This window comes from Sarcophilus harrisii, chromosome 2 (genome assembly GCF_902635505.1).
Source record: "Sarcophilus harrisii chromosome 2, mSarHar1.11, whole genome shotgun sequence".
Lineage (NCBI taxonomy): Eukaryota > Metazoa > Chordata > Mammalia > Dasyuromorphia > Dasyuridae > Sarcophilus > Sarcophilus harrisii.
Genome location: NC_045427.1, coordinates 136,264,643 through 136,336,731, shown reverse-complemented (window position 1 = coordinate 136,336,731; position 72,089 = coordinate 136,264,643). Strand labels below are relative to the sequence as shown.

The 72,089-nt window shown below is 36.6% G+C and overlaps 1 protein-coding gene across 1 annotated transcript; it reads left to right on the top strand.

Moving 5' to 3' along the window:
• The first annotated feature begins 13,927 nt into the window (after positions 1-13,927).
• Positions 13,928-48,242, top strand: MTMR9 (myotubularin related protein 9). The gene is made up of 10 exons (XM_003758071.4): positions 13,928-14,483; positions 18,597-18,705; positions 24,222-24,347; positions 26,583-26,756; positions 28,185-28,402; positions 29,587-29,748; positions 32,080-32,221; positions 36,053-36,273; positions 42,233-42,384; positions 43,292-48,242. The coding sequence occupies exons 1-10, from the start codon at positions 14,302-14,304 to the stop codon at positions 43,456-43,458; spliced, it is 1,653 nt and encodes a 550-aa protein (XP_003758119.1). The 5' UTR covers positions 13,928-14,301; the 3' UTR covers positions 43,459-48,242.
• Positions 48,243-72,089: the final 23,847 nt, after the last annotated feature.

Genomic DNA, 72,089 nt, shown 5'->3' with positions numbered 1-72,089 from the left:
TGAAATTGCAAATCTGAATAACATTAAATGCTGGACATTTGAAGAAGGTAGATGGCACAATGGGTAGAATCAGAAAGACTTCAGTTCAAATCTTGCCTCTAATACTAACGAGTTGTGTGATACTGGGAAAGTTGCTTAACCTCTGTCTCAGTTTCTTCATCTGTAAACTAGGGATAATGGTATACTACCTACTAAGATAGTCGTGAGGATTAAATTAGATAATATAAAACACTTTACAAATCTTAAAGACTTAGGTGAATACTAGCTATTATTATTATTATTAGAATAAGGGAGATCAGAATGCATCTGGAATATTGTGTTCACTCATGGGTAGCACATTTTAGATTAAAAAAAAAGCTGAAAATATCCAGAGTGACTTATCCAGGATAATGAGAGGAACAAGACTATAAGATACAAAGGTCAACCCCATTTAATTCAATAAAATAAGTTAAATGCCTACTATATGCAAGATACACTATGCTAGATCTTGTGGATATCAAGACAAAAAGGAAGGAGTTCTTGCCCTCAAAGATTTTATATTGTGGATATACCCATAAATTATACAAGATAATTTTATAAATTTAAGAACTGAAGGGAACAAGCTGGGCCATCAACAGTTAACTTGAATTTTTGTTTTGTCACTGGTCTTCAATGATCTAGAGGACAGAGTAAGGATGAACACTGTGCAACTCTGCCTCACTTAAATCCAATATATGAACGAATCAAAACATAACCCTCATGATGTTATTGGTCCTCTTCTAAAACAAAGGACAAATCACAAATAATAAATGATCAAGGAAACTTTCATAGAAGAGGAGAAACCTCAGTCAAAAGTAGAAGCCAACTAAAGATCCTAACAAATCAGAAGGAAGAGGGAGGGTGTTTAAAGAAGGGGAGGAGAAGGGCAGCTTGCACAAATGTACAGAGGAAGCAGATGGAATGTCAAGTTAGGAAAAGGTTACTCCATTTTGGCTGGAACACAGAATAAGCAAATGGAGAGGCTAGGAAGCAGTAGAATTGCAAATGGCTTTTGATTTCAGTTAGGAAAAAAATATTATGGTTTTAAAGCTAAGTGACACTCATTTGTACCTCAAGAAGATTATTAGAGAGGAGAGACTGAAAATAGAAAAAGTAAATGGAAGAAAATTACTATAGTCCCTCATCCTTTGCTTCCCTATCCACCCATCCCTCTCACCTTATTTCTGCATAAATTTTGGAGGGTGCTATAGCTTTCATGTTATATATGGAGTGTTGCCTATTGAACCCATTCCTGATGTGAGTGGGTTTTCAGTACTATGAGCCCTGCTTTAATGCCTCTGTGTCTATTCTTCCTCTGCACCTCATTTGTGTAATATGATTACTGTTTTTGACCTTAACTCTGCCAATCTTTCTTTTAAGTTTATCCTATTGTTGATGTAAATCTTAAAGTATACATTTCCCATGTAGAAAAAAAAATTTGTCCATGTTTAAACAGTTTGTCCATGCCGAGTTCCTTAAAATTGTTCTTGGATATTGACTCTTATATGTTAAATTTTCCATTAAGTTCAGATTTGGTTGATAGAAAGTCCTGAAACTCTGCAAGTTCGTTGAATGTCTTTTTTTCTCATTGAAAATTATAATTTTACTGGATGTGATATTTTTGGCCGCAGGCTTAGTTCTTTTGCTTGTCTGTAGATATGATTCCAAGACGTGCAGTTTTTTATTGTAGCTGCTGATATGTTTTGTACAATTCTAATTGTAACTCCACATATTTGAAGAAGGAATTGACTTGGTTTGCTTAGCCACAATGGGCAGAACTTAAAGAAATAGGTAGAAGTTGCAGAGAAGATTTTCACTCTATACATAATGAATAAGTCTGTAGCAACTAGAAAAGTCTAAAAGTAGAATGGGCTGTCTTTTGGGGTTTTGCATTTCCCATCCTTGGAGGATTTCCAAAAAAGGGTTAAATGATAACATGTCAGAAATTTAAAGGAATTCTTATTCTTTTATGATTCACCTCTGAGGTTTTTTCGGATTGAAAATTTATAGTAGTTCTAGCCTTGACTACATGACCAACTATAATATCTTAACAAGCTCTCTCCTTTATTCTCTGGATGTCAGTTTTCTCATAAGTAAAGTAAGAGTACTGGATTCTATAATCTCTAAAATCCCTTCTGTTTCTAAATTTCTATGAAAATAAAACAGAGTAAGAGAGACAACAGGAACAAAAAAGGGCGCTATGGTGCCAAGTTATTCTGATGTTTAACTACAGTCAACTCAGTGACTTTCTCATATTCTTGCAATAGTATGTTTGCTTAGACCCTTAAAGATGAGCTTGTAAAAACAAAAAGACAAAGAAAAGAAGTGAAAGATAAAGTGAAAGATGGAAAACACAGATAATGGAAATAAAAAGGAAATAGGGCTGTCAAAAAGAGAAGGTAAGAAGAGGAAACCACTGGAGATGGGGAAGAGGCAAAGACAGAATATATGGCAAGAAAGGATGGATATAAGTGACACTGATGCTATTAGTTTAATTTAAAATGCAGAAAATAAAACAAGGGACTCAGAAGATCATGGAATCATAGAACTAGATGGAACCTTAGGGAGAATCTGATCCAAATCCTTGTTTTACAAATAAGAAACCTGAGGTTCAGGAAGTTTTAGTTATTTTCCTAATAATATATGGCAAATTAGTGGCAAACATGAAAATTGCATTTGTATATATGTATTTGAGGGGCAGAGTGAAATACATATACTATATATAATATATAGAGAACATGCATAATTATATATACTATATATATGTATATACATATTTACATACATATATATACATATAGTTCCTAAATACTACTCTCTCTTGGTTCTCCTTCTAATGTACTCCTACAAGTTCTTTATTAAATCATGTCCCTTCTCTCATACCCTAAGTTTGGTTTACCCCTAAATCTGTGACCTGAGCCCTGTTCTCATTCTATATCCTTTTCCTTGGTTATTTAAATGATATATGTATATACACAGTTATCCCTTTCATATTGTGACTTTCCCTATTGCAATTTTGATATATCACAGGTTGGCATAAGAAATTAAATGGGAATTTTTGAGGAATTTTGTGGAAGCTGCAGACAACATGTAAAGGTCATCAGATGAAACAAAAGAAGTTTATAAATTCAAAAATACACAAAATATATAGTTAGTATTGTATATTATCAACATTTTTATCTTTTAATACCATAAATATACCCAAATTTTATAATAGGGTATTGTAAGCGCCCCATAAAAGAAAAAGAAAATAATCAGACTTCTTCTCTGATATGAAGGAAGAGCTAAAAAATTTTGTGAAAATTTTCCAGATCATGGGGAGATATACCCCTAACTCCTTTCCCCCCCTGTGATGTGGAAGGGTTAACTGTATAGATATGAATATAGATTGATATATATGTGCATCTATATATATGTTTATATGTATGTATTTGTGTATATATTTTAATACATATATTATTAATACCTACATATAGATACACACACACACACACAATTTTCATGAAACAAAATTTCCTGTGATTTCAAAATGATAAGAGAGAGAGTAAGATCAGGGAAGCATGATAAGAGAATGCCCCATACAAATAACCTAATGTATTTTATTTACATCTGACTCTATTTAGTGTCAAGTCCTGATTCCTAACATGAAAGCACCCTGACTCCCTTCTATTACCATATGGCTGGCAGAATAGCTGCAATAGCAGACTGACACAATTGTTCTCTTTCCTGCCACTCCTAGACATTCTCTATACATTTCATTTGTCCTTCCTAGTTTTAAGGATTGTCTGTGATTCCCAGTGGACAATTAGAACCAAGGAAAGGTACTCAAATAATTAAGTTCAAGAAAAATTTAAATTTAGTACTGGGACTGTATTTTATAGGAACTGAGGTAAATGGTTTGTATGTTTGTTCTTATACCTTTGAAGTAGATATTTCTCTGTAAAAGCTAATCTGTTTGTTAGTGGTTAGCAGGGGACTCCTCCCCCAACATTTGAGAGAGACTTGATAGGGAAGCCATTGGCAGACATGCTGGATCCCCCTAGACTTCAATATACTGAAGTATCCTGGGAAAAGGATAAAATATGTCACCTAGTGGAAGTGGGAGACAGGATGGGTGACATTAGATATACTAACCCATGTACTTAGTACATATTACACCATACTAACTCAATATATTAGTTAGAAGTAGTAATTTTAAGATAGTGATTCGAGACATGTAGAGAAATCACAAGACACTTTTCATGGCCAAAGGATGCCATTTATTATGTGAAATGGCTTATGGGCTTGACTATATGACTAGCAAAATGATATGACTAAGCAAAGCTAAATCATACATGATTAAGCAACATGCTTCCAGGAGCAGAAACTTTTCAGGTCAGAGGGGAGAAAAAGAAGGGAAAAGGAGAGGGAAAAAATATAAAGTCTAGGGAATGAGGAGAGGAATTGTCAAGGAGTTGAGAAGGTGTCAGGTGGAGAACCAACTCACATGCAGGCCCTTATGTGAGGAGATACAGGGTCCAATCTGTTTTAGGTTTGCTAATCAAGATAATCTCAGAGGTTGGTCTATCTCTATGTGGCAGTGGGAACAGGATGGGTGGATTAGAGTTATTAAAGTTCCTGTTCTGCATCAGTTGCAGGTTATAATATGGGTACTATGCCTTCCTCATGGAAAAATATTTTTAAATTCATTAAAATTACATTTATATCACTGGTGTATTAACACAAAGTTTCTCTTTTGTTTTCAGAAACTCCACTTGCTAGGTCAGCTATTTTTAAATGCATAGGCAGCCATTCCATGGATATAAACACTGCCAACAAATTTACATAACAAAATTTACATGTGTTTTGAAAGGGCCACTACTGCATATCTGGAAAAATTCCTTCATACTCATTGTGATTTCTGTATTTTTTCTGGGGAATAAACTAGCAAAGGTTAGAAAATCAGTTCATATTCTAAAAGAGACAAGCAGTAAGGAAAGGTTCTCATTTCTATCTTATCAGTCATCTCTTATATAGTATTCCTTATATGAGGGACAAGGCTGCTCAGTGGATAGCACATTGAAATTGGAAAGACTGGTTTTAGTCCATTCTCAGATACTTACCAGCCAGACTTTTTACTTTACCTTCCTTTACCTTCAGTTTCCTCATTATTAAAATAAGGAAAACAATAGTACCTCCTACACAAAGTATGAGGAAAGATGAGACAAAGTATGTAAAGATATTATCATCTACTTCATTTGTCAAATCTTCAAAACATAACAACTTTTTTACATAGACCTTGTATAGCACTTCATTTCACAATTCTAGACCTACCATGTAATATTGTCTATTACAATAACCTATTCTATTACAATAATTATAAGGAATGTCACCCCAGTAACAAAACCCATTCATAGTGGTCTCTCTCCTTATGGGTAGATGTCAATATCAGATCAAGGGCAGAGTTAGCAAGAACAGGAGATACAGAGAAGTCTTCTCCAAGTTTTCAACAAATCTTTTTCAATTCCTTTTCAACTTTGAGTCACTTCAGGTGCTTTTTACTTTCAGCTTTGAGAGAGAAGATCGAAGAGATCCATCCCACTGTAGATTTCTGTGAGAATTGGATGAGGGTTAATTTCCAGAGTTAGGAAATTTAAATTAGAGAAATGCAGAGAAATGAGACTTATATAAGAAAAATGAGAAATGGAATTTTAAGGTTAGGCTGATACCGAACAAAAGGAAACAAAACTTATTTTGGGCTTTTTTGGGGGGGGGGGTTATAGGAAGCCATAAATTAAGAAACACTCATGTGGAGGGGGAGATGTAATTAGGAGTGGAGACTCGCATGGGGCAGTTAGGTGCTTCAGACAGACTATAACCTCCATAGTATTCAGTCAATGGGGGAAACAGGGAAGCCTTATGTTTTGGAATAGGGAGTAAAAGACTGTGCTTTTGCGCTTCAAGGGCACACCTACTAGCTTAGACTCCTACTCTTGCAAGAACATAAAATAAAATCTTAAAAATAAAATAAAATAAAATCTTTTCCTTCATTCATCAGTCAGTGGAATTCTTGGTAAGGCATTTTCTTTCTTACAGTTACTGAAGAAAAAGACTGGCAAAACATGAGAAGAACTGGTAGTTTCCATCATGTCCCTGTCTTCAGCTTGTTCAGTAGAGACTTTGGGGAAGCTCCTCTTGGGTGAAATCTAGGATTTACTCTCTCTTCTTCTCCCTTTCCCTCTCTCTCTGATAGCAAGTTATCTTGTTTTCAAGAGGGTAGCTGCTTCACTATCTATGATCTGGTACATTCTCCTAGTTCTACTTTCTCTGATTTTTCTCTTACTTTCAAATTGGATAAATGGGTTTCTTTGATAATTCCTAGATGTATTCATTGTGGAATTCATATTTGGTAGGGAGGAAGTCAAGACTTGGATATAAAGTTTGGGGTCTTCCTTCCCCCAATAATAAATGCACTATCAGAAGTTACCTTGAACCTGGACACCTCATTTAAGGGAGTAGATAGATATAATTCTAGTCAAGACTCCTTATCCTTTGAGGAGAGCAGAGTGGCCTCCAGACTCAAAATTTCTGCTTCCAGCAGGAATTAAAGTCTTACTAGGAGAAGAGTATGAAAAGAAGATACTAGAGATGTCTATTCTGTGTCCCTTTGAGCACAAAATGAAAGCCCCACACAACAGGCAGGACTGTAGTCATAGCAGGCACTTAAAAAATGATTGATTGTTGACAACTGACATGATTGGCAGAGAATTAGAAAAGAATACTAAAAACTGAGACCATTAATTTTCAAATATCCATGGAGTTATCACTCTTCCTGATCATATCCAGACCATGCTGGGTCACGGGTCTCTAGCCATGTTCCTCAACTCTTTCTTACTTTGAACCCTTGGTATCCTGGACTCTCAAGTTGAATTTTCATCTTAATGGTCAGAATTCTGTATCACTTCCAGACTATTTCAAACCATGCTGACTATTAGGAGCTTCCTTTTTGCTTCGTCTCCCTACTAAGCCATGTATAGTCTTTTCCAACAGAATGCAAGCTCTGTGAAGTTAAAGAGCTGTCTTATTTCTTCCTGTTTATATCTGTAAGAAACAAAACTTGACTAACTTCGCTGATGAATCCAGGAAAAGATTTTATGTTCTTGCAAGAGTGAAGGTCTAAGCTATTAGACAAACTTAAAATCAATAAAACATATCTGAAATACAGGTCCCTTCCCTTGATTCACCATTGATTGGGTACCATAGAGCTTACAGCCTACCTGGAGAGCCTAATTCTCCCAATGAATCTCTAGTCCTAATTACATCTTCCTTTAGCATTCACCTTATTTGGTTGTGTGTACACCCCTTCTGTATCTAACAGCATGTTTCTTATTCTAATTTATTGTTTCCCTCCATAAGTTTTGTTTCCCTTGTTTCACATCAGCCTAATCTTTAGCTTCCATTTCTTAGGTTACAATTTCATTTTTCTGATTTAAGTTTCATTTCTCTAATTTAAATTTTTTAACTCTATAGAAACTAAACTCTCATTCAATTCTCACAATATCCTCTGTGCTTAAGACAATGCCTGGCACATTTGTAAACAAATACTTTTATCATTAAGTCATTCACTCATTGCTGTCTCCCTAACAAGACCACAAGCCCTTTAAAGACTGATGCTTGCAATATACACACACAATGTGTTTGACTTGGTTTCAATTGCATCATCATCCTTAACACACCCCACTCAGGAAAGTGATCTTTGTGGAGATTGCTTCAACTTTGCTTCGCAGACCTTATCAGTTCTCTAGATTGTTTCTCTCTCTCTTTGCTTCCTTTTGAGGAGGCTCAAAATGCCAGTCATTTTTTCATTTGGTATATCACTTTCAACTTCATTATCATTTTCATCATGCTCCTGCTGACTCTTCTCCACTCCCTTGCATCTTCCTTTTGCATATTCTTCCTTCATTAGATTGACAACTCCTCGAGGGCACAGATTTTCTTTTTCTTATTTGCATCCCCAGTACTTAGCCACAGTGACTGACACTTGACAGGTGTTTAATAAATGTTTATTGTAGTGTGTCTTGGGTACCAGTTTCCTCCTCTGCCCTCTCTGATCTTTCATTTCACCCAAAGGTGAAAAAGCCCTTGACCCACAGACCTAGGACTAGATTTTTCTTCATTATAACCCTCTGAATCATTTCACATTGTGCAGTTTGCCTGCAACTTCACAGTAAGCACTGCCAATGGAAAGGGCCAAATGCCCTGTTAAACACTGGGCTGAGCTGCCACCTACTGTCCACATACTATATGAATGTGAATTGTTATTGATACTTCCCACCTAGACTCTCAAGTTTTCATTTGCTTGACCTCAGTTATAGTAGAAATAATTCTCTAGAATTAAGTACGGCAACATCTTAGCAAAATGGATGGAAAGCAAAATCTTGTTAATTCTTGACTAACAATGAACAGATGTAAGCTCCATAGCAGAGGCCAGAACAGTACTCACAGTTGTTTAGTAAATGTTTGTCGACTTGAATTTAATTCTCCTTTGTATATTATAACCGTTGTAGTCGTCATCATCATCATCAATCTGCATTTTGGGTAAGCTTTCAGTTTTAAAAAATCTTGAAATAAACATGCATTACAGAAAGTTTCTCTGTCCTGAATATGATAAAGATGCTAGCCTATTATATTTGTGTGACATTTTACCATTAGAAAGCACTTTGCAGACGTCATTTGATTTAATCCTTACCACTGATAGATAGGCAAGATATATTATGACTATTTTACAGATGAGATAACTGGATTTCAGAAAGAGATTAAGTAATTTGCTAAAGGTCATATAGCTAAGCCAAGCCTTCTTTCTCCTTTCCAGTTGAGTGATCTTTCCATGTTATGATGCTTCCTTCTCAGAATAGGGCATCTATCTACTTATTGTATTTATTCATCTATTTTCCTCTTTTAAAGTTTCTTTTCCTAAACACTCCCTACTTTGAAAACAACTAAAAAACTATCTGTTCTTTCATCACCCCATTTATATTTTTCTCTTCTATCAGCAGGGGTGCTGATAATTTGAATCCTTGAAAATCAATTTTTCAACTAGAGATAAAATGATGTATAGAAATAAAACCTAAAAGGCAATTTTAAAATTAATTATTTAACCTATCAGCTTATTTTTACATAACAAATGTGCCTTGCCCTGAACATAGCACTAGCTTGGGTTAGAGAATTGGAGAACAAGCAGGAGTTTAGCAGCGCTTAGAATGTAACAAACTACAGCAGTTATGCTCATGAGGCAGTAGAAGGTCCTTTGGTCATATTCTGAAATCTTTCAGGGAAATCTTGCAGCAGTAACAGGTACCACCTGTTCTTTCTTTCTTTCTTAAGCCTGAAACACAAAATTTGAAGTCAACAATATTTATTAAGAAATTTCCATGAGTCAGACACTACAATAGGCCCTCAAGAACCTTGTATTTTTGGAGGAGACACTATGCAAACAACTACATACATTCAGGATAATTACAGTACAAATTGGAGGTGAAGGCACTAGCATTGAGGGAGAAAAGAAGAAGTATCTTGTGTAAGTTCAGATATAAGTTGAGATTTGATAGAAGCCATAATAGCTAGAAGGAAGAGATGACTAGGAAGATATTAATTATAAAAATGTAATACTTGGTTCTTTGGGTTCAGATACTTAAGAGTATATATATGAATAAAACCTGCAATTATAGAATATCTGGTTTCTTCTGATAAGTAATGTTCAGTTATTTGACCTTAACACGTTGGTATAACCATTAATAAACGTCTCCTAACCTACAATTATTGGTTTAGCTATTCAACAGCTATTCAACAAAATGATAAAATTAGCAAACCCCAGTCTTGCTGACTATCTCTGTGACACCTGAGAGCAATGCAATCCTTTGGAAGTTTAAGTCCTATGAAAAGCAGATATCTTATTTCTCCAAGTAATTGGCTCATGAATTTAGAGCAGAAAGGGTCCTTAGAAATAATGTTTTCCAACCTCTTCAACTTTACCAGTGAGGAAAATGAAACTCAGAGAAGTTAACTGATTTGCCAACATTCCTCCCCCCTTCTTGCCCTCAGAAGATATCAGAGCTAGAATTCAATCCTAGCTTTCTTGATTTTAAGCTCAAAGCTCTTTCTATGAACCATGGCAACAAAGTCACTTTCAACATGAGGCCCATTTTAGTAAGGCCAAATAGATATTTTCTTCTCCAGAGAGAAACTATCAAAAATGTTCCTTCTTCCCTACTTCCCTTCTAGTAATTCCCTACTAGATAAATTTGGCCAGAAGGGAAAAAGCAGCAAAGAGGCAAAAAATGTATATGTATTTGTAATAGGTGTACTGCCAAAAGAAACTGAGCAAGATAGAGATTACAGACCAATTCAATAGTTTATTAAATGGAGAGAAATACTGGGACCACTGGATCCCAGGGCTAGACGAGACTATCATCTCAAAGAGTCTAGCCCCGAGTATCAGGACAGCGAGCCTTTTATGGAATACAAGAACAATGACATAATGCAGAGACCTAGGTGGGGATAGCCTCATAGATGGAGGTTACTGATATTCTAATGACATTAAGGAATGTCTATAACACCTTTATCTCAACCATTAAGAGGGACCGGTCATAACCTTAAAGTAGAATTAAGAAATAGGACAAATGGAAGAACTGGTCACCCCATTAAAAGTGACCTTTGGCATTACACAGGGATTATCTTTTTTTTTTTTTAATTTAGAAATTTATTCTGTTTAATCCACAAGCTTTATATAGCTTTATTTTAAAAAACAAACAAACAAAAAGACAAAAACAAAAAACAAAACAAAACAAAAAAAACAAAAACAAAAACAAAAAAACAAAAAATAAAATAAAATAAAACGGTGAAAACATGACAATATCCAAAATTGAGATCCTTCCACTTTTCAAAAGCAAGAGCTCTGAAAGTTCAGTCTACCAACTGGAAGAACGCTAACAAGACAAGAATTATTAATGGGGCAATGATGTCATTTCACAAACAGAATTGTTACATAGGGATTATCAACTAGATTTCAAGGTGCCAGGAAATAGCAGATGGCTGCTTGAACTGAGGAGGACTGCCTAGTTCTCATATAACTTTTCTAGAAAAAGCTGACATTAGCATCAGATTGAAAAAATGATAAAAAATCTACTGTAATTCTCTCAAAAATATACAAATACCCATTGGGAAACCTACCAGTAATAGGAAAGAGGGACACTAACAAAGCCAATATCCATGGAGGCAAAGAAGCCAGTGGCCTTCCAGTGTTGCCAGTGGTACATTTAGTCTTCAAGATTGTGTACAAAGACAGCAAAAAAACAGGAAGGAAGCCCCTCCTCACTCCCCCCCCAGGAAGCCTCAGGGTGTTCAGAAAGCCCAAGAGGCCTCAGAAAGCAACAGGAACCTTAAAGTCATCTGGCATGACAGTGATGGGTGTGAAAAAGGCACTCAGGTGGCACTCTGTCCTGTTATACCAAAGAGGGCCCCTGAAGATCCCACATCTTACCCCCAAGCTAGACCCTATACTTAAAGAAATCATAAATGAAAACTATCCACAACTCTTGGAAGCCAAGGGTAAAATGAAGTTAGAAAGAATTCTCAAACACCTCCCAAAAGTTATCTCAAAAAAAGAAAATATCTAGGACTTTGGCAATGTTACTGCCAAAATCCAAAATTGAAAGAAAAAATGTTGCAAGCACCCAGAAATTCGTGTACCAAGGAACTGTGGGCAGAATTACATAAGTCCTGGCAACATGAATTAGTATTGGAAAACAAAATTTAAAAGACAAAAGAGATAGGCTTAGAGTGAAGAATAATTTACCCAGCAAAGCTGAATATAAACCTGGGGGGTGGGGGAGGGAGGAAATAGAGCTTTTACCCCAACATAGATTTTCAGGCATTTTTTATGGGGAAAAAAAAGCAGAACTAAGTAGGAATGGTAAAATGAAAACACCAAAATCCAGATTAACCTAGAAAGGCAATTTAATTTGAGCAACTAACTGGAAGAAGCTATATGATGATGTTAATATTTTAATGGGGGGAGAAGAAACAAGTGTCTGTTCTGGACTTTAATATCTTCAAAAGGCATTAAGGAAATTAAGAAAAACAGGACTCTGGTTCTGCGCTAAGAATCTGAAGAGAGAAAAGAAAAGGGTAAAAAGAATAAATTGGTTTAGAAAGGAGGGTGGGAAAAGATTGAACTTCCTAGTTCTCAAAATTCAGGTGTGTGAAAATTTATAAATGTGAAGGATGGGGTCTAGGAAGTGAGCAGGTAAATCTTACTCTTACCTGAAATGGGAAAGGGGATAAACACAGTGTGATGTAGAAGCACATTAAACTCATTAAAGAATTAAAAAAAAAAAATAAAGAGAAGTTAAAAGTAAAGATAATACAGAGGAGGGATTAGTAATGATCAAAACGAACTTCTCAATTCTAAAAGGGGATTGAAATGGAAAAAGAAAAGAACCAGAATGTAAGGGAATGCTTATTAATTTATAAGGCAGGGGTCCTTAATTTTGGGTGCACAAAACCTCTTTGGAATCAGTGAAGAGATTTCAGGGAATTGTGAATGTAGATTTAAAAAAATACATTTTATTTTCACTAACTTCTAACTAAAATTTACTATTCCCTTCAATTATGAATTTAAAGGAGAAAAAACACCTCGATCTGATATAGATTTTATTGCACCATAAGAAAGTATGAGAGGTAGTATCCACTAACCTCCGGTGGAGTGAGCAGAAGCAGTAGAACAATTTATATAAAGATGCAAATATTTTAAAGAAAAATAATTTTGAAAGATATGAGAACTTTGAGGAATGTAACGACCAGCCATATCTCCACTGAGCCTTTGATTCTTTCTGTTTAACTGCTTAATGCGTTACAACCTCCGCTGGGTTTTTAGTTGGAAGGAATAAGGATGAAGAGGAAATAGCAACGGCGATAATTTATTATTATTATTAAATATTAATATTCATTATTAAATATTAAATATTAAAATATATTTAAAATATACAGAACAGACCAGAAGAGAAAAAAAAAACAATTTAAAACTGAAGGTGTAATTTAAATATTAATATTCATTATTAAATATTAAAATATATTTAAAATATACAGAACAGACCAGAAGAGAAAAAAAAAACAATTTAAAACTGAAGGTGTAATTTAAATCAGGAAGAATAAAAATTAAAAACAAGCAGTATGAATAAAGGTTTAGTCTCTCAATAAATGGAGAGAGATGGAGATGGGGGGGGAGGGGAGCTTGTATAAACACCTGCTGCTTTAAAAACCAAAGCCAAACAGCGCCACACACTCGTCGCTGGAGCCTCACAACAGCCCTGCGAGGTGTCTGCGGTTACCATCCGGACTTCACCGTGCTTGCCCGGGCTCGCACTGCCAGCTTTTGCATCGGGTCTTGCCTGACGCGGGTCTGGCGCTTTAGCCGCCTGCGCCACCTAGCGGGCACTAAGATGCACCACCTGTCTGCGAGGGAGCCCAGCTCCCGAGTGCCCGGCCTGCCGCTCCTTGCGGAGCTCACTTTTCTCCAGTACCAAATCAGCCCACGCTGGGCCTCGGTTTCCGGAGGGGACCAGACGCCCTCTGACACTTCCGGACTCTAGGCCGGGGGCCCCCAGCCCCAATCCGCACGTCTCAGCTGCTAGGGGTTGTGGCCATGGGCTTCACGGTCCGAGCTCCGCACCACAGATGGCCTCAGGCTTGCGGCCCTTTTGTTCCGAGGCTTCTGAAGCTCAGGGGAACAAGAGTGGCAGGGACCAGGCTTCCCACTTCCTTCCTTCCGTATGAGTAGGAATCGGGAGAGGAGGAGGAATTTAAATCTGAAAGCACCATTTCCGGGCACGCGAGCCACAGAACTACTCTCACAATCGGCCTCCGCTACTTCCGCCCGGAGTCGCTCGAGGGCTCGGCGTCAGCCACTTCCGCCCGGAGTCGCTCGGGGGCTCTGGGCGTGAGCTACTTCCGTCCGGAGTGGACTGCTGCCTGGAGATGTGCGGGGCCTGAGATCCCTTCGCTTTCCCCGCTCCCCGGAAGAGGACCCCCCCCCCTTCTCCCCCACGCCCCCCGGTTCCCTTAGACGGGGTTGCCGGGGAAACAGCTCCTGGCCGTTTGAGACCCCCGGCCCGGGCTGGTGTGGGAGACGGGGCCCTCCGGACCGGGCTCGAGGGGCCGGCCGCCGGGAGCTTGAGGAAGGAGGGAAGAGAGGAACGACCAGGCCCTGCGGCCTTTTCCTCGGGTTCCTGGTCCCCCCCGGCCGCTATGGAGTTCGCGGAGCTGATTAAGACACCGCGAGTGGATAACGTGGTGCTGCACCGGCCCTTCTACCCGGCTGTGGAAGGCACGCTATGCCTGACCGGCCATCACCTGATCCTGTCCTCCCGGCAGGATAACACGGAGGAGTTGTGGCTGCTCCACTCTAACATCGACTCCATCGAGAAGCGGTGAGTCCTGCTCGATGAACTCGGACAGATAATCCTGCGGGCCTCAGTCTTCTCTAATGTTAAAAGAGTTGTAGGGAGGTAGCCTTGGATTGCTTAATTTCAAAGGCCGTTTCCTGCTCCGTCCCGTTTAATCCGCCTGTACCTCATTTGTACACAATTATTTGTCTGTTTTCCCTGGTAATTGCAAGTTCCCCAAGGGCAGAAACTTTCCCGGCTGTTCTGGGTCTCCCTGACATTTAACTCCATGCCTACCACCTAGTAGGCATTTCATCAATGTTTATGAACTGATTTGGAACTCCGGCGTTCGTCCCAGAGTAGTTTTTTTTAAATGATGTTTTCCTCTCTCCAAAGTAACTTCTGAATTCCTGGAGAATGTTTTGCCTTTTCAGGTCCCTCCTTAGGATCTGAATTGTGAGAGATTTGGAAAGTGGGGAAAATAGCCTAAAAGAGGAACCTAATTATAAGCCACCTGTATATCAGATTCACTGCCTATCAGTTATTCGAAATCGTTCTATTTTAGCTTCATTTTGAGGCCATCTCAAATGGATGCTTCATTAACCTTTATCGTTTTTTTATTATACTCCAGTTTCTTTACCTGTCGTAAAATTGAGATAATAACGCTTTCTTGCATATTGTTTTTACAGTAAGGTCGAATCTGTAAACTAATTTTAACAACTTTGAATAAAATTGGAATTCTTGGCTCTTTATGGATTCTAAGACTTCAGATTCTGTCTGTTTTGTTGGATTTTATTATTTATTCATCCTGTCATTTGATTAACCTGTTATGCCATCAAGGCATAATGTTTGTAGTCTTTATTTATAGCTTTAGATTTCCTCCTGAATGGCTAGTTAACTTTGCAAGTCGCTTTTTTTTTTTCTTTTGGTCCTGGGCTCTTCTTTTTCTTTCACTTGGTCAATTTTATCAACTCCCATTGGTTCAGTTTTTCTAGCTTGACTACTCTCACATCTACCTATCTAGCTCTAGCCTCTTTATTGGTCTTCATTCCCACATCAGCTACTCTCTATTGGACATTTGGGACTGGATAATCTAGCTCAAGCCAAACTCTATATATCCAAACAAAATATTTTCTCTTCCTCTTTTCTCCATTTCTCTAATGAACTTTATTTCTGTCAAGGACACTTCTATTGTTCCAGTAAGTCCAGTTCAAAGTCTGAACCCTCCTTGACTCCTTACTCTGCCTAATTCCAGGGATCCAGTTGGGTGCCATCTCTTATTTCTGCCCCTCCCCAAACATTGTTCCCTTCTCTCCATTGCTAGTCAGGCCCTGTACTCTCTGGATTCTCCTTTTTTCACTCTTTTCCTTTTTCGATTCATTCTCTACATCAGTGATGTCAAACTCAATAAAAATTGATTGGTTTAGAAAACCATAAATGAGCATTGACTATGTTGTATTTTTATTTAAATATTTCTCAATTACATTTTAATTTAATTCACTCATTTGACAATTCTGTTCTACCCAACTGCTGAAATAATATTCCTAAAACACATTCACTTCCCTTTCATAAACTCCAGTACCTCCCAATCATTGTAAACTCCTTTGCCCTTTAAAACCCTTTATATTCTAGGCCTGTTGTACCTACCTATATGATATCTACAGTAATTCCAAATTGGCCGCTTTGTTCTTCACACTGGACGTTCTATCTTCCTTCTTCTGTCCTTTGTACAGGTTGCTTGTATTGGTCTATTTTTAGTTGAGATGATACAGTTTTGTAATGGATTACTTCTGCTTTCTATGAAAGAAATAGGTCTTCCCCCAACCAGTCCTGCCCTAAGCAAAATTGTAAAAGAGCCCTTTTTAGTTCCTAGTCATCTCTCACTTTGGCTTAGCTGTCTTAGAAATCAAAATTCCTATTTCCTTTATAGCCTCTTGAACTCAGAAACTAGACTTGTACAGTGTTGGAGGGATTTTAGACATCATCCCTTGCAGAGGAGGAAATTGAGGTTCGGAAGAAGGAACTGAATTGAACAACAGTTGTACAAATAATACTAACTAAAAATCCAGGAGGAAATTTAAAGCTAGCAAACTAAAAATTTAAATGTTTGACAACAACTTGATATGTTTTGCACAAAGGAAACACTCAGATTTTAAACAAGAGTGCTTAGAAAGTCATGCCTTAGGTGTATTCTCTAATGATGAAATTTCTGGTGGAAGAAGGATTGGTAAATTTAGGAAGGCTCTTTTGCTCCAAATCATACAACTTATTAAAATAGCTACTCAGGAGACCTTGTTTCCCATTATAAACAGTTATAACTTTTGCTCCTGGTCTCTTTTGCTTCAAATATTTATCACTTGCCCCAGAATTAAGTGCTTATGTGTTAGTACGAGGCACTATGAAGTTTGCAAAAAAGAGGTGTAAAAACTTTATTTTGTCTACAACCACACAAGCTCCTCAGCTTGTAGTCCAGTGGAAGAGACAAGATACACAACTCACACAGCCTTATCTCAATCTTCCTTTTCTCTTCACTATCTTGGCTATTCTTATTACTTTGTATTCTTTTAATGTCTGGTTTCTCCTTCTGCCATCTTCCATTCAAGAGGAAATAAAAAGAATCATAAGCTACAAATCATCACAATGGAAACATTTTCCCTCATGTTGCTTGTTATTTATTTTTTTAAATTTTTTTTTTTTTTTTACATATGATAAAGAGGTCTACCTTCAGTTTCAGTTTATTTTGTCATGGTTGTATTTGAAATGCATCCATTTGGTGCCCAAGTGATGTCATTTCCCCCACCCTCCCTTTTTTTTATTTGAATCTGTGATTTCATTAATGTGGAGACACCTTTCATTAATGAAAATTTTCTAGAAGTAGACTTTGAATTAAATTAAAAGCTCCAAGAAAGAGTATTGAGATCCAAGTGTTGAAGGCTCTAAAAAATAATCAGGGATTTATTTCTCTTTTAAAGCAATTTTTCTGGGCTGATTTGATGACAGTACTAAAAAGGTTTCTTGGTGACTAAAGAACTAATAATAATAATAGCGTCATAACTAATGTTTATGTAGCACTTTGTGCTAGGTGTTGTGCTAAGAATTTTACAAATATTATCTCATGAGAATCACAACTCTAGAAAATATATGCTATTATCATTCCTATTTTATAGTTGAAGTTCCAAGTTGAAGTTGAAGCAGATGTCAGTAAAGTCACTTGACAGAGTAAATGTGAGAAGATTTGAACTTGGGTCTTCTAGATTCCAAGCCCAGTGCTCTGATAGAAACTGAATAATGGTATAGAATATGTTAGGAGCTAGATGTCCTAGGGACTGGGAATTCTCTCCTCTTTCTTGAAAGCAGAGTAGTAAAAATTGTATAGTAACAGAGTTTCAGGTTAACAAGTATCCTTATTATAACTATTTTTTAAAAAATAAATTTTGGAGTTTTCAAATTCTCTTCTTCAAGTTTTTCTGCTTTTATAGAAATTGGTTAAGCTGGAAAAGTATTATGTATTAATTTGGCTTAATTAATTATCAGCAAGAGAATTTTTTTAAAATCAGGCTATTGCTTATAGTCTGAGGTACTTTTAGAATGCAGGACAGCTGACCAGTTTTGAATTAACTCTTTTGAATTAGCTATTAACATGAGAATAATCTTAGTAGCTGGAAAAATATGGGACTTATATAGAGGGTAAAAAAAATAAGGAAGTTAATTGTTAGAGGAAAGGAGAGTTGATTAATTGCTAGAAGAAAAGGAGGGAGTAAACATATATATGGCATTTACTTTGTGCTAAATAGTTGTAAATAGATTTTATAAGTTTATAAAGGAACTGTACTGAATTTTGGAAATATCAGGAATAAATAGTTGAGACAAGTCATTTTTATATCTATTTTTAAATCAAGTCTCCTAGGTGAATTAGCCTAATTTTAATTATTGTGTGTATATTTTAAAGTAATATATTTGTTTGAAGTTCATACTTTTTATGGATTCCTTCCCCCAATTAATGTGAATTTAGATTTTATTGTATAGTACATTATTCAGAAAGATGATTTCATTATTAGTAGAGTTGAATAGTTTAGGCGAGTACTTTTTTTTTACAGATTGAAGTTTTCTTTTTAAAATGTTTCTCTTTATTTCTGTGCATGACATACTATATTTCAGATTCGTGGGATCATTGGGTACCATAATCATAAAATGCAAAGATCTGCGGATTATTCAGTTGGACATTCCTGGCATGGAAGAATGTTTAAATATTGCCAGTTCCATTGAGGTAAGAGCTCTGTCAAAGAAGTTGTGTTAAGGAAATAAGAAAAGAGAATTTTTACTTAAATCCAAGACAATTGCAGATAATCAGGGTCCTTCTATTTGACTTAGGTAACTAAAGCATCTTTTAGTGTAATGTATCCTTCTTTGTAAGGTTCAACATCTGTCTTAAATTTCTAACCCTCATTTAGTGTTATACTCATATTTTGGAAATTTATTAGTTTCTAGGATGATATAATTGTATTCATCTCAAGTGAAAATTCCCTAAAAATTCTTTTTGAAGTTTTAGCTCTGACACTGATTCTTTCATTTTGGGGAAGTTGCTAGCCTTTGGGAAGTTGACTGTTAGCTTCCATATCTTTAAAATGGAGCATTTGGCTTCATATTGATAAAAATAATTAAAAGTGCTGACAGGATTGTGAAAGAGCAAATGTTCTCCTTTATTGCTAGTAGAATTATGAACTTCTAGAATCTTTTTGGAGCACAATCCAGAAAAGTTATAAAAATAATCATTGTGACTTATTAATTCTACTGATGAGACTATACCCTGAAAGAATTATCAAAAGCAAATCAGAATGAGTTATCTTTTCAAAGATTTTCATGACATTGTTATATAGAATTTTTTTTAAGTCAACAACCTAAATTTTTGACATGGAAATACTTAAATTTGAACTCAAAATATGTTTGACGTAAATGTTTAAAATTTAATGCATTATATTCTTAATATAAAACCTGAATTTAGACAAATAATCAGTGTATTGCTAAAATTATTCAGAAAAATACAGTGCACATTATGTTAATTGCTATAATTTGGTTGCAATGTTTTTAACAAAAACACTTTGAAAATCAGAACTAGACCACAAGAATTGATTTAAATGGGACATATTATATATGATCTTCCAGAACAAATTTTAAATTACTCATACTCCAGGTTTACAAAAAAGAGCTAAGATAAATTAGATTATTCACTTTAAAAAAAAAAAAAGATTGTTTGCATTAAAAAAAGGATTCACTGTAAATTACTTTTAATTAGCAAGCAAACTTCCCTTAATGTATTTATGAGGTACCCCAATTTGATTTACACTTAACCTTCTTAGTACATGTCAACTTAGATAAAATCAGGTAAACCTATACTTTTAAATGTCTTTATTGTTTTGTTTTGTTTTGTTTTAATTTTATATCACCTATGCATTTCTTAACTATCTCTTTTCCCCCTCTGAGAGGACTATCCATTATGACAAAAGAAGACAAAGGGGAAAAATAATTTATAATTAACCAACATTTCAACCAAGTCTATGTTATATGAAGTATTTCATATTCAATCTTCCTCACCTCTTTAAAGAAAGGAGGGAAGCTGAATTCTCACATCCTTCTTATGAGGCCATGTTTGTTCATTACAAATTCATAGCAATAAGTTGTTTGTTTTGGTTATTGTTCACTCCATATATATCACTATAGTTATGATATAAATTGTATATATATAATATAAATTACAATATAAGTCTGTTTACTTCTTTTTTCATTAGTTCCTAGAAGTCTTTCCATGTTTCTCTATATTTATCATTTCTTGCAGTATAAAAATAACCTATTACATTCATGTTCCACAACATGTTTAATTATTCCCTAATTGATGGGTATCTACTTTGTTTCCAAAAACCAGTATAAAACATGTAGCTGTAAATGTTTTGTTGAATATAGGACCTTTTTATCATTCATAGTCTTGAGGTATATTCCTCACAGTGAAATCTCTATTAAATATAAATATTTATGTCATTTAAAAAAAGAAAAGGAGGAAAATGGATAGAGATACTATTCACAATTAAGCCTGGGAAAGAATCTGTAACTAAAAAAAGGAGAAAGATCAAAAGGGTAAAAATTTATATATATTACATGAATCTGAAAAGGTTTTGTACAAATAGAACATAGCCAGGATAAGAGAGCAACTAACTAATTAAAAAAAGTCTGAGTCATCTATCTCTGATAAAGATTTAAGATACATGTAGGAAATTATTTAATTTAAGAGGCCAAGAATCTTAAAAGGTAACGAGTCAAAGTAAATGAATAGTTCTTAAAAGAATTATAAACTATTAAAAATCATGTGAAAGACTACTTTGAATCAAGTTACTTTGATTTGTTCTTATGGCTTATTCAAATTTGTTCCTCCCTCTACCCAGAGAACTATCTTATGTTACAAAGAGAAGAAAAAAGGCAGTTATACAAAACAAATTAATACATAAACCAATCCTTAAATTATAGGCACTGTTCCACATCAAGTTGCCAAACCAAGTTTGTTCAAAAAAGGGACAAGTGCATTTTCTCCTTTTTTCTTCAGGGTCAGTCTTGTTCATTGTAATTATACTGCATTTAGTTTCCACTTTATTAAAAATATATTAGATTATAATCATGTATGTTTCATTGTTGGTGGAATTGTGAATACATCCAGCCATTCTGAAGAGCAATTTGGAACTATACTCAAAAAGTTATCAGACTGTGCATACCCCTTGATCGATCCAGCAATATTACTACTGGGCTTATATCCCAAAGAAATTTTAAAGAAAGGAAAGAGACCTGTATGTGCAAGAATGTTTGTAGCAACCCTCTTTGTAGTGGCCAGAAACTGGAAACTGAGTGGATTCCCATCAATTGGAGAATGGCTGAGTAAATTGTGGTATATATGAATATTATGGAATACTATTGTTCTGTAAAAAATGACCAGCAAGATGATTTCAGAAAGTCCTGGAGAGACTTACATGAACTGATGCTGAGTGAAATGAGCAGGACAAGGAGATCATTATATACTTCAACAATGATACTATATGAAGATCAATTCTGATGGACCTGGCCATCTTCAACAATGAGATGAACCAAATCAGTTCCAATAGAATAGTAATGAATTGAACCAGCTACGCCCAGCAAAAGAACTCTGGGAGATGACTATGAACCACTACATAGAATTCCCACTCACTCTATTTTTGTCCGCCTGCATTTTTTATTTCCTTCACATGCTAATTGTACACAATTTCAAAGTCCAATTCTTTTTATACAGCAAAATAACTGTTTGGACATATATGCATATAATGTATTTAATTTATATTTTAACATACTTAACATGTATTGGTCAACCTGCCATCTGGGGGAGGGGTGGGGAGGAAGGAGGGAAAAAGTTGTAACAAAAGGTTTTGCAATCGTCAGTGCTGAAAAATTACCCATGCATATATCTTGTAAATAAAAAGCTATAATAGAAAAAAAGAAAGAAAGAAAGAAAGAAACTAGACCAAATAAAGACTTTTTGGTTTCCAAAAAAAAATTTAATAATGGTGTATATTTTCCTGGTTTTGATTACTTCAATTTGCATCATTGTTATTTAACTGACTGATTTTTTAATTCTTCAGTCATTATTTTTTTTTAAATGAAGTAATATTTTATAACATCCACGTACAATAATATAGCATTCTCCATTTGATGGCTATCTACTTTGTTTCCAGTTCTTTGTTACCACAAAAAAAGCTACTATAAATATTTTAGTATATATAGGACTTTTCTTCCTATCCCTAGTGTTCAACATGTCCAAAGCAGAGTTCATAATCTTTTCTCCTAAACTGATCTCTCGTCCAAAAATATATTAGATTACAATTGTGTGTATTTTCCTGGTTTTGCTTACTTCAATTTGCGTCATTATCATTTAACTGATTTTTTTTAATATTCAAGAGAGAGATATTTCTTGAAAGAAAGGAATTCTGAGGCAGAGGTAAAGAGGGAGTACAATCCAAGTACAGGGAACAGGCAGGACGGAGGTAAGGTGAAGGGAGATGGGTATTGTGTTTGAGGCACAGAGAGAGTGCCGTTTTCCTTCAATAAATACCTCTCTCTTGAATATATTCTCTTGAAATATCTTCTTCTGTATGAAACCTTCTCTGATCTCCAGCTACTATTGCTTTTCTTCCTTTGAATTTATTTGTATTTAACCTCTGCTTCATATTTATTTGTAATTATTTTCTTTATATTTATTAGTCCACCATGGAATATAAATTGCTTGCAAATGAAAATTGTGTCTTTCTTTGCATTTATATGCACCCTGCATTAATAAATATTTGTTGGTCAATTGCTAGGCAGTGCAAACATTTCCCCCCTTCTATTATTTATTTTCTAATTCCATAAAAATTTTATTTGTGTAAGAGCTTTTAAATTTTATGTAATCAAAATTGCCTGTTTGGTTTTTATGATCTCCATCATCCTTTGTGTAGTTAGGAGTTTTCCTATTCATTGTCACTAAAAGTAATAGATCTCATGTTCTTATAATTTTTAATGTGGTATGACCTTTTGAATTTAATCTTAGCTTTATATTAATGTGGTATATGGCTGTGGTATTCTCAACTGAAAACTAAGGGATAGGCGTACGTGACCTATCATGTCATGATACTAAGATATTATTAAAGTCTGGTAATGCTAATCCCCTTCTCGATTTTTTTCATTATTTCCTTTGATTATCTCTTCCTTTGTTTTCCCAAATTAATTTTGTTGTATTTTGTTTAGTTTTTTTACAATTCCCTTTGGTATTAATATATAGGGTATTAACATTAATATGGTATTAACAATAAATCTGTAAATTTTATTATTGTCATTTTTATTATATTGGTATGACATACCTACGAACAATAAGTGTCTAGTAATTTTTTCTCTTTATTTCTGTCTATGTTTTTTAAATTGAATTATCAAGCAGTAGCCCCTACTAATATGCTAGCCACTGTGCTAAGCACAGAAGATAAAAAGAAAGATAAAAATTTGATCGTCTCTGCTTTGAAGAAGCTTTGTCTGATTGGAGAGACTATTTGCAAACAATTATGTATAAACAGGTTATATAAGAGAAAATTGGAAATAATCAACAGAAGTAGGGCACTAGAATTAAAGAGGATCAGGAGAGGCGTTTTGTCATTATTTTAAATGAAACTGTTGTTTGGATCAATTTCACCAACTACAAGTATAGATTAGTGTAAAATAGTGGATAGAATACCAGAATTAATCTGGGAAGAGTTGATAAAGATTTATATCAGATAAATTGAAGGTAATTTCAGAGGGAAGGCACTAAGGAAGACTGAGAAAGTTAATATGGAACTTTGAATGAGACTTGAAGAAAATTAGAAGTCAGAGATGGAGACAGAAAGTTGCATAGCCAGCAAAATGCCTAATGTAGAGATATGGTGTATTGTATGGGGAAAACAAGGCAATTTACTCAATGTCTCCACTTGGAGTGTAAGCTCTTTTAAGGGAGGGGCTTTTTGCCTGACACATAGTTGGCATACAATAAATTCTCATTTACCTGGCTTATAGTGACCAAATGAGAATATATAAAAATAGTTTTGCAAACCTTTAAGCACTATATAAATTTTAGTTACCCTCATTATTGTTGCTGTTACTTTGGTTTTTTAAATGCCTTGTTGAATCTAAGTATAAACTATGGCATCTTTTCCATGAAAATAAAACCAGCTTCTTCTGTTTCTCAAATGTTGCTTTATTTTTTTCTAGGCTTTGTCAACCTTGGACTCCATCACTCTGATGTATCCTTTCTTTTATCGACCCATGTTTGAAGTGGTAGAAGATGGCTGGCATACATTTCTTCCTGAGAGAGAATTTAAACTCTTGTCCTCAGTTGTAAGTCTCTTTTTAAGAATTATACCTAATTGAAGCTCAGTGCTGCCATTTGAAATTTACCCTTATTTGTCTTTAAAAAAAAAAAAAAAAAAAAAAGGCAATCTTATTTTCATGAATCCTCAAGAAAACTTTTGGGATAAAAGTATGAGATAGCCCTTTATCCTTTAGAATAAATTTGTTAGTTCCAAATAAAGAAGTTTAACTTATTTTCGGCTAGTGGGGGTTAACTTTACCCTGTGCCATTTTATATATCCTTTTCAAAGTGCCAATGGAGAATGTGGACTGTTTAGTAGTTAAACTGTTGCTCTTATCCACAGATTTTCTTCCTAGTCATTCATTTCTTTGATCATAATACCCACCACCAGTCTTTAATGATATTTCTTAAAGCTAAAGTTCTCAGTTTCCCTAGAGATTTTCATTTACAGTAACTATCTTTGCAACACAGGAAAATATTTTGCAAGAAATGAATTCTTGATTTTGTTTTTTTTTCCCCTCATTTTAATGCCAGTAGTATTTATTATTATTAAAGAAGATAACATGTGAGGCAGCTGGGTGGTGTGATAGTAAAGCACTGAGTCTTGAAGACCCCTGAGTTCAAATATGGCCAGAGATACTTATTGGCTGTGTGACCTTCCTCAATTTCCTTTGTTGTAAAATGGGGATAGTATTAGCACCTGTTTTATATAGCTGTTGTGAGGATCAAATGAGATAATTGTGAAACATGTAATACAGGCATTTTGCCTGGAAAATAGTAAGTGCTCTATAAAATGCTTATTCTCTTCTCTTTCCTTGGTATAGCCATGTCTGTGTTTAATTATTGATTTAAAGCTAAAAGATTGATGTTTTGGTTTTTGAACTGCTAAATCCTTTTGATGCATTTCATCAGTAGAAATTGCTAATTTTTGGTGCAGATTAAGCAATCTTAAATTTTGATTTTGGGGTTTTATAATTCTAACTTAACTTCTTGATCATATCTAAAAATACTCAACACTGATTTGTATGAGCAGAACCCAGGAAAATTATGTAATGTTTTCTTGCTAGTTGGTAACTTATAATAGAAGGGTTGACTCTCAATTCCAATAAATCATGTAGGTCAAGAGTATTTGAGAATCTATTAGTGTTAGAACAAAAGGAATTACTTGATAATTATAGTAACTCTAACCCTCTCAGAAGTGTGCTTCATTTGAGCCTTAGTTTGAAACCTGGGAGAATGACCTACTCAGTATTGAAATACCTATTTGATATACTTTTAAAAATTCAGTCCCTTCCTTACTACAAATACTTTTAAATTGTCTTTAGAGCTAACTTAATGAAAGATAAAAAAGAGGGCAAAGTGAAGAACACATTACATTAAAAAACAAAAGTTTAAGAATTTCTACATTCGTAGAAACAGAGATGAAATTACATAGTTCCTTAGTGATGATAAATCACTAAGTGTTGATGATGAGATGATAAGATGATGAGATGAAGAAGAGATGATAAAAGGAAAATAAGATTTAAATAGATTTTTTTCTACAATTTTATATTACTTAATGCTTGCCAGAGTTCTCATAATTGTCTTGGTCTAGTCAGGTCATTTATGACTAAGTGTTGTGAATTGGAAGTTAATATTTTTAAGATAAAGAAACTTTGAGGGGAGCTTTTTTAAATCTCTTGACAATTTATATTCTCTTTGATTATACTCATCTCCAATGTAGACATTTTTCTTAACAATTGATAACCTATAGACTAGATCTATCTTGAATGGTAGGCATATATCATAATTCTTTATAGCCTATACCTGAAAAATGAAACATATTTTTAACTCACCTAATTCATTTATATGCTTTCCTTCAAATCTAAATTGAGTTCAAATATTTTAATTTTATGAAGGCAACAGGAAATAAGAGTTTTCAGATATCTGAAAATATGCCATGTAGAAAGGGAAGCAGATTTGTTTGGTATTTGCATAGAAAGCTGGATTAGAAGTAGTAAGGTAGAGTGACCACGACAGTTATTAGCTTATCATTCAAATTAGTAGAGAGATCTAGCTGAATAATAGATTTCCAGAAGGAGGAGAAAGCTGCCCCTTCTCGGGGTATATTGAGGCAGAGAAGGAGGGTATAGAAAGGCATCCTCCCAAATGGAGTTTTGCATTGGGAATCTGTCATGTCCCTTCTAGCTCTTACGATGCTTTTATTTTGTGAAATTTAGATTTTGGCTCAGGCATGAAAAGTTCTCATTTGCATTTTACAGACCAAGGAATGGAGACTGAGCTACATCAATAAAGATTTTTCTGTCTGCCCCTCTTACCCTCCAATTGTTACTGTGCCCAGCTGCATTGACGACGAGGCTCTCAGAAAAGTGGCTACATTTCGTCATGGTGGGCGCTTCCCAGTACTTAGTTATTACCATGAAAAAAATGGAATGGTAAGTACAGTTTGGGTTTTGTTTTTTTTTTTTTGGTTCCCTGAAGAATCTCATACTATTCATGACAATTGTTATTTTTCCTTCTTAACCCATTCAGATTTTTGTGATTATCTAAATGCAAGGGTAAGCCAAACCACTCAAATCCTGCTGGACTCATGAACTGAGAATGATTTTTACTTTTTTTTTTTTTTCTTTTGGGCAATGTTTTAATTTAAAAAGATAAAAACTAAAATTTTTAACTCATGAGCAAATTTGGCTCTCTGTAGTTTCCTCACCCTTGGTTCTAAAACATTTCAAATTTGGACTTTAGGGATCCAATTATAGAACATTTTCTGTGGTCAGGGTAATGCCTTTCAATTCATTTTCCACTTCTCAAGTCCAGAAAACCCAGATTTTGTTCACTTCAGAGTACAGCACAAAGAATTGCCCTTTAAGAAGCCCGGCCAAGTGTAAACTGCATTTGATCCATTACTAAGAAACTGATTGAATGATTTAAAACTATTTCCAAGTATTTTAATTATTAGAATTATGTATTGCTCAAAGAAATGGTTATCTTAAATACAATAAATACAAATCTCAATCCTTTAACTAAAGCAGACATTATCTCATGGATACAAATTCAAATGAATATTTGTGATAATTGATGCTATTTTTTTACTACTTTACAATTTTCATTGAAGGCAATATCCTGGTGAGAAATGTTTATGTATATGTGTATTTATTTTCTAGTCTGGTAAAAAATTATGTTTTATAATTTAATAATGTTTAACTGTAAAGAGTGCATCATTATCTCATAGACAGATAGATAAGATACTCCATTATCTCACAGATAGATAGTGGAAAATATGAAATGGGCACATATATTTCAGTTTTAAACCCATTTGTAGTAAAAAAAAATAAATAAATAAATCACTATCAAAATCACAACCAGAACATGTGTCTTTTGACTTCTGTTTCAAGGTTTGAAAAGCAGCATGGATGTAATGGCCAGAGAGCTGGCTTTGAAACAGGAAGATCTAGGTTTGATTTCCCCTTTTGATATGTAGAGTCTGTGTGACCTTGGACAAGTCATTTAATATCTCAGTATTCTAGACACCTTTCCAAGACTATTGGAAGTAGTTTTCCCTCCTGGGAGTTTGCCTATACCAAGAAAATCACAGGTCCAATCCCTTTCCCTATCCAAGACTTGATAAATAATCAGGTATAATGCTTTCTCAGCTTTTTCTAAGTTATACTGTCAGTACTGGCTCTCCTCCTCCTCCTTTCACAAGAACTTGTTCTTTTGGATATATTATTTTGAAATGTTTTTCAGTTCAATAATTTAGTTAGGTTTTCTTTTTTTTTTGGGGGGGGGGAAGGGTGGTAAAGGGGAAGATAGTCAACTTTGCAGGCTCTTCTTGGAATTTTAAATTCTACTGTCCTTTCTAGGTAATGATCCGGAGTAGTCAACCACTCACCAGCACCAATGGGAGACGGTGCAAAGAAGATGAACAACTTATAAATGCTACCCTTGGTCCAGGAAAACGAGGATACATTATTGACACCCGATCTCTAAATGTGGCTCAACAAGCCAGAGCTAAAGGGGGTGGTTTTGAGCAGGAAGCTCATTATCCTCAGTGGAGACGCATTCACAAGTCCATTGAGAGGTAAAACCTACTGAAAAAGGTAATATAGTCTTTTAAAATAAAAAGTAAAAGGTGGGTTCTTAAGTAGTTAGAAATTGCTTGTTCAAACAAACTTATAAATACTTGCTTCAAAGACCCAGACCCAAAGTTGTACTGGGAACTCTCTTTCAGTATTTGATGAAATGGGAGATGGTAAGAGAACATCCCAGGTACTGAAGATATTATTTTTATCCTTTTTCTGTATCAGCTTTATGCTTATTCCACAAAATTTGCCCCTTAGTCAGTAGTATTGTGGTGAGTCTTGTTGATCTTCAAACATGACTATAATAAATTTCAAAACTTGCTAAAAGACATAAATTTTACATATGTGTGTTATGATTGTGCCCCGCACCTACTTTTTTAATTTACTAACTTTTTGCCCTTTCTTTGTATTTGCTAAAAACTTCTGCATAACCTGTGGCAAAGTCACTGGCCCAGACATCCAGTACTGATAGGCTTTGGAGCCAGGAAAACATTGGAGAAGTCTTCCTAATGGTTAGGCTGATGTTCTCAGCCACTGAGAGAATACCGGGCCTTTGCTCTAATCTCAGGTGCAGAAGATTCTTCACAAGCAGTTCAGAATGACAGGTTTTATCTAATGTATATAAGCATTTATGCAGATTTCTTTTAATATTGGTATTTGGATCCTTATCCTTAGTGGTGATGATTTACAACTATGTTAGCCTTCCTCCCAGAGTGTATGTTGGTTGGCTATGTGTGATTAACTAACTCTCTCTGAGCCCCAATTTCCCCAGTTTCATTATTATATGAACAATTAAAGGATAATAGTGCTTTTATTAGCCCCCATTTTACAGATGAATAAACTGAGGCAGGCAAGTTAGCTTGCTATTGAAGTCCTTTCCTAGCCTATGAACCCTTTCTCAAGATAATGTTTTTAAATTCATAAAGCAAAATATATAGGATTACAGAGGAAACCAATTATATTAAGATGTAGTTAGCAAAATATTTTTTAAAAGTTTATAGACATTAAGAGCCCCTCTTACTAGAGAGATATTTTACTTCTTGATATTTTCATTTTTAATATGCTTCTCTACATTATCTAATGAGGTAATACATATAAAATACTTTGTAAACTTTAAGGTGCTTTGTAAAAGTCAACTATTTTTTAATAATAGTCTGAATTGTTTATTTTGTTTTCCCCAAAGGTATCATATTCTTCAGGAGAGTTTGATAAAACTTGTAGAAGCTTGTAATGACCAGTCACATAACATGGACCGGTGGCTTAGCAAATTAGAAGCTTCTAATTGGTTGACTCACATCAAAGAGATTCTAACCACTGCCTGCCTGGCTGTTCAGTGTATTGACAGGTAAAGGGCATCTGTGGAATCTTTCATATGATTCTTGCTGTCTGGACCTTGATTTATATTGGTACATAAATAACAAGTTTCTATTTGCTTTCAATTCTGTGTCTTTGGTTCAAATCACAGTTTTCCCTCTTTACATCATGTGCTATACACAAGGCAGCAGCATCAACAATAACAAAAATAATGATAGCAAGAGCTATAACATTTTTAAGATTTGTAATACAGGGCACCTAGGTGGTGAAATGGATAGAGCCCCAGCCCTAAAGTCAGGAGGATCTGAGTTCAAATCTGGTCTTAGACACTTCCTAGCTGTGTGACCCTGGAAAGTCACTCAACCCCAATTGCCTCAGCAAAAAACAAATAAACAAGAATTGTAAGGGAAATTTATAAATGGTATTTCCCTTTATCTTACTGGCATTACCTAACTGCAAGTAGTTTGTCTCCTTTAGAAACAAATGAGATATTTGTGTTTGAAGATTTGCATGTACAGGGTTTTCCAGAAAGTCTTAATGCCATTTTCAATTTTAATAAGTTACTAAATAACTTAATAAGATTTAATAAATTATTAAGTAATAACTTTCTACTTTAATACTTAGTAATTTATTAAAGCTTAAAATGGAATTAAGACTATTTGTAACACCCAGTATGCACTTATTACTTTTAAAACCAGTTTCTTAAATGGGAGAAGAAAAGAGAAGAAATGAACATCTATACAGGTACTAGGCTAAGTTCTTTTTACAAATATTATCTCATTTGATCCACACAACAACCCTGTGAAATAGTTGCCATTATAATTCTTGTTTTACAAATGAGGAAAATGAGGCAGACAGAAGTTGAGGGACTTAATTATTATTAAAGTGCCAAGTTCTATGCTAGGCATCAGGAACAAAGTACAAAAATGAAAGAAGATTAGCAAAGATGGTAAAGTAGGAAAAATCTGAAATAGTTCAAATCCAACTTCAGAAACTTAACTAGCTCTGTGATACTGAAAAAATCATTTAGTCACTGTCTGCCTAAGTTTCCTCACCTATAAACTGTGCCCTTATAAGATTGTTTTCCATGTGATATTTATAAAACACTTACCACAGTGCCTTAAACATAATAGGCATTTAATAAATAAATAAAATTTAATAAACAAAATAAATAAAAGTTCTGGATAAAATATCAGGTTACTGAGTAGGGATTGGAAAGTACAAGTAAAAACCCAGTCATTTCTTCAGCCGGGGTTGGAATAGGGGAATAGTGACCTGTGGGCATTATGAAAGAGACTGCAGTCAGGAATGTCCCATATAAAATCTTTTAGCACAAAAACTGCACTGGGTTGTATACTACAGCAGTTGTATACTACAGCAAGAAGTGGTCATGGATACCTCAGACTGCAAGGTGAACACACAGAAGCCAGCCAGCAGTTGTGAGGCTCTGGCCTTGGAGTGGAGTCTCATATTTAGCCCCAAACTCATTCTGAGGTGCAGCTGAATAACTAGATCAGGGACTTCAGGCCTAAGGGGATCCTGCAGTTCTGTTTCACTGAACTCCCAGAGCCCTCCAGTTAGCTAACAAGGGCTAGGACAAGCAGCATTTTACTGGAATTCCAACGAGGGACAAGTCTGCACTTGTGTCTCCCAGACCAGTCCTTAGTCAGGAGCTTGAAAGGAGACCAGAAGGACAGCAATCAGATTTTACCTTACATTAGACCATCTAGAGTGCCCTGAAAGTTTCTAAGTCTCTGGCTTGAGTCAGACCCGAAATCCTTGAAGAACTCCTGCTCCTCATACTATGTATTTCGCACTCCCTCAAATACTAATCTCTAGATCCTCAACTACACAGAGAGATGGACATGCCTTTGGTCTTACACAATAAATGCAATACTTTATGTTCATTAACTCTGAAATATCATTCCCTTATATGATTGCTCTTTTGTCATTTGAAGTTGAGGGTATATTTCAAAGGAAGAAAACCAGGCCCTGAGAATGTCTTTTTAAAGAAGAGAAAGGAGTAAGAGGGCCTACTATGAAATTCAAAAACTTTAGAAAGGAAGAGAAATTCATGTGTGAAAGTTGAAAGGCAGGTCTGTGAAATTTAACCACCTGAGAGGCCATGATTTAGGACTTTTTGGAGATGTTCCCTGCCCCCTTCCTCCTTTCTCTTCCTTGCTCCATCTCCAGAAAAATCTTGAATATATTTTATCAATCTTACTAAGACGGAGAACCTGCTGGGCTGTGGAGAAGTATACATTGCCTTACAAGTTATTTGTACTCAATAAATGTTTATTGTTAACAGAGTTCATTGAACATGTCGGGAGTATCCCATTTGTGCTCTGGATTTTCCTATCAGGGAAGGAGCATCGGTATTGATTCATGGAACAGAGGGAACTGATTCTACACTTCAGGTTACCTCCCTGGCCCAGATCATCTTAGAACCAAGATGTAGGACCATTCGTGGTTTTGAGGCTCTTATAGAGAGAGAGTGGCTACAGGTAAGAAATATTATTTGATTCAAATAGAATTTGTCAGAAGTATTTATATCATCTATTCAGAAAGCATTTCCTTTATGTACTAATTTCTTCTTTTTGTAGTAGCTGTGACATATTAGATGAAAAATAATTTTTTTTCTATTTTATTCCTTGGCAGATAATTCCTTTATCTTACTGCCTGTTGAATGAATGAATTTAAACTAATAGTAGAATGTTTATATAGAAGGTACCATGTGGGCCAAAGAAATATGACTGTCCCAGTTTTGTTGCAGTTTGATGTCTAATAAGATGAAGTGTAAATGAATGGCACAGAGTGCTATAAGAATTAAGTAGAAAGAATTTACTCACTTCGGACTAAAGTAATTGTTATTTGTCCTCTTTTCTTGAAGAGGACCATCAGGGAGGTGATGTCATGACATGCAAGTGAATTAGATTTAAGGGAGGGAGAGTTGTGCAAAATCAACAGTCTCACTTTCTCCTCTGGAGTCATCTGAATCCAATGGCAACAAATAGATCAGGATGACTGGAGGTTGCCCTGGATGCAGGAGGCTACCTTGGTCTTTTTAAGCTAAAGTCTTTTTTTTTTTTTTTTTTAATAACTTTTTATTGACAGAGCCCATGCCTAGGTAATTTTTTTACAACATTATACCTTGCACTCACTTCTGTAATGACTTTTCCCCTCCCTCCCTTCACCCCCTCCTCCAGATGGCAAGCAGTCCTATACAAGTTAAATTTATGTCACAGTGTATCCTAGATATAATATATGTGTGCAGAACCAAACAGTTCTCTTATTGCACAGGAAGAATTGGATTCAGAAGGTAAAAATAATCTGGGAAGAAAAACAAAAATGCAAAGTTTACATTCATTTCCCAGTGTTCTTTCTTTGGGTGCAGCTGTTTCTATCCATCCTTGATCAATTGAAACTGAGTTAGATCTTCTCTTTGTTGAAGAAATCCACTTCCATCAGAATACATCCTCATACAGTATCGTTGTTGAGGTATATATATAATGATCTCCTGGTTCTACTCATTTCACTTAGCATCAGTTCATGTAAGTCTCTTCAAGCCTCTCTGTATTCATCCTGCTGTTCATTTCTTACAGAACAATAATATTCCATAGCATTCATATGCCACAATTTACTCAACCATTCTCCAATTGATGGGCATCCATTCATTTTCCAGTTTCTAGCCACTACAAACAGGGCTGCCACAAACATTCGTGCACATACAGGTCCCTTTCCCTTCTTTAATATCTCTTTGAGGTATAAGCCCAGTAGAAACACTGCTGGGTTAAAGGGTATGCACAGTTTGATAACTTTTTGAGCATAGTTCCAGATTGCTCTCCAGAATGGCTGGATGTGTTCACAATTCCACCAACAATGTATCAATGTCCCTGTTTTCCCACATCCCCTCCAACATTCCGCATTATCTTTCCCTGTCATTCTAGCCAACCTGACAGGTGTGTAGTGGTATCTCAGACTTGTCTTAATTTGCATTTCTCTGATTAATAATGACTTGGAGCATATTTTCATATGGCTAGAAATAGTCTCAATTTCTTCGTCTGAGAGTCTGTTCATATCCTTTGACCATTTATCAATTGGAGAATGGCTTGATTTCTTATAAATTAGAGTCAATTCTCTATATATTTTGGAAATGAGGCCTTTATCAGAACCTTTGACTGTAAAAATGTTTCCCAGTTTATTGTTTTCCTTCTAATCTTGTCTTAAGCTAAAGTGGCCTCAGTCAACTGAGACCTGTTTATCAGTGATTAAGGGTAGTTAAGAAATGAAGCAGAGAATGAGCTCTTTTATCTGGATTAGAGTAAGAGATGCTTGAGCTGGACCTCTTGGGATAGGATAGAAGTCTTCCTGTCTGATTTCTTTTTCTGAGTTTTCTTTGGAGTTCTTTATTTATCTACAGAAATGATCCCCTGATCTTCATATCTTGTTCCAGTCTCTCCCAAACTTTGATCTCTATAATCCCAAGTGCCTGCTAAACATCTCTACCTACATAGCAACATATTCAAAGTTATCCCTCCTTTAAATTTCCCCACTTTATTTGCAAGGCCCTGTGTATTCAATTGCCTTTTGGGTCATAAACTCCTAGCTATATTTTGTAAAATTTATCATTTTAATAAGAAGTTGAATATTCTATTCTGAAAAGATGTTCCAAAAAATAGTGTTATTTCAATTTATTATATTAAAAAAAAATTTTTTTTTGACCCTAACAAACAAGTAATGACTTTAGAATCAGTGTTAAGAAAAACTATTAATGAATTACTTTGGTAAAAAATTCATCATTTATAATTATAACTTATTATAATATTCTTAATGTTGTTATGGATGCTATCCATCCATGTTCTTGATATTGACCTTGGCTATGTTATTATATGCTATTATCTTCTATCTACCCAATCTCGCACCCCTCTCTTTTGCAATGCTCCAGAAGTATTGTGTAGCCATATCTTTATTCTGTAATTCAGGTATGATCTTAATAGATATAGAAACCCCAAAATTAACTGAAGCTATTTTTGCTTGTCAACTAAAATGATCTAAAAACCCAAAGTTTTGTACTTTGTGATATGTGTAGCTTTGATGTGTAAGAATTTGATTAGTTGAAAGACTTACTTTGCTTAGATTCTGATTATGAAGCTAAAAAGCAGAACTTGGGCAGTAGTGACTGTGCAAGTGGCTATTAGTAGTAGAATGTATCATTTCAGCTACTCACTTTAGACAGTAGGTGGCAGATTCTTTTTATTATTTCTTTTGATTACTATTTTCCACATAGGTCATATAATGCTTGAATTTGTAATAAACTCTTATGAATCTTGATTTTGAGAGTATACTCTCTGGATAATGATCCTATTTTCCTATTTTAAAAAAATGCAACAATTGGCAATGTTGCACCACATCATTTCATATTTGATATTTAAGAGGGGAAAATTTTATTTTTTTCACAGACTCCTGGCTCACATTAGTTGTCCAGAATGTCATGGTTCCTTAGAAGCTGATATGCTGTTTTGGAGGAATGGGAAAACAACTCTGACAATTTTGCTTTTTGATATGTTCCCACTCTAAAATCAAACTAAAATAATCTGGCCACATCTCTTTATAAACATGGGTTTATTCCTTAGCCATAATGACGGAGCTGATTATATCAGAAAGTGACTTGAAACTTTGCGTCTAAGGAAAAGCAGAGCTTATAGCTGACCTTTTACTGAAAGAAGTAAGAAAACAAAGAGGCAGTAATTTTTTTCTTTCATTTTATAAGGGTAATAGTCTTTGACTTTTTATCTCTTGAGTTTTATAATTCTGAGAATTTGAGACATAATGATAGATTATGAACAGGGCCTGCTATATTCACTTATCTTTGGTTAATAAACCCCTAGCTAGTGTTTTAAACATACTTATGTAAAAAGTACTTCAAACATATTTGTTGCAGCTTATAATGGCATATGCTTCTTTCCCATTGAGTTTATCGTGTATGACAGTTTCCCAAGACCTCCTTGATTTTGGCTGCCTAAGTGGGGGGGGTTTGAGGAGACATCCTTTTTAATTTTGGTGTCTGGAAGAAAACATCAGTTTTAAACAAAGAAATGGACAAAATCTGCCACCAACCTTCTGTCAAGAAGAATTGCTCTTAGCTGTACAATAAATAGACAGTTGGAAGCTTTGTGTCAGCAGTGTAGGCTCTGCTTTAAGTAAGTTGCTTTTGTCATTTAGAGAACATTTCTGGAAAGGTTTCCCTTCTGAGGCTGCCCCATGTGTTATAATCAGGTATTTCATCATAGCTGTGGCAGACAAAATAACAATGACTATACTCTAATGTTCTCCAGGCAGGCCACCCCTTCCAGCAGCGTTGTGCCCAGTCGGCCTACTCCAACAGTAAGCAGAAGTGGGAAGCACCTGTGTTTTTTCTTTTCTTAGACTGTGTGTGGCAAATCCTGCGCCAGTTCCCTTGCTCCTTTGAATTTAATGAGCATTTCCTTATCATGCTCTTTGAGCACTCTTATGCCTCACAGTTTGGAACCTTCTTGGGCAACAATGAAAGTGAAAGGTAAGCAGACATCTCCGTTTCTCATGGCTACAGCCCCTTTTACAATGCTTTCTAGTCCCAAAGATATAAAGATTAAGTTTTGTCTCCTTTTTGCTTTTAAATAACCATTGGGAAGATCAATAATTATCCTGTATATAGTCATTTATATTACAAAACAGGCTACAACCCAGAACACAAAAGTGGCATGCTCTGTAGGAGCGTATATACTCTCAAAATTTTAAATTGCAAATACACTGAGTGGGATCTCATGAGTGGGTTTGGATTCTTGAGTTTGTCAGCATTGCCATTTTTAAAAATTGGTCTCATGAAGTCAGATTCTCAGAATTGGAAGAGACTTCATATCCAGTAAATCTTTCCAAGCTCTGATTATTAAGAAATTTTTTATTATATCAAGAAAAAATCTGCTTCACAATCTCATCAGTGCTTTTTTTTCCTGACTTTTTGGGCCAAACAGAGCAAGTCTATCAATATATCAGTATTAATTAATATATTGGACACCACCGCAGCCATCCCATTTCACAAATCTAACCTCCACTAAGTCCTTATGTTTATTTAAATAATGCACAGTGGAAGGATCTCTTTTAATTATATTGAGAAATTGTTCATAATACTAGAACCTATGCAGCATTTTATGATTAACAAAGTACTTTTCTGATAATAACACTGTGATAGAGGATCAGAGCTTCTTAAACAGGTCATGACCTGATAGGGTTGTGAAATGATGATTTATTATTAATAAATGCTTGATTTGTACACCTATTTTATATGCCTATAAAATACAACTCTGATATAGATGGTGCAAGAAGTAATATTTCCATTTTGTAGATGAGGAAATTGGAACCAGGAGAATTTAACACATTTGTCCACAGTCATACAACTAGTTATTGCTCAAGCCTGGCCTTGAACTTAGGTCTTCTGACTCCAAGGTCTCTGTTGGTTTCACTGATCTACATTAATCACTTCTGTAAATTATGATCCTCAAATTGCCTGAGTTTGTTTTAAAGGCAAAATGTGATTTGTTTTTTTATAACCATTTCTATGTAATTGTATTGATATAAAGTAACTTTGTTTTTTAAAAAAAATTTTTTTTATAAGTTTGTCTTTACCTACAAACAGATGATAATGTACATTTATTTTTCAAGAATTGTACTTACATGGGCAACTAGATGATGCAGTGGATAGAGCACCAAGTGTGAAGACAGGAAGACCTGAATTCAGACATTTAACACACTAGCTATGTGGTCCTGGGCAATCACTTAACTCAATTGCCTTGGAAGAGTGGGGGGGGCGGGGGGGGGGGAGAGAATGGTATTGATAGATTCTGAAGTTAGAATTTTCTTTTTACAGATCTAGCTCTCAATCTAGTTTTGGTACAAACCTTAGAACCACTTGATGAGTTTTACAGAAAAGTCTTATAGTCTCTATAGATACTTGGTTTAAAGAATTACTACTTTGTCTTAAAGTTCTTTTATGTGCTTGATTTAGCAAGAATGGCCCCTTAGTGTTTGAACATGTTCACATTGCTGCTACAGATGCTTTATTCCCAGGTTTATCTTAATGATATTGTGATAGCAGTTTATTTTTAGGCATGTTGAAGAACAAGTTCAAACTTTTATGTGTATGTATAAGTAGAGCTAACATTGTCCTTTTGCATTAATGATTCAAAACTAATATTTTGCAAAACTTTCTCAGGTCGTAGAGGTAAGGAGGAGGGGTACAGAAATATTTACTAAGGGCCCACTAAGTGAGCACAATTTTTTTTAACTTAATGTAATTGGGCTAATTCCTAGTTTTCCATTTTAAGCTGATTTTCTAAGAAGTTACCTTCATTCATGATAGATAGGGATTGCTGCTGTTATTGCAAAAGTCCTGTACAGCTAAATGATTGTTATTTTAACATCTAATTCTATATAATAACACTGTTTACATACTCTACTAGCAGCTTATATTAAAAATAAAGAGTTTTAGTGAAAGATGCATCCTTAGAAATCATTTATTTCAGTGCACTTATTTTACAAAGAACACCAGTGCTTGGGGAGGTAAAATAATTTGCCTGGGATTTTAGATCTAGGGAATGATGAAGATTATTAGTCATTTTACACTGCACTGTGAGGTAAGCTCCTGTCTCTCCTTGAACCCAGTTCCCATTCTAATGGGAAGGATTATCTCTGTGGTCCTTTGAAATTCTTACATTCCATGTTTTTATGAGAGAGCCCGGTCAGGGCATGTTCTTATTTCAACCACAAATCTTTCATCTCTCTTGAGTCTTAATTTCTTTTCTTTTCTTTTTTGGTGAGGCATTTGGAGTTGAGTGACTTGACCAGTGTCACATAGCTAGAAAGTGTTAAGTGTCTGAGACTGAATTTGAACTGAGGTCCTTCTGACTCCAGGACTGATGTTTGATCCACTGTACTAATCTAGCTGCCCCAAGTCTTAATTTCTTAAATTAAAGTGAACAGGATAATAAAATGTCAGCCCATTGAGGGCAGAGATTTTTGTTTTTACCTTTATATATTAAATAACACCATGGTTTTTGGGGGGGTTTTTGGTTTGTTTGTTTTTTTAGCTGAGGCAATTGGGGTTAAATGACTTGCCCAGGGTCACACAGTTAGGAAGTGTCTGAGGCCAGATTTGAACTCAGGTCCTATTGACTTAGGGCCAGTGCTCTATCCACTGTGCCATCTAGCTGCCTTTAAAAATTAGGGCTTGTTTGTTTGTTTTTTAAGCAAGTAAGGCATTTATTCAGATCTATATAAATAAATACTTGTCCACTCCATTAGGAGTAGAAGATTGGTTCTAGTCTATTTTTATGACCCTGAATGGCAAAGAAATTGAAACTGAGTCTTGGACTTTGCATGCTCCTTTAAAATGTGTGTGTGTGTGTGTGTGTGTGTGTGTGTGTATACACATACATATATAATATATTTAATATTTTTCCCAGTTACATTAAAAACATTTTTTTAACATTTGTTTTTAAAACTTTTGAGTTCCAAATTCTCTTCCTTGTCCCCCACTCCCAGCCCCCATTAATAAACCACTTGTGAAGTTAGGCAAAACATTTCCATGTTTGGAAAGAAAATATAGATTGCCCACCAGAAGAAAAAAAGTGAGTGAGGGAATGCTTCAATCTGTATTCAGACACAATCAATTCTTTCTCTGTGTATGAATAGGAGTTTTCATAATAAGTCCATCAGAATAGTCTTGGATCATTGTATTGCCTAGTCATTCACAGCTGGTCATCCCACAACTTTGGCTGTTGCTTTGTACACAGTACATTTTACTGTGCTTGAGTTCATGGCAGACTTTCCAGGTTTCTTTCTATAGTGTGCTTTCTAGAGCCCCCAAATTGGAATGCCAAAATGTACTATGCTTTCTAGAGTCTCCACACTGGGGTGGCAAAATACACCGTCCAGACTAGCTCTCTGGAGGATCTCGGGACCAGCCCAAGTTCTTAGTCTTAGTGGAGGAGTGAAAGAGGCAGGAGACCCATGAGGATGGTTAAAGATTCCTGAGTCCATTTATTTCAAGTCCTCTCAGCCCTTAAATACCTTAGTATGATTGCATCATTACAACATACTGAGCATGTGCCAACTAGAGAACCATTATATCACCACATTACACTGAGCAAGTGCTAACATAGAAGCATTACATCACCACAGCACACTGCAAGTGCTAACTATAAGCACCCTGCTATGTAAATGCCTCTTTACTATAAGTATTCCTTGCTTCAAGTAGAACACAGGTGGTCAGCCCTCCCTGACTTCTCAGGAAAGGTGAGAGCACTAAAGGGAGGTGGGGAGCCAAACCAGACATTGTTAGCCGGTTCTCTCTGAGCTTTATACTTACCCAGAGTTCCCCCACTATCTGCAGCCTTTTTTTCTGAGAGCATCCTGCTCATCATTTCCCACAGAATAATATTTCATCATAATCACTATTTATTTATTCAGCCATTCCCAGTTGATGGGCATCCCGGCAGTTTGAAATATCTTGCCCTGAGAAGAGAGTTGCTATAAATATTTTTGGGCATATAGGTCCTTTTCCTTCTTAAAAATCTCTTTTGGGATTCAAGACTGATAGTCTGAGACTAGCTGATGACTGCCTTGCCCTTGCCTTTAGGAGCAAGGCTCTTATCCTTTCTGGTATTTGACCTATTGTCTCTCTCTCTCTCTCTCTTTTTTTATTAAAGCTTTTTATTTACAAAACATATGCATGGGTAATTTTTCAACATTGACCCTTGCAAAACCTTCTGTTCTAAATTTTCCCCTCTTTCACCCCATCCCTTTCCCTAGAAGGTAGTCCAATACATGTTAAATATGTTAAAATATATGTCAAATCCAATATATGTATACATATTTATACAGTTATCTTGCTACACAAGAAAAATCAGATCAAGAAAGAGAAAAAAAATCTGAGAAAAAAACAAAATTCAAACAAACAACAAAAAAAATGAAACTGCTATGTTGTGAACCACACTGTAGCCATAGTTCTCTCTCTGAATGTAGATGGCTCTCTTTATCACTGAACAATTGGAACTGGTCTGAATCATCTCATTGTTGAAAAGAGCCACATATTTGACTTATTCTCACTAATTTCTTTTCCTGCTTCTCAGTTCTTCCTCTCTGCTGCCACTTTTATCACATCTTAATTAGAAATTAGAATATTAGACCTGGAAGACCTTTAGAGATCATCTAGTGAGACTTAATTTTACAGAAAAAAAAAAAAAACTGAAGCCCAGAGAGATTGTGATTTCTTCAAGGTCACACACCTAGTTTGTGGCAAAGATAAGATGATGATTAGCTCTCCCTGTTACTATTTTCCACTACCAAAACAGTTGTCTACTGTATTCTGATGGGTAGACCCATAAATGGTAATGGTGGTTATAATCTTTGTCCTACTGAATACAAAGAGTGCAGACATACTCCTATAGATCAAGAGGGGAGCACACAAGTGGGTGTGACAAATATTTAAAATGAACAATTGAAAATGTGAGAATGGGAAGGTCTTTGTATTTCTTAACTAATCATGTTTAGGATCTTGGATTCTTAATTTGTTTTGGTCTTTGCTATTATATAGGCTACCTTTGTTGTGCCACTTAAATATAGAATGGAGAGACCTTAGCATGTCAGAGTATAAGTGTTTAGTGCTTACATAGCCTTTTCATAACTCAAAACTATGTAATTGCCTACCTGTTTAGCTACAATACAGTGTTTAGTTATTGTCCCTAATGTTTAAAAATGAACTATATGGGGACTTTAAGAAGCATAGTGCTACTTTACAGTAAAATCTCATGCTAACTGGAATTAGCAGGGAATAAAAAAAGGTATTATGGCAACTTGCTTTTATGGTTATTTTTAAAATTAGCCAAGAATCTTTCATGTTTTTTAAAAAACCTTCCCCAAATAATACTAGACTATCCTTTTTCATAAATAAGATGTAAAGAACATAGTTGATTTTTCTTGAGTATTAAAGGATCTTGAAGTACTACAATTATAAAAGTGAGGTTTGGCTATGTTTTCTTGTAATATGTACTGTTTTGTTCTTAAGTTTCCAGATTCTTAGCAATGGGAAATACTGAAAGTTTTTTGTCACTCAACAATTTAAAATATTTATGCTGCTTTAAACCTAGTAAAGAGAAAAAAAGGAGTAAAGTTCTTTGAATGGATTTAAGTGGAATCTTCAACGTGACCTACCTAGTGTGTGCTTTTAGTCTCTGCCTACTAGAGAAAAGATTGATTATAAAACAGTATCTCTGTTGATTCAAGCCGAGTTAGTTTAATTTACTAGATAGTAATATTCTACAGAAATTTCTTTGAAAGTTTAGTGACTCAGTTTGTACGTTTTAGCTTGCACAGAGGAGTTGCTGTCCCAACATTACATAAAAGAATCATTAAATAAGGTTGTTGATAGTGAGTTGTTACACATTTTCACTTGATCACCAGTGACTCCCTTTCTTTATCAGGTGTAAATTGAAACTACAGCAGAAAACCATGTCTCTGTGGTCCTGGGTCAATAGACCCAGTGAGCTGAACAAGTTCATTAATCCTCTTTTTGAAGCCAATAGCCTTGTCATCTGGCCTTCAGTTGCTCCACAAAGTCTTCAGTTATGGGAAGGTAAATGGTTCTTCTTTTCAGGTGTATTCTATTCCTGTTCAGTCATCCCTCTCTCTCTCTAATTACTTGCCATCTTTTCATCTGCGAGCAGTGAAGCAACAACTGGACTGGTTAGAGGGTTCTGTACTTAGATACATTCCTTAGTTAACTCTGAACCTGTCGTGCCCAGGCTTCTGGTATCTAATAGCACAGAGTATTTAGAGGAGTAATCTGTGTCAGTGGATCTGATCAGAACAAAATGGCCCATGTGGAGCTTGAGCCTGCACTAGCTTCACTGATCAGAGTGGCCACTTGGCTTGGATTTTCTCCATAGGTGGTGGAAAGGTAGAGTGGAAAGCCAACTGAAAGAAGAGTCAAGTGACTTTGGTTTCTATTTCTAGCACTAGCCAAGTCACTCAATTTCTCCAACTTAAGTTTATTTACATAATGAAGCTAATAATACTTAATAGGGTTAGGGTTATTGTGGAGATAAATAAATATACATGGAGTGCTTTAAAAATTGTAAAATGCTATACAAATGTAAAATATTACTGTTTTAGTTAATATCATTAAGTGAAATGCCACTGTGCTTTTAAAACATTTTCTAACTAAACTAAAATATAGTTTTATGCAATTTGCATATATGATAGCAATTTTAACACTAGACATTTATAGAAGAGTCTTTTAGACCAATAATCCATCTGAGTGTTTTGATGAATCATAATGCCAGTCAGTTACTGGCATATAACATGGGAGATCATAGTGCCACCTTATATATATCTCTTTAATAAACAGTTAGGTAATTCACTTTGGGATTATAGAGGTATAAACCTAAGTAGAGGAATAAGATTAGGTACTTATCATTCCTGTTTTTTTTCCATAAAATGATGTTAAAACCCTTTTTCTTTCCCCTTTTTTCTTTCAATAGGTGTATTCTTACGATGGAATAGATCCTCTAAATATCTGGATGAAGCCTATGATGAAATGATTAATATCATTGAATATAACAAGGAATTACAGGCAAAAGTAAATACCCTTAGAAGGCAGTTGGCAGAGCTGGAAACAGAAGATGGTGGGATGCAAGAAAGCCCCTAAGAAAGTCCCTTGTGGCTCTAGAGTTGGAATCTTTTCCATCTCTTTCTCCTTTAGCTTCTTTCTCCTATTTTCCTATGGTTCATCTTTACAGTGAAGCTTGAAATATGCTTAAGTGGTGGAACTGGTTTGATGTAATAGATTTCGCAACATTTCATTGATGAAATCTCCAACCATTTTTTACCTTCCATAAGGCCTCTTAGGTGGCTTCATTTTGAGGAAAAGAGGAGTGATAGTCATTTTAGTTGACATTAAAGTAGTGACATGTTTGATGGAGTCATCCTATAGACCACTTACACTTAAGTGTAAACTTAAGCTTATTTTTTAAATTTAAATCTTATATGGATGGATAGCTATGGACAAAGACAAAAGTCATCTAATTAAAGGATTATTTGGCTTTTTTTTTGTCTTGAGTTTTGGTGTTTATCAGAATTCCATATGTTTCAAACCTGCAATGGCAAATCAAGACATTTTAACAATGGACTTAAAAATGGATTTGCAACTTCTTTTTGACATAATTCTTACTAACAAAGATAAATTTATTCTATCTTTGGTTTATTAAAAAGGAAATAGAAGTACATTGATACCATTGTTTCATTGTTGTAGGACAATTGCTTTTGAAAGAGAAGCCAGCTGTCTGATGGGATTTCTGTTAAGAATTAGAAAAGTGAACACTAAATCAGAGTTGGAAGAATGTGCAATATTGACATTGTTTTGTTTTTGAGTTTCTTGGCCATACCTTGTAGAAATAAAAATAACATATGAGGACCAGAAAGAAAAAATATAATTTGGAAGAGGTCATAATTTACAATATAAAAAATGGTTACCTTTAACTAGAGATGCACTGCCCTTGTCTGATGTTCTCATTGCACTGGGTTTTTTTTTTTTTTTGTTTTTTTTTTTAAAGAACAGGAGTTGACTAATACTAAGGTTACAACTTTTGTGGTGATTTTTTTTTTTTATCACAATGCATTTTTGTCTTGACTGTTAACTTGTCCATGTTTTACGTTAGGCAAATGTGATTTAAAAAACAAACTATGTGATGGTGATGTAATACCACATTTTAAATTTCAGAAACTAAGTAGATTAAAAGATTTTCAGATGTTACACAAAAACACTAATGATTTATTTATTCTGGTGTCAGCTTTTTCTTCTGGTCAGTTCTTGAAAATGTGTTGCCAATTTTTTTCATCATTGATTTTGTTTAGCTATTACTTAGCACTCTTAAAGAAGACACTGTGAAAGAGTAGAATTTAATATCAACTCATAACATCTATACATGTAACCATTTTAGTGTAGAATACTGAAACATAACCCAGTTTTAGTGCTACTGTATGTTGTGGAAAAGGATAAACTTTTTGCTTTCCATCCTTGAATGTAAATCTGACCACAGTAGCCCTAGAAACTGGCAAATACTTGCTGCTTCTCCCCACCCCATCCAGAAATACAATCCTGCCACTTTAAAAGTTTCTGCTCTTTTTATTCCTTTTCCTGGCTAGTTAGCAGTAATTTGAAAAACTGTTGTTAGTGAGAAGTTGTTTATAGATATTTTAGAATGGTGGATATCTTTGATTATTGCTGTGAACCTTAGAACATAATAGCCCTTATTATAAGGCAAGGAAGGGAATTGAGATCTCTATAGAAATAGATTAGAGCTAGTTATGTATGGTGTATATATGTGTGTGTTATATAAATTTTGGAAGGCAGAGACTGAAAGAAAACTTTGTGAGTCCTGAGAATGACCTGCTACTTTCCAACCACATCTAAAACTAGGTTTCTCTTTGTTTCAAAGTAGCAGACTTTTTCCCCCTCCACTTAGGAATAAGGGAGAGCATCAGAAGATTTCTTAGTGATTCCTTAAACATGATTAATACAACATGTGGTCCACAGGAACTAGATAAGCAGGTATAGGGGCTGTTTCTTACTAGGTCCTATGCCTAGAGATGGCATCTCATCATCTATGGTCAGCAAGTATAATAATGAATGTCTGAGCCAGAGTTCAGTAATAATAAGGGACATAAAATCTGCTCCCTCTTTCTCTTCCTGAAAACAGGTGCTAACACATAAGGAATGTTAAGCTATCGTATGGTTTTGTGCATTGTAGATAGAAATCTCAAAATCAGAGAGTCATTTGGGGCAAGTTAGAGCCAACTGAAGTGTCTTCTGGCTATATGAAAAAAATACTATGAGATAATAAATTACCTCTGACTTGAAAAAAGAACAAATAAGAGTTGCTTATGAGATATTAGTGTTTTTTAATACTCTTAAGATAGAAGCCTTAGGTCTCGGGGATTGTCCTTATCAAGGTCCCGTTTCTCATTTAGGGTGATGCACATGAGGTATTTGTGTGTGAAATGGATACCTTCATTTAATCATTCATATTGAAGGTGCTGGTTTACATTTTTAGTTGTAGTTAAAAGTTTGTGAAAGGGAAACAAGCAAGTGTGTAAGCACTATCCAGTAGTACACAGATCTGGTGTAGCCAACCACATCCAGGACTTTATCTTTCTAAGTGTAGAATAGTTTCTTATCCCTATCCTTCAGCTGAATGATTTCTACTTAGAATCTCTATTCCTTCGTTTAGTCAGTTCTTCAAATCCTGACTGTTTTTAGATAAACTTGCCCTATTATTTTTCCAAGAGAGAATTTCGTCTCTGTGACTTTATTGAGTCCATTATTATCATTTGTAATTAACAGATAATTATCTAGATTTGGAAAACAGGTTTGGCTAAATTACAGTTAAAATTATGGGTTTTTTATTTTCATGGCAAAGGCCATCATATATAGTATTTGTGTCAAAATGAGCTTTTTGCCTTCACAAACATTTGAGGCAGTTATGCAGCCGCTGTAAGATTTGTTGCCAAATGAAAAGTTAACAATATTAACTTCTAAATAGAGTTCATTCTTAAGTTTTAGAAGCAATTTAGATGAACGGTGTTAGAAAATCTTTGTATTTATTCATAAGCTCATGTTGGGAAGATTTCTTTTATAATCTTTGGACTGTCAGGTCTAGATTAATAAGAATATATGGGTCTCAAATGACTTCAATTTAGGTGATGAAATGCAGGAGAATTTGAAAGTCTATTGACTTCTTTTGTATAAGTCAAGAGTAAATACCTCTTGTCAAATACATGCCCATGAAACCACTTAAGGAAGAATTGAGTCCTTTTAATTACCTGAAATGAAAACTTTTCAATTTTACTGATTGGATACTGTAAGAAAGCAGAATACTTATTTCTTAGACTGAATTCATTCTCTCCAGGACAAAAAGTGAGCTAGTTATTTAAATAATTTGTCCCTTGCTCTGGCAATAGAAAGCCTATGACAAGTAATAGAAGGCTACTGAGCAAATCTAAGTGACCTGTTTTAGTCTTTTGTGTGTCAATATCACACAGATTTGGGTTTTTTCCCCTTTTTCCTTTATTTTGGGCACACCTAGAGTGATTTTGTCTACTTTTGCTGAGAGGTGGGCTTTTCAAGATATTTCCTTGGTTATGTTTTTATGTAATTCTCCATCTTATAAAATATCAAATACTGGGGAAGACTGGTTTTGCCTTCAGTATAACAACCAATAAAAGACTGGTATTCATAGTCTTGTCTTTTTTTTTTTTTCTTCCTTCATTAAAAAAACTACTTTTATCTATTTTCATCCATAAGGTCTTGAAGTCTTCATAAGATACATATCAGCCCATTTTAAATGGGTAACCCAAAAGTAGTTTTTTGAAATATTTCAAGTTCTTGACTTCCATACTTATTACTGTAAGTTACTATTTAGCAAACAGAGCCATCTGTCCTTCAGAATTAAAAATTTACAAAATATTCAATTTCTTTTATTCTATGTGAAGGAAATTGGTATTCACTACAAATTCTTTACTGTCCTGAAAAGTGATTACTGGTGGAATTTAAGAGTGAACAAAAATCTTTTATTTTTGACTATTTGCAAATCCAAAGAATGGTGTATAGAGATTTAAAACCATCTGATTGCTCAGTGCAGTAGGGCCTGTTTATAACTAGCCATAATAACACTTGCTTTTGGTTCAAGCTGTATGTATGCATCCTGGGAGAGTTATTGTTCAACACAAGTACATGCTAGACTTCATTTCTTAGAATCCTTGTACATCTAATGCCATTTATAATAAAAATGTTGTACTTGCACAATTTAGTTTAAATGTATTTCTTCACTAGCCAGGTATTTGGATTGTACTCGTGATATATTTGAATGTTGACTCTTGGGTTCAAGTGCACTGTTACTATTCATGTTCCATAAAATAAAGTCACACCATATAGCATTATTGGTGGCTGTAATGTATCTTTTGCTAAACATTAGAGTGCTGTTAATTTTTTTTGTAGAGATTCCTCTACAGAGCATTTGTCTTTTACTGGTGGGGAAAGATAACTCTACACTTTTGTATATCTGTGTAACATTTTAATATTCTTTGTAATGTTCAAGTCAGGGTCATTAAATAATGCAAACTAAATAGTAGATATATATCCATCCTAAATCATCTTGAGTCAACTGTTTTGTCAAGTGTGATTTTATTGACTTGAAAGAAATTGTGTTGTCTCAAGTGTTTATGTTATTGTTGGTGCCTTGTTTTGTGTATGGTGTTTTCTTCCACTACAAAGGAGAGCTGCACTGAGTCTAGATAAAATTTCAATCTAATCAGATGCTGAAAAATTAAGCTGCCATCTGACAATAGTTTTTTCAAAGAGCTTAAAGAAGTTGGTAGAAAATATTTGAATTAAAATATGCTTACGTTTAAATATACTTATTGTTTTAACCTGCAGTTGTTTTCTTTTTCATTTGCTTTCAACCTGTTCTAGTCTTGTTCTTAAGATTTGAGATTAAAATTAAACATCTGCAAGTAGCTAGGTGGTGCAGTGCATAGACACAGGCTCTGGAATCAGGAGGACTTGAGTTTAAATCTGGTCTTAGGCACTTAATGTGCGACAAGCAAATTACTTAATTCTGATCACCTCCCAATGTCCTCTGCATGCTGCCTCTCCCTCCTCTCCCTCCCTCCCCCAGGAAAGAAAAAAACAAACAAAATTAAATATCTGCAGAAAATTTACCTTCCTGAGTCTTCAGAATAGGAGCTTAAGGTAGCTGCCTATAATTCAGAAGTTCCCAGAGGGGAATTGTATTCAAAACAGGAGGCCATGTAACCCAGTGCCTCTTGTGAATTTGAACAGTAAACTAGATATGGAGCCACATAAATTGTAGGAAAGGTCAGTAAAGACTTGAGGGCAGTATATCTCACCATCCTCCCTTACTGCCATCAGATTTGTCTAGAAGTCCTACCTTTGGTAATTATTGGATAACAGTATAAATTATTATTTACACTTTGGAGATACTACACTTCCAAATGCAGCAATCCATGAATTACTACTTTTTCTAGAGAAGTCCACATACCTGCACTTTCCATTCTCCCTATCTGTTTCCTATCATGAGTCGTTTCTGTGGTAGTCTGAAGTTGCTAAGAAACAATTGAATATTGAAAAGGAAGGACAATTAAAATGATGAAAGGGATTTCTGTAGAATAAAAGATTTGTCAGCCTAAACAAAAGCAAGAAATCATGAAGCCTTTCAAAGGACTTAATCTTAATAGAATCAAAAATTTTAAAACTGGAATGGTATCTTTAGATGTCATCTAATGATAGAACTTCAAAATTGGAAGGGACCTAAAAAACTTTGTATTTCTAAGCCATATCTGAAAGATTTTTACAAAATACCCAAGAAATAGCCAGCTTTAGAGCTGGATAGAAATATTGGGTGAAGACTAGCAGTGCAGAAGGCAATACCTTCTGAAATAGCCTAAATACACCTATTCTCTCTTCATAACACCTTCCTATAAACTTTTCTCTGATGCTTTGTCACCATATTGGTCAGGCTCCTTATGCTTAGATTACTGCAGTAACCCTCTGGTTAGTCTCCTTGACTCCCTATCTTTCCATGTTACAGTTCATCCTTAGCTGTCAAATTGATTTTCTTAAAGCATAGAATTGACCATGACGTCTTACATCTTACTCCCTTTTCAGGTATACTGCAGTCCAGTGGCTCTAGCCTTCATGTGGTTCTTGAAGAAATCACTTCAATTCTGGACTCTAAGCATTTGTTTTCTCTGGCTTTCCCCTCACCCTGGAATTTCCTCATCGTTAGCTCCTGCCCTCCCTGGCTTCCTTCAAATCCCATTTTTTCCTAATAACCATTACTGCTAGGGCCATCCCTCTGTTGATTATCTCAACTGCTGCTGATTCTGCCAACTGGGACCAAACAAGAAGTCTGACCTTTTTTCCATGTGATAGCCTTTTATATACTTAAAAACTATCTTGTCCACCTTAGGTCTTATCCAGGTTAACCATCTCCAGTTCTTCCCCTCATCAATATGGTTGCCTTTCTTTGAATGTTTTCAAGCTTATTAATATCCTTTCTAAGGTATAATGTCATAGAAATGAATATGGGGCTTCAAATATAGCAAAGCTATCATCTCCATTTTCCTGGAAGCTGTATCTTTATGCAGTTCTGTTGCTTGCGATCCACTAAAACTCCCCTGGAATCATTAATTCCACATTACACCTCTAATTGTGTATATACATAATAATAAACCAATAGCCAGCTCTGGTGGACCTTGTATTGAATGTCCCTTCCTGTTCAGAGAAGCACTCTGACTAACCAGTAAGCATGGCTCCCTTAGCTTTATGCTTTTTCCTATACTGATACTCTTAAATTTGATATTTCTACCTATATATACAGGAAGAAAAGAAGGATGGTGGCCATATATGAGAAGGTGGGAATGAGGAAAATAGAGGGACATCAGACCACCAGCCCAGAGATGTCAAACATACACCAAACACTTAAATGCAGCCCTAATTAGATTAAAATCTAATTAGGGAAAGTTCAGCAGTATCAATTTAAAATACAAGAAAACGTGGATAATGTAAAGATGTGGTTTTCTAAGTCATTATGTTGTTCGGAGAGTAATGAGGCAACATGGAGCATGGAAAGGTTACACAATGCTGCCAAAGCAAGTAAGCAACCATAAAAGTTAATTTCTCTCATGAATCTTTTGAGTATAATTGTTTTTTAGTCATGTCTGACTTTTCATGAACTTATTTGGGATTTTCTTGGCAAGGATACTGGAATAGTTTGCCATTTCCTTTTCTAGCTCATTTTACAGATAAGAGAACTAATGCAAACAGGGTTAAGGGACTTGCTAAAGATCACACAGCTAGTGAGTGTCTGAGGATGGATTTGAATTCGAGATGAATCTTCTTGACCCCAGGTCTGGCCCTCTATTGGGGTATCACTGCCCTTTTTATTATAGTACCATTGTTCAATCAATCTGAAAGGTAAAGGACTAGAGAGAAGGAATGGACCAAATAGAGGAAACAAACAATGAAATGGGATTTAATCAAAGTAGTTGTATAATAGTTATATTTCCTTATGCTTCTTTTTTCTACCCATACTTGCTGTCATAAATCTTGACACTTGTAATCTGCATATCACTTTTACCTATGTCATTTCAATCTTACCAGATTCCCTTCCCCTACCACTCTTGTAAGGAATAGTATTGATGTAAACAGTCCTTTCACTATTGATAAGAATACCATAACTCAAAATCCAATAAAAATTGTAGTGCTTTTTGTTGTTACAAAGGAAAAGCTAAAAAAGGGTGAAGGAGTAGGCTGATGAGGGGACTCTTGAATTGAATCTACCAATCCAGAACATCAAGTTATAAGATATCAGCCTTGATTCTCTAATCTTGGGGGATTGTTTTTTTTGTTCTCCTTTGCTGTTTCAGTATCCTCATCTGTAAAATGATCTGAAGAGGGAAATGGCAAACCATTCCAGTATTGTTGCCAAGAAAATCCCAAATGGGGTCATGAAGAGCCAGACATGATTAAAATTACTGAATAATAAATATGGTGCTTAACCTGCTAGGTAAGTATTTAAGGAAGTCAGTTTTCAGCCTTAAAGATCTATAAACTCATAGATAGGGTAACTAAATTCGCTGAAAGTGTTTTATAAAAAAAAAAATATCAATTGGTCAATTTACAATGGAAGGTGTATTTGCTGGAGAATCAAGTCATATTGACAGCTAGTGAAAATCAGTCACTTAGGTCAAACTTTTCCTCTTATTGGTGTGCTCCTGGGTCTTGGGAACCATAGTAATTATCTTTGTTTTGCTGTGCAAATAATGAAATAAAAGGATAAACTGGTCACTTTGCAAGACAATGTTGGGGTCTTAAAGAATCATTTTGTAAACTAAAGGTAACATAGTATTAACAAGTTGTCAGTCATTTTCAGTCATTTCTTGACTCTTCATGAGCTCATTTGGAGTTTTAGCAAAGATACTGGAATGATTTGCCCTTTCCTTCTCTAGCCCAAAGTCACACAGCTAGTAAGTGTCTGAGGCTGCATTTGAATTCTGATCTTCCTGACTCTCAGGTCTGGCTCTCTATACACAGAACCATCTAACTTCTCCAACAATAGTGTCTGGTAATGAAGCAGAGAAAGGCAGCTTAATCAAGAAGTTAATGCCTAACCTTTCAGTGCCTGAGGCAATTCTCCAAGACTAAATTGCAGATCTACCTTGCTATAAAAGTATGTTAGATATGCTTTTATACATGTCAATTATAAAAATATAAACAGCATAAGTCTGAACACAAATTTCTGGGATACTTCACTAGATACCTTCTGCTACATTGCATTGAACCATTAGCAACTACTCTGAGTCTACTCTTCTGAGAGAAATTATGATGATGCCATAATTTTAATAACTAATTATTAATTTGTAATCCATCCTTTTCTTCCTATTTCTGTTAAGATCTAACTTCTGAAAGATGACAATTCTGGAAAAGTGTAACAATCATGCTTTCTCCCTGTCCAAGAGTCCTAGCTCTCCCCTCCTCTACTACAACCCATCACAATGAATTTGTCATAAAAAGTAGATTTATTTTTTTTAATTTTATTAAAGCTTTTTGTTTATAAAACACATGCATGGGTAAATTTTCAATATTGATCCTTGCAAAAACTTCTGTTCCAAATTTTCCCCTCCTTCCTCCCACCCCCTCCTCTAGGAGGCAGGTAGTCCAATACATATTAAATATGTTAAAATATATGTTAAATCCAATATATACATATTTATACAGTTATCTTGCTGCACAAGGTAAATCAGATCTAGAAAGAAAAAAAACCTGAGAAGGAAAACAAAAATTCAATCAAACAACAGAAAAAGTGAAAATGCTATGTTGTGGTCCACACTCAGTTCCCATAGTCCTCTCTCTGGGTGTAGATGGCTCTCTTCATTACTGAACAATTGAAATTAGATAAAAAGTAGATTTAAAAGAATTGCTGACTGCCCCATTTTCACATGCATGTGCATGCACACCCAAAGTTTTCAAAGAGTTTTACATATATTATCAAATTTGAATCTTGTAAACACCCTGCAAGGAAGGTAGTACAAATATCAACCTCATTTTATAGATATGAAAACAGATTCAAAAGGGCTACATTTACATGGTGGAGTTGGGATTCTAAGCAAGTCTTCTAGTTCCAAGTCCAGTCTTCTTTCCACCCTGCCTTCTGACTCATGGTCTTTGATTTAGATGGTAATTCCATCATGAAAGTTCTGGCCATGTTTTGGCTAAGGCACAGCTAGGCGACACCATACTGCATAGAGGGTTGGCCCTGAGTAAGGAAGATTAACTTTCCTAAATTTAAATCTGGCCTCAGGTACTTCCTAGCTCGGTGACTCTGGGCAAGCCCTTTAACTCTTTTTATCCCAGTTTTTTTCATATGTGAAATGGGCTGGACAAGGAATAGCAATCCACCCCAAATGGGGTCTAAAAGAATTGGTGACTGAAATACTACTGAACAACTCAAGGTATAATTGACCATGGCTGCCAATGCTAGGTTCATTTTGTGATGACAGTCAATCTAGAGACCTCATTAAGTGCAAGGAATGCCTAAAGAAATGGAGACATCATTCACACCTCCATGACTCAGAGGCCCTCTATTCACTTCTTTATTCTGATATTTCTACAATTTAGGCACTTCATCTTGAGTCTCAATTTGCTCATCTCTATAAAATGAGAATGACTGGACTAGGTAACCTCTAAATTGAAGATCCTTTGGTTTCAGTTTGAGGAATTAAAAGCAGAGTTGGGGATATAGTATATAGACAATATAAAACTACATGCAAATTAAATCAAAATGCACACACACTATGTTAGATGCAAACTAAAATATTCTGAGTATAAGTATTATTTGTCCTTCCTTCTCAAAGAGTTCCCTGATATCAAGTGAATTAGATTTAAGTGAGGGAGGGCTGGGCAAGATCACCGGCTTCACTTTCCCCTCCAGAGCCAGCTGGGTCCAGAGCCAAGATAAAGGTCAAGTATACAAATGCAAAAGAATGATGGATTGCCAGATCTTGTTCCCAGAATTTCTTCTCCCCAAAAGACAGAAAAGGGGGAGATGATGGGTCACAACCCAGGGTCTACTCAACTGCATATCTAGTTGATGAATGTGGAACAATAAAATTTATCTCTAGCTAAGAAATGTGAAACAATTAACACCTGTTATCTATTCATTATTTGTCTCCTGTAAAATTACCATCCTAACTTATTTGTCTTTCTGTAAAAGCTGTTACTTGTCTCCTCTTAATTATACCTTTTTTTTTAAACAACCTTGTAGGCTGTTAGCCTGCTAAGTCCCAAATTTTTAGTATATAAAGCTCTCCTGAACTATTTCTAACTATTTCATGGCCTGTCAACTATGGCATAAATAAATGAGTTCTGCTCATTTTGTGCTTTTTTAAAAAATGATTTTGTGATTTTAAGAAAATTTCTGAATTCTTTCAAACTATGAATCATCACATTCGCACACTTCAAGAAGTTGAGAATAAAAGAACAATTAGAGGGAGAAAGAAGAAGAGTTCCTAAGTGAGGTGATTTGAACTAGGTTTTGAAAAAGAAGTGGCATATGAGTTGGCAGAGAGGAGCAAAGTAGGGAAAATGCAAACATGCCAGAGCAATAATGAAGTGGTATGAGAAATCATGCTGAGTTGGAAGAAGCAAATTCTGATGTAGGATTCGTACTTCCAAAGTGATTTTCCTTAAGCATATATCTGATTATGTTACTCCCTTAATAAATTCCAGAAGTTACCCACTGATTCTAAAATAAGATTATATATATATATTTTTTTCTCTGATTAGCTATAAAAGCCTTTTACAAGGTGTCCCTAATATATCTTTCCAGTCTTATTTTCTGTTATGCCATCTTTCACACCCTGAAATCTAGCCAACTGGACTTTGCTGTATTCCTTATACATGTCATTTGAATGGTAGTCTCTGTGCCTTCCACTAACTTATACTTTATGTCTAGAATGCACTCTTTCCTCAACTCCTCCCAAGAGAATCCTTCTTTTCCTTTAACAAACAACTCAGGAACCACCTTTTGTAAGACATCATTCCTGATCCTCTCAACCAGTGTCTTCTCATCCAAACTACCTTGAATTTAATTGAAGTTCAAGAAGTCAAGAATGCATGAAGTCCTCTGTAAAGAATTTATAGGCCCAGGGCATCTTCTGAGTCAAGGGGAAAACCATAAGGTGGGCAAGTTTCTAACGAACTTGCCATTGTAACAAAAACAGGCAAAGTTCCTAAAGAACTCAAAATAAGGAAAATGAATGGAACAAAGTTCCCCTAACAGAATTCAAAATTAACAAGGGGGAAGATATTATAACAAGGAGGAATATGGAAATAACCTAATAGAGAAAATACTGGAGCCTAACCCTGGGCCCTAGACATTTTCTAAAATCATTAATATATTTAGACTCGCTGGGCCCACAGAAGGAACACTTGCCCAATAAATTGTTCCTTGAACCTAGGTAATCAAGTTGCTGTTTAACAGACTGTGAGGAATTATGTGGTTTCTCATAAAATCATTAACTAAGATAGACTGAACCTACCATTTAGATTTTAATGTATAAATTGGTGAGTTTGGGAAATGAAACTCTTTGTATAAATATCATGAAAAAAGAACTTAAAATAATTTAAGTATTGTAACCAGCTAAGGTTGAGTTAACATTTGTAATAAGTCAACCACATCGGTTTGAGTAACAGTCTGGAATGTAACAAACATTGTTATAAGACTTTATAAGACTTTAACCATGGGAAACTGAGGACTTCTCAGAATAAGACTCAGCACCAAGACTTCAATCATTAGGCTCTGGGAAAAACAGACTTTCCAAGAGAAAACATTTAAGAGAACTGTTTAGAGAAGAACCTGACTAATTATTTAATGGCCTGGAGATATTCAAGAAGTCTACAAACTGGCTAATCTCTATTTGTTGATTGAGAAGAGCTTGCAGTAACTGGAATTATATCCCAAAGAGATCTTAAAGGAGGGAAAGGGACCCACATGTTTGTGGCAGCCCTCTTTGTAGTGGCCAGAAACGGGAAACTGAGTGGATGCCCATTAATTGGAGAATGGCTGAATAAATTGTGGTATATGAATATTATGGAATATTATTGTTCTGTAAGAAATGGCCAGCAGGATGATTTCAGGAAGGCCTGAAGAGACTTACATGAACTGATGTTAAGTGAAATGAGCAGAACCAGGAGATCATTATACACAACAACAACAATATTATCCAACAATCAATTCTGATGGACGCAGCCCTCTTCAACAATGAGATGATGCAAACCAGCCCCACTTGCTCAGTGATGAAGAGAACCATCTACACTCAAAGAACAGTGTGGAACACAACATAGCATTCTCACTCTCTCTGTTGTTATTTGCTTGCATTTTGTTTTCTTTCCCAGTTTTTCTTTTTCTTCCTTCTTGATCTGATTTTTCTTGCACTACAAGATAACTGCATAAATATGTATACATATATTGTATCTAACATGTGTTTCAGCATATTTAACATGTATTGGACTATCTGACAGATGAGGGAGGGAGTGGGGAAGGAGGGGGAAATTTGCAGCAAAAGGTTATGCAAAGGTCAATATTGGAAAAATTACCCATGCATATGCTTTGTAAATAAAAAGCATTAATAAAAATTAAGAAGAGAAAAGCCTGAAGTAAAACCAAGTCTCCTCAGTTATTTTAGAAACCGTTAACCCCTCTGACTTAATTGATTATTAATCTTATTAATATTAATCAGACTCTTTCTTGTTGAAACAGGTATTGCTTAACCAAGACCCTAGTGCCACAAAAGCTCACCTGTATTTTGGAGACAAATAAAAGAATAAAGACTGAGTTTGTCAATGATTTTAGGAGGATTAACAGGAGATTGGTGGGTGAATAGTTTCTGTAAATTTTTTTTCTCTTGACTATTTAAATCATATATTAGCCCCTGTAAAATCAGCTTCCTCTCTCTGAGAAACCCAGTGAGCACACTGCCCGCTTCTCACGAGATTCTAAGAAAACTTCTTGTCTTCATTTTAAGATAGTTGATTGACTTTGGAGACCAAAAAGGCATGTAGGGACCTTTTGTCCCCAAATCTCCTGGGTTTGGCAGCTTCTTCCTGCTAGGCAGAGGCCCAAGGCCGAGACTCAGTGAAGATAGAAGCAGAGTGAAACCTGGTGTTTTGTATGTGTGCATGCGTGAGGTCTAAAAGGCTTACACGTGTAGCCCAAGGTAAGCCTCCAGGAGTCTGGGGATCGATTGGCTGGGTCGAAGGAGACCTGAGAGATTAGCTCTCACTAAATTGAGGTGTGTGTGTGTGTGTGTGTGTTGTCAGGCTGCAGACATCCCAAGGGAAAGGACTCACCAAAGCAGCTCTTGTTTGACCACTGGTAAAGAGTGATCTTTACTAAAAAAAAAAAAAAAAAAGGATTGGAGCAGGAATACAGTCCTCTCCAATCATGGGGAAAGTGCAGTCGAAGTCCCCAAGCCAGGAACCAGGTCAGGAAGTGCCAGCCTGTAATGGGCTGAAGCCAAATTGATGCACTGAGATCCCAAGCACGTGAGGCTAAATAGTAATTGGACCATACTCTATTAATATATATGCTTGGAGAAAGAATGGCCCCCACCCACTCTTTGTGAAAGTCCTGATGTGTTGTATAGGAAATGACGATTTTGGTGGGTGGAGGCAGAGGGGCAGAGAGAGGGGCAGAAAGAGATGGCTGGCTGGCTTCTCGACTCAGCTGCACACATTGTGATCATGAATCCCCCTTCACCTCTGATCCCCCTTCACCTCCTATCCTTCTTCACCTCTACTAAGAATAAAGATTAAAGATTTTCCCTTAACCTGAATTCCTAACTCTGGCTGATTTTAAAATACATGTTCATCACATTTGGTGCCCAAGTGTGGGAACCAAGGACCCTACTTTCACTGAAAAAGTCTCCAGTGACTAGGAACTTGGGTGAGCATTAAAATAGACAAACAGGGAACTTATTTTCTTAAAGACTAAACTAGTAACCTTTTTTGGCTAAAATGGGACAGATGCTAGCTAAAGATTCCCCATCCCCCCCCCCCCACCCCCCCCCCCCCCCCCACCCAGGAGTGGCGCTATAGAAAGCATGCTTAAGCTGATATAAGAACAAGGGCTACTTATTACTTGGGAATGGATAGCTAAACTTCTGGGTACATTAAAACGCACCTCCCCTTGGTTTTTAGAGGAAGAGCAAATCTCTTAAGATAATTGGACATTAATTGGGCAACAGCTCTCCGCATATTACAATGAAAACGGTCCTCATTCTATTTCCATTGAGGCATTCTATTTATACAATATAATACAGTTGGCCTTAAGGAACCCTATGGTTGGTCATCCTGCCATCTGGGGGAGGGGGTGGGGGGGTAAGAGGTGAAAAATTGGAACAAAAGGTTTGGCAATTGTTAATGCTGTAAAGTTACCCATACATATAACCTGTAAATAAAAGGCTATTAAATAAATTAAAAAAAAAAAAAAAGGAACCCTATGGTTTCTAAAAGAAAGAAAAAAAGCTCTAGAAATAGCCAAATGAGGAAGCCTGAGATAAAGGAGGAAGACAATGAAGTGATCAATGACCATATCCCCACAGGAGACTTAAGTGAGGCTCAAGGGTGTGATGAATCTGAGGCAGCTTCAGCTTCACCTAAGGAGCAGGTAATTGACTATCCTCCATCAACTCCACCCTCCAGGATGGAGGGAGGAGGGGTAGTGGGGGGGGGGGGCAGTGACAGCACCAGCACCTCCCCCCCGGCATCCAGCCACTTCTATAACTAGATTGCAAAAGGGATTAATTAAGGCCAAAGAAGGGAGAAATGTAGCAGAACTCCAACATCACATTTTTCCTGTAATATAACAGTTTAATTCTTCAGGTCAAGAAAGTAGAAAATACGCTCCTTTTGATATAGAAATCCTCAAAGACCTGAAAAAGGCTTGCACTCTTTATGGGACTACATCAGCTTATGTTAAGATGTTATTACAGAATTTGGCTTTTGAAATCTTGACCCCTAATGACTGGAAATCTATAACAAGGGTATGCCTAGAACCTGGACAAAACTACTTGTGGCTTTCTGAATATAGTGAGCTCTGTAAGATACAAGCCCAACAAAATAGTCAAAGTGCAGTTCATGCTGCAATCACCTGTGACCTACTAACAGGTGTAGGTTCCTATGCAGATGTCGCAGTACAGATTAATTATTCCATAGCAGCATATGAGTAAATTGCTGCTAATGCTATCAAAGCATGGACTTCGCTCAATAAAGATGACAAGGGTGAGGCTTTCACAAAAATAACACAAGGGCCAAATGAACCCTTTGCTGACTTTGTAGGATGTTTGCAGACATCTAGGACAAGAACTAATGGTGAAAATGCATCAACGGATGTTTTAATAAGGCAACTTGCTAAGGAAAATGCTAATGAGGTTTGCAGAAGAATTATACTAGGACTGTGCAAGGATGCTCCTTTAGAGGAGCTCATAAGACGCTGTGCCACAGTAGGCACAAATGCCTTTTATAGACAGGCTATGATGCAGACTTCCCAAGATCCCAACATGGGAAGACGGGGTCCCTTCTGGCAAGGGACTTCCAGAGAGACTCATCAATGCTTTCAGTGTGGTAAAGTAGGGCATCTGAAAGCTCAATGTTGGTATAGAGAGAGAATGAGAAAACAGGGTGGGAGAACAAGACCCATGGGGTATTCCCCATGTCCAAAATGCAACAGAGGCTTCCATTGGGCCTCAGAATGCAGACAGGTTCAGGGAAATGGGATGGGGGGCCCAGCCCCAGAGCCCCAAGCAAAAAACACTTGAGGCATGATGGCAGCCAATGGTGCACCCAGAGAGTGCCTAGAAGTCCAATACCCAGACATGACCAATCAGCCAGAAAGCCATATGATGGGAGAAAGAGATTACACAATCACTCAGCCAGGAAGCAACCTGATGGGAGAAAGGGATTACAATTAGGGAGAATAGAGTTGTATGCAGCTGGGACAACCGAGATACCCCCTGGAGAAGTGAAATCTGTTCCTCTCCAGCCTATAGATCCCTTGCCTCCAGCCACAGTAGGCTTGACCATTTCACCTCCTGAGAGTCTGTACAAAACAGTATTCATCCACACACTGATGTGGGAAACTGGGGAATGTGTAGATAATATCCCAGTCTACTTGTATTAGTGACTACAAGTCACTACAATACAATACAAGTAGACAATGTGTGACTTATTACCCAGGAGAAGTAGTAGCATCAGGTTTACTCATACAGAATCCTAATAAGCAGCTTGGTGATAGTCACCCAGATTCTGACTCCAGACCACAAAATCCAGGAATATACTGGACAGCAGCTGTGACAGCTGACTGACCTATGCTCACGATCTATATAGATGGCCTACCATTAGAAGGATTGGTAGACACAGGTGCAAATTGTACAGTCATTAGAGATGCCAAATGGCCCAGTCACTGGCCAAAGATTAAAGCAGACATGTCTGGTGTAGGAGTATCAATAGCAGCTGAAGTTAGTGCTGCCCCTATGAGATGGACTTTTGAAGGTAAAACAGGAGTTTTTACTACTTTTATAGTTGAAAAATCCCCATCAATCTGTGGGGAAGAGACGTTTTACAGCAATTAGGGTTAAAAATGAGTACTTCAGTTTTTAAAGCAGGGCTGCTGTTGAAGGCCTGCCAACACTTTCACCTGTTCCTATCCAATGAAAAACTGATACACCAGTGTGGATAGAACAGTGGCCCTTGGGTAGCGATAAAATTCAGGCCTTATTAGATATAGTACAGGAGCAGCTTGACCAAAGGACACTTACAACCTTCTCTAAATCCTTGGAATTCCCCAGTGTTTGTTGTAAAAAAAAAAAAAAAAAATCTGGAAAATGGAGGATGTTAACAGATTTAAGAAAGGTGAATGAACAGATGGAAACTATGGGAACTCTTCAGCCTGGACTTCCATCTCCTACTCAGTTGCCTAGAGAATGGCCTCTTTGGGTCATAGATATTAAGGATTATTTCTATTCCATCCCTCTGGATAAGGAGGATATGAAAAGATTTGACTTTTCAGTGCTCAGCATTAACTTAGCTGAGTCTTATAAAAGATATGAATGGACAGTTTTGCCACAGGGAATGAAAAACAACCCCACTATGTGTCAAATGTATGTTGCTGCTGCTCTTACTTCAGTAAGAAAAGTATTTCCAAAAGTTATGCTATTACATTATATGGATGATATATTGGGATGTGCACCTGAGGAACAAATGTTAGAAGCATGTCTACAAAAGGCCATAGAAACACTAAAGAATTACAAATTGTACATAGCTTCAGAAAAAATTCAAAGACATGCTCCTTTTCAATATTTAGGATATGAAGTATACCCTAAGGTGCTTACAGTACAAAAACTGTCCTTAAGAACAGAGAAGCTAAACACCTTGAACGATTTTCAGAAATTGATAGGAGATACCCAATGGATGCAACCAGCGTTAGGCCTGACTACCTATCAATTGCAACTGTTATATAACATTTTAAGGGGAGACAGTGCTTTAAATTCACCACGCCAGCTTACAAAAGAAGCTCAAGAGGCTTTGAGAAAAGTTGAACTGGTTTTATCCAATGTGGTTGAAAGAGTCACTCAAAAACCCTTGGAAATATCAGTTTTTGCCACACAAGAGGCACCTACAGCAGTCCTTCATCAAGGAGACAGTGTGATAAAGTGGGTGAACCTCCTGGCATAACCAGAACAAAGCCTTACTCCTTACCCAGTGCTTGTGGCTAGCATTTTATTAAAGGCCATTAAGCAAGCAGTACAATTATCTGGGACAAGACCTGACAAGATATACACCTTTTATACCAATACACAAATTAATGTGTGCTGTGAGACCATCCTAGAGTGGCAAATTTTATTAGCCATGGCTCCAAATTTTACGCATGGGTCTCCATTAAAGAAAAGCAGACTATTACATAATTTGTGATGGATTCTCGAAGAAAAAGTTTCTAAAGTTCTTCTTAAAGGACTAACTATCTTCACAGATGCATCCAAACATAATATTTGTGCTGTATACTCTCATGATTTAACTGTAAAAAGAGTACTCAGAACTCCTTTTCAGTCCACTCAGCAGAATGAATTGTATGCGATCATTCTAGCTCTTACTTATTATCCAGGACACATATATATATCTGATTTGGCCTATTCAGTAGGTGTGGTACAAAGAATTGCCACAGCCCAAATAAAATTTGGAGCCTCTAATATATATCAGTTCTTTAAGAAACTTCAAGAGCAAGTGAGAAAGCATCCAGGTAAGATTTATATCTTGCATGTCCACTCTCATAGTGGACTTCCAGATCCCATTTTTGATGGTAATTCAAAGGCAGATAGCCTTCTAACTATGTTGGTCAATACTCCTTTATTCCAAGAAGCCCAGAAATCTCATTCTAAATATCATCAGGCTGCTTGAGCTTTACCTTTACAATTTGGAATAACAAGAGAGGAAGCTAGGAGCATAGTAAAAGCCTGTATGGCTTGCCTTCCTTTCCATGCTCCTACACTGCCTCCAGGGAAGAACCCTCGTGGTTTGAGACCCAATGAAATCTGGCAAATGGATGTGACTCATTATAAATCTTTTGGTCGTCTGTCTTTTATCCATGTTGTGGTAGACACCTTTTCAGGATTCACTTTTGCAATACCAGCAGCAAAAGAGACAGCCCGAGTGGCCACTGAATTCCTTACACTAGCATTTGCCATTATGGGTGTGCCACAAGCAATAAAAACAGACAATGGTCCTGCATATACTTCCAAACATTTTGCCCACTTTTGTGCACAGTATAAGATTTTACACACCACTGGCATACCTTTTAATCCTCAAGGACAGGCAATAGTAGAGAGGAGAAACAGAGACATTAAGACACTCCTCCAAAAACAAAAGAAAAGGGGAGCCACAGGTAACCCTAGAGCACTTCTAAATCTAATCCTTTATACTATTAATTTCTTGATTTTTGACAAAGATGCACTGGCTCCGGCAGACAGGTTTTATAATCCCTCGGAAGGTCAGTGTCCAAGGCAAGCAGCTCCACTATCGCCAGGTGATGTGGAGAGACCCAGAAAGTGGTGAATGGAAAGGATCAGATAGGCTAACTGCTTGGGGGAGAGGGTTTGCTTGTATCTCTACAGGTAGAGAAGGAATCAGATGGGTGCCAACGAGCCGTATTCGCCTTGTGCATCACAGAGAGATGGAGCAGACCCTTGAAACAAAGGAGAAGACTCAAGAAATATCAGGTGGTTCTGTTGCTGATTGTGCTCACCATTGAAAGAGAGTGGCAGTTATGGCGTTTCACTCATGGAGGTCAGATTGTTGGACTTCAAAACCCTCAGGAATCATTGGATTCTCTGAGACATGATAAGATTGTTATAGGACTTGAAAACCCTCAGGAATCATTGGATTCTCTGAGACATAGGGCTTGAAAACTCTCAGGAATCATTGGATTCTCTGAGAAATGATAAGATTGTTACAGGACTTCAAAATCTGCTTGAATCATTGGATTTCCTAACACATAAAAAGACTTTTGCAGGACTTCAAAAACTTAGGGGGATCATTGGATTCCCTGATGTGTGAAACGATGGACAATAGACTGGTTTTGGACTATCTCTTGGCTGATGAAGAAAGTGTATGTGTGACTGTTGTTTACATACCCTCCTTCTAGGACTTCTGGTAATCTTTTACAACACCATGTTGATTCATATTGTTTGCTATTCCGCTACTTGCGTGTACACTTCATGTTTGTTATACCATATCGAGCCTGCACTGACTGAGGAGAGGGTCATCACTAATAGCCTCTGCGTTATTGCTATGTGCTTGTGTAATACCTCCCATGCTGATGGATTTGTGTATAATAAGGGCCTTCAGCCCAGAAACCCACTAGCAACCCCCACTTCCCTTTGGTGCTTTTCATCTCCCTTCCTGAGATGTCAGGGAGGGTGTGATCATCTCCTTTTTAGTGCTTTCACCACCTTTCCTGAAAAGTCAGGGAGGCTGTGATCATCTCCTTTTTAGTGCTTTCACCTTCTTTCCTGAGAAGTCAGGGAGGGTGTGATCACCTCCCCTTGGGGGCTCTGACCTCCCTGAGGAGTCAGGGATGGCATGACCACCTGTGTTCTAAAACAAAAGAAAGCGGGAGATGTAATGGGCTGAGGCTTGAGTTGATGCACTGAGGTCCCAAGCACATGAGGCTAAATAGTAATTGGACCATACTCTATTAATATATTTTCTTGGAGAAAGAATGGCCCCCAACCACTCTTTGTGCAAGTCCTGATGTATTATATAGGAAATGACAATTTTGTTGGATGGATGCAGAGGGGGGGAAAGAGACTGCTGGCTGGCTTCTGGTCTGGCTGGCTTCTTGACTCAGCTGCACACATTGCGATCGTGAACCCCCCTTCACCTCTGATCCCCCTTCACCTCTGATCCTTCTTTACCTCTACTGAGAATAAAGATTGAAGATTTTCCCTTAACCTGAATTCCTGACTCCAGCTGATTTTAAAATATGCGGTCATCATACCAGCCGATAGTCCGTTAGGGAACTTGCTGCAGAACTGGAATGAATTGTCAAAATACAAAGGGAAAGAAAGAGAAAATGATAAAGTATTGCTGTTTTGTTTGGGATGGACAAAACTTGGGCAAAGCAATAATTTGGCCAAAATATGATTCCTCTGATAATTGGACATGTCAACAATTAAATTTGTATGTTAATGGGACAAGTCCCCTCAATCCAGAAGAATCAGCTTTTGCAAATCTCTGGCTTCCAGGGATAAAAGACCAGCTGTTTTTAAGCCAGGCAAAATGGAAAAAGAACCAGAGACTGAGAAAATCCCATCTCACCCCTGGGATCCTTTAATTGCAGTCCCTCCACTTTATGTGCCCCCTCTTCAGCCAGTCCCACAAGCACTCCCCACTGAGGAGGTAGAACCAATAGAGCAGCCTCCCTTAATTAAATTGGAAAACCAAGGGGCAGCAGGAGCCCACAAGGAACCAATATATAAACATTTGGAAAGAGAATTAGAACAATTGAGGAAAGATGTATCTAATCTCTTTCAAAACACAAGCAGAGAAAGCAGAAGAAGTGGGAAACAAATGTGCCCACTTAGAGAAGTGCCATTGGGAAGACAAGAGGGAATAGGGTTCGTAGATACCCCTATATCTGGGCCAGAACTTAGGAGTTTAACAAAGGAATTAAAATCTATCATGGAAGACTCAGCGAGAATCTCCAAGCAATTAGATCAGTTTTTTGGACCTAACATTTATACCTGGAGAGAATTAATGTATATCTTAGCTGCTCTCTTCACCCCAGAAGAAAAATCAGCTATAAGAAAGTCAGTTATGTAAGAGTGGGAGAGACGTCATCTTGCAGAAGGAGTTGACAACTGTGGAACAAAAATATCTGCTAGTAAATCCAGGATAGGATAATAACAATCAAGCACATAGACAGAATATGCAAGATTTAAGGGACCTAATTATTATTGGGATCAAAAATTCCATTCCCAAGAGACAGAATATTAATAAGGCCTTAGAGGTTAGACAGGAAAAGGATGACTCACTTTCCAGATTGCTAGAAGATCTCAAAGAAGGGGTTCAGAAATATTCGGGAATGAACTTAGAAGATCCAGCTACAGAAAGTATGTTAAAGTTACACTTTATCTCCAATTCATGGCCAGACATAAACAAGAAATTACAGAAATTACTGGGCTTATATCCCAAAGAGATCATAAAGAAGGGAAAGGGACCTGTATGTGCACAAATGTTTGTGGCAGCCCTTTTTGTAGTGGCTAGAAACTGGAAACTGAGTGGATGCCCATCAGTTGGAGAATGGCTGAATACATTGTGGTATATGAATATTATGGAATATTTTTGTTCTGTTAGAAATGACCAACAGGATGATTTCAGAAAGGCCTGGAGAGACTTACATGAACTGATGCTGAGTGAAGCGAGCAGGGCCAAGAGATCATTATATACTTCAACAACAATACTAGACGATGACCAATTCTGATGGACTTGGCCATCCTCAGCAATGAGATGAACCAAATCATTTCCAATGGAGCAGTAATGAACTGAACCAGCTACGCCCAGAGAAAGAACTCTGGGAGATGATTAAAAACCATTACATTGAATTCCCAATCCCTATATTTTTGCCCACCTGCATTTTTGATTTCCTTTACAAGCTAATTGTACAATATTTCAGAGTCTGATTCTATTTGTACAGCAAAATAACGATTTGGTCATGTATACTTATTGTGTGTCTAATTTATATTTTAATATATTTAACATCTAGTGGTCATCCTGCCATCTGGGGGAAGGGGTGGGGGGGTAAGAGGGGAAAAATTGGAACAAGCGGTTTGGCAATTGTCGATGCTATAAAGTTACCCATACATATAACCTGTAAATAAAAGGCTATTAAATAAAATTTTAAAAAAAGAAATTACAGAAATTAGAACGATGGAGTAATAAATCAATTGGGAAATTATTGGAGGAAGCAATGAAGGTATATGTTAGGAGAGATGAGGAAAAACAAAAGAGAGAATCAATGAACCAAAATGCTAGTTCAAATGATACAAACTACTCAAGGACAAGGAAAGGGATGGAATAAGAAATTCTAGAAGTAAGAGAGCTATAGACCTGCAAGGGACAGAGATGGGCAAGTGGGTGCCTGGACATAGGGCTCTCTGACCTATTGGACTGGGGGAAGGTTGGGCACATTTCTCAGAATTGTCCCCAGGGAAGGGAAGAACAGCAAATTTGCTCTCTCATGGAATTAGAGGATTAGGGAATTTAGGGGTTCCTCAAAAAATCCCACCTAGAACCCTTGATAAATTTGAGGGTGGGGCCACAGCGCGAGGAGATGATATTTCTGGTAGATTCAGGAGCAGCCCGTAACTCAATGACTCACTTGCCAGGAGGCAAAGAATTTGACTATTGCTGGGGTAAAAGGGGAAAATTTTAGCATTCCATTAATTGAAGGGGTAGAATTAGAATATCGAGATGTAAAAACACAGGGATGTTTACTTTTGGTTCCAGAGGATGGGATAAATCTTCTTGGAAGGGATATGATGACAAAATTCTCCATCAGCTTAGTTCCATAGGGATCTCTGGTGGTACCCATTAGAATGTGCATGCTACAGGAAGAAGATGAGGGACAAACTGACCCTCAAGTTTGGGCCTCCCCAATGAATCCTGGGAGGTCGAATATTCAACCAATTAAAATAAAATTAAAGGATTCATCTATTGTGGTACAGGTCAAACTGTTCCATTAGAAGGGTAGGAGAGGCCTCAAACTGGTAAATGACAGTTTATTACTAACAGGATTAACTGAACCATGCATATCCCTCTTTAATACCCCAATCTTCTATGTTAAAAAGAAGGATGGGAAGTATAGAATGGTACAGGACCTAAGGGAAATAAAACTGTTCTATCCTCTCATCCAGTAGTTCCTGACCCTTATACTATTTTAGGAAAATACCTGAGGATAGTTCTTGGTTTAGTGTAGTAGATCTAAAAGATGATTTTTAGAGTTGTCCCCTGGATGAGGGAAGTAGGGATATATTTGCTTTCTAGTGAGAGGACCCCCAAATGGGTGGGAAACAACAGTATAGATGGAAAGTCCTGCCCCAGGGATATACTGAGTTTCTAAATTTGTTTGGCCAAGTTTTGGAACAAACATTAGAAATTCCCTTAAGGAGGAGAATTTTTCAGTATATAGATGACTTATTGCTAACAGGACAGAAAGAGGAAGCAGTAAGAGCAGCTATGACAAAACTTCTAAATTTCCTGGAGAAGCAAGGCCTCAGGGTCTCACAGGATAAGTTAAAATTTATGGAGAGGGAGGTGAAGTATCTGGGCCACTTAATTAGCAGAGGACAAAAGAAATTAGACCCAGAGAGAATAAAAGGTTTTGTACAAACAGAGAAACCTGAAACAAAGAAAGCATTATGGAAGTTCTTAGGTTAGCAAGGTATTATAGAAGTTGGATTGATTCTTAGGCAGTTCTGACTAAACCTCTGTATAGTCATCTAGTTGAAGAAAAACCAGAAAGGGTAAAATGGGACCCAGAGAGAGAGGGAAATTTTGAACACCTTAAGAAGACATTGATATCAGCACCATAACTTATTTTGTCTTCTCTTGAAAAGCCGTTCCATTTGTTTGTAAATATAGATAATGATGTAGCTTTGGGGGTGCTAGCTCAAATTAGAGGTGGGCAGCAACACCCAGTGGCATTTCTGTCAAAGATGCTGGATTCTGTTACTTGCCGAAGGCCCACCTGCATTCAAGCTGCAACTACCAACTGCTATACTGGTAGAAGGGAGCCGCAAAATTATATTTGGGGACTCCCTGATAGTGTACTTCACCAAGTGAGAACTATTCTGAATCAAAGGGAGGTGGCTGACTGATTCCCACATTTTAAAATACAAAATTATGCTCCTCGAAAAGGATGATTTGGTATTAGCCCAAGATCATAACCCCGCGGAGTTTCTTTCTGCTTCTGTAGGGGAACATGGGGATATTGAACATGACTGTTTGGACTTGATAGAATACCAAACCAATGGAGGATTTACAAGAGTCATCATTGGGAGTAGAGTAAATTGCCTTATTGATGGGTCATTAGAATGGTAGAAGGGAAGAGGCTGAATGCTTGTGCCATAATTGATGGGGATAGTAGTGCATTGATACAGGCGGGAAATCTTCCCAAACCTTTGTCAGTGCAAACTTGTGAATTGTATGCTTTAAATCAAGCTTTAAAATTGTTAACTGACAAAGAGGGAACCATTTATAATTACTCCAAATATGCTTGGGGATATGGCACACATATTTGGGAAAATATGGGAGGAACTGGGAATGATTAACAGTAAGGAATTGGCACACTTAACTCTACTAAAGGAGGTGCTGCAGAGTTTAGCACTACCAAAGACTATTGCAATAGTACATGCAAAGGGACATCAATCAAGAGATACTTTCTAGGCCCGAGTTAACCACCTTGCAGAGAAGGAGGCAAGGAGAACTGGGGGTAGAGAACACATTGCTAAGAGAATGAAGGTTTTGATTCTTACTCTGCCACTCGATCCCCCTCCGCCATCCTTTACCAAGGAGGAAAAGCTAAAAGCCCAACATTTGGATGCTCAGGAGAATGACAAGGACCGATGGTCCCTTCCGGATGGCAGAGAGGACCAAAGCAGGCATGAGGCAGGTCTTGTATTATCTACATCAAGACGGTCACTGGGACGTCGTCTCAAATGGCGTCTCAAATATCTGTTGGTCACAGTGGACCATTTAACCTCATGGGAGGAGGCCTTCCCTTTGTCTAAGCAGGGATCCTCAAACTACAGCCCAAAGGCCAGATGCAGCAGCTGAGGGTGTTTATCCCCCTCACCCAGCTATGAAATTTCTTTATTTAAAAGCCCACAAAACAAAGTTTTTGTTTTTACTATAGTCCAGCCCTCCAACAGTCTGAGGGACAATGAACTGGCCCCTACTTAAAAAGTCTGAGGACCCCTGAAAGCAACCCCTCCTATGGTGAGTAGAATTTTATTGGAAAATATAGGCTCAAAGTATGGCATAGAAGGCTGCAAATAGTGGGGGAACTCTGGGTAAGGTATAAGATCCTTCAGCCCAGAGGGAACCTGCTGACAATGTCTGGTTCGGGTCCCCATCTCCCCTGAGGGAATTTCATACCCCTTGGCATCTTTCCTTCTCAGCCAAGGTAGAATGAATCAAGAGATTAAAAGGTAGTTAACAAAATTAGCCTTGGAAACCAGTTTACCTTGGACTAAGTGTCTCCCATTAGCCATGCTTAGGATTAGAACTAAACCTATAAGGGACATTGGATTGCCACCCTATGAGCTTTGTATGGACATTCTTACCCTGCAGGAGGGCAAGGAAATATAGATCTGTACTAGATACTGAAGTTTTGTTTATTAAAAAGAATGTCTCACAGCTTGCCAAACATCTGTGTGGCCTGCAAGTAAAAGGACTTATTGCCCAGACCTCACCTTTAGGATTCACAATGCATAAATATCAGCCTGGAGACTGGATCCTGTTCTGTGTCTAAAAGGAAGAGAAGCTGAACCCATCCTGGGAAGGACCCAGGTTCTCCTGACCTCAGCCACTGCTGTGAGGACCCAGGAATGTGATTGGACTCATCACACTCGAGTCAAAGGATCTGTAGATGCTCCAAAAGAACGGATTGTAGAATATATATATATATATATATATATATATATAGAGAGAGAGAGAGAGAGAGAGAGAGAGAGAGAGAGAGAGAGAGAGAGAGAGAGAATAGATTGATTTGGCTCCAAGTGGTCATAGAAATTGTCGCCAATCAGACTGCAAAGGCCTTAGATTTGTTGGCTGACCAAGCTACTCAAACAAGGGAAGTAATCTTACAGCACAGGTTAGTCTTGGCATATTTATTAGCAGAAGAAGGGGGAGTCTGTGGGACTATCCACTTGTTAAATCTATCCACTTGTATGCAGATCAATGATAATGGACAGGTAGTAAAAGAAATCACTAAGAACTTTAGGAAGTTTGCCCATGTCCCTGTACAGATGTGGAATTCCCCATTCAACATGTCTTGGTGATCTTGGTTTGGAGAAAGCTGGTGGAAGCAAGTATTGTGGTTTGGACTAGTAGCTATTAGTGGGGTGATATTACTGACTATATGTCTCCCATGTATGATACAATTAATCACTAATATTGTTCAAAAATCTCTGGCCAACATGATTAGACTAGAAATCAAAGCCACTGAAGGAATTAGATTAATGATACTAAAAGATAAGGGTTGGGAAACCATGCTTACCACTGAGAGGGAATGCCCTGAAAGTGAAGATGACTTAGAAATAGAAAAAGAATGTGATATGTTACAGATGTTTGAACAGGGAACTTCCACTTAAATAGTGAGAAACCACATTGATAAAAGAAAATGGGGAATTGTGAGGGGTTATGTGTTTTCTCATCTGTTAGCTTCTGTAAAATTGGCCTCCTCTCTCTGAGAAACCTGGTGAGGGGACTGCCCGGTTCTCATGAGATTTTAATAAATTCTTATTTTTGAGAAATCTCTGAATAATCATTTTTGAGTAAGGAATTGCATTATCGTTCCACATAATGATCCTTTAGCTACATCTGAATAAAATTCTGATTTTAGCAGCCTTAGTATTCCTAACATGACTTAGAGCCAAAATTATAGTATACAAACTATCTTCCCTCGATCCTAATTGCCAATGAGTTACCCATGAAATTTTGACCTGCTTATTTTGGTGAAATAAAGCTTTGATTTAAAGAGAATCCTATTTGAGTGTTCTCACTCTAACTCTGAAACAAATGCTCTGCAGGAACAATTTGATGCCATTAAATCCTGCCAAGTTTCTAGAGAACTTGTTATTAACAATGGAGAAGGAGAAGGCCTTACCTTGGAGTTAAGGAGTAACCCTAGGGATTGACATCTATAGTTTGGCCTCCAGAAGGTATTCAGGCAGTGGGGTCAAGAAAATCCTGTCAATGAAAGGAATGAGGGCCCAAAACAAAGACCCACTTAAAAACCACTTCTGTAGAAGAGGACCAAAATGATATCACTATGTTAGAGTCCAGTTTCAGTGTGTCTGACTGGCTGATCAAACCAATACCAGTTTGGAATGCTCTGCCACAGGTAGGACACAAATAGTTAAAAGAAACATTTGGGATAACTTCTCTAATTTTGTGTATTTTGTGTTTTCTTTGGACTAACTCACTTTTGTGAAGTGTGGGAGTTGGGTCTCAAAGTGATCCGCAAAAATTGGGTTGAATTCAGAAGTGCTGTTGTCTTACAATAGATGAGAGCACAAGAGGAAGCAGAAGAGCAAATTCATTCAATATGTTCAGCATTGTATCCTCAGAATTAGATGTTGCTCTAAAAAAAATTTAATTACTAAAGTCCAAGAGAAAGACCTGCCCCATTTAATCATCTTTATTTTATACAGCCTAGCACTATTAGTGCTCACTTGCTTGCTCCCTCTCTCTCACTTTCTGTTTCTCTCCCTCAAGCTATCTCTCTCTTGTGCTGAGGCAATTAGCATCAAGTGGGCTGCCCAGGACCAGAAAATGTTAAATGGCTGAGACTCGACCCAAACTCAGGTCCCCTCACTGCAGTTTTGGTGCTCCATCCAGTGCACTATCTAGTTGCCCCCCTC

Excerpts from the sequence above, each read along its gene's own strand:
- MTMR9 (XM_003758071.4), top strand. The coding sequence starts at position 14,302 with ATGGAGTTCGCGGAGCTGATTAAGACACCGCGAGTGGATAACGTGGTG. Across the intron at positions 26,757-28,184 it reads ACCATGAAAAAAATGGAATG|GTAATGATCCGGAGTAGTCA; the intron begins GTAAGTACAGTT and ends TGTCCTTTCTAG. Across the intron at positions 42,385-43,291 it reads AAGTCTTCAGTTATGGGAAG|GTGTATTCTTACGATGGAAT; the intron begins GTAAATGGTTCT and ends TTCTTTCAATAG.